Here is a 60,948-nt window from a genome sequence, read left to right as displayed (position 1 = left end):
TACAAATAAAAAACTAAATAAGTCAGAATCAAGTCACAAGGTGCAGAACAAATGTGTGGGGAACAAAAAGTGCAGGGAAACATTCAACATTCAAAACACAAGCCACAAATAGTTAAATTAGATAACCCTGAGTTATCAATAAATAAAATAAAAATAAAGAAATTATTAAAATAACGAAAGAATAGCCAGAATTGTCAACTTTGTCTTCTTAACTGCAGGGACAACAATAAACGCTAACATGAAAGCTCTAGCGTAAAGTTCCCATATGGAAAAGGTTTGAAAAAAACATCTGTGATTCTTATAAGTTCCAACAGAATATTCTAAGGGGCATGCTGCAAATTGCATAATATTTATGTAAGTAGTGATTATGATTCACAATGTGTCAAAATGATTGATGACTGTATAATTGATTAACCTCTTGACTAGGGCTGCACGATATTGGGAAAAAATTACATTGCGTTATTTTATATTTCTGCTATATATATCGCGATATGAAAACAATTTCACCAGATGACTTTGGAAAGAATGAATCATCTGAATGACAGGGGGGATTTTGTAATGGAGTAAATCTGCATAGAAACTATTATAGTTAACTAATGTAGTTAACTAGAGTTTAATAAATGGAACCTTATTGTAAAGTGTTACCGATTTGTTATGTCTCGTGAGTTCAGTGTTGGACAGATCAGTTGTTTTAACCATTCATTAACCGTGAATCGGTTCAAAGGAGTCATAGTTCGCGAATTGGAGGTGTCATTAACGGACCACGGCACAGGTTGTGTTGTGTAATTATCCCGGCAGTTAGGACATCGCACAAGATTTGTCTCAACACAGAAAACATTTCATCACTGGATAGATTTTTTTGTTTGTTTGTTTATTGAAAGTTTGGTTTATCTGAATGTGTGGGAACGCTTTTCAAAGATGATTTTTCTAGCACAATTTACAACCAGCGGTAGTTCAGGAAAAAAATGCATATCCGAATGCTTCATGTGAAACTTAGGTCTTCCAACCTTTTACCATTGTGTATTCTCAGATATTCAGTCAACTAATTCATTAATATGCGCGAGGGAGGAAGAGCAAGACAGTTTGAAAACGGTGAGAGAGCGCGCGACCGGGGCTCTCTCTCTCTGCTCGTTCTCTCAGTTTAACAAGCGCAGCAGTCAGTCATCTATCACTCATCGGTCAAATAACGCTTTGGCGGGACAAAAATACGCTTTGGCGGCCACCAGAAAATGTTCAATGCAGGAAGGACATTCTGACTTTATTTTGAATTCTCGTGTTCGTTAAAGCTCAGAAATAAGAGAAAGACCACTGATCTTTGTGTCTGCCCGGCTCACAGAAAACAACGCTCAAGTTCCAGTCTTCTTACGCTTGATGTTTAAACTGACAGGACTTAAAAACACATGTAAATGATAAACTTTCACTATATGATGGTTAAACTTTGCAATTAATCCGCGAATTGCAAGCGTTACGGGCCAGGGATCTGCTGGCCCGTATACCGATCATGAATCACGGATCAACTACAATCCCTAATGCCGAGTTCAGACCGCACGATTTTCTAAATAATCGGGTCACTTTTATTTTCACACTGCATGGCTATCTGGGGTAACATTCAGTTGCTGCTGTGTTCACACTGCACGATGGATCGGCGACAGGAGGTTTCACACTGCATGACTTTACAAAAGAAAGAATCGCCGACAACTTCTGCCTGGTCCGCAAACTACGTTTCACAACCAAACAAACGCGAGAAGTGATAAGGAAATAACGGAAGATCACGTGCATGTGCGTGAGACTGGAGTTCTCGCGCGACACTGAATTTATTATTAAAAATGATAGCCTACAAGAAGATTACAATCCAAATTGTCTGTGCGCTGATTTGTAGCAAAAATGATAAAAAAAAAATAAACAGTTTATGCAGGAAATGATTGGGAAGACGAGGGGAGCAAGGACTGTGTTTTGCAAAGAGAGTTGGGGATAAATAAATAATTTTGCAAATGTCCTGCTGTTGCTGCTGGCCATTCAAATGTTTGTGCTTTGTTTCTGTTTGATATGATTGTAAATATAGGCCTATCTATTAAAATACTAATATTCTGGTCTAACTCCACCCCGAACAGCCTGCTGTCCTGTATCTTGCTCTCTCATTGGCTGTCGGTCATCGCCGATGTAGTTTTCAGTCAGAACACATTCACACAGCAGGATTGTGAATCGCCGACAGGTCCGGATATTTAGCATGCCAAATATCTCACGGGCGTCGTGACTCGTCGGCGATTCTCTCAGATCGCGTCTTTGTTCATTCACACTGCATTATTGTCACTCGCGTGAACGAGCACCGATTTGCCTGTGATTTCGGGCATTGTCGGCGATTTCTCAAAACCTGTCGGCGAGCCAAAATCGGGGCTAAAAATCGTGCAGTCTGAGTTATAAGGCTGCTTACATCGCACATATCCTGCGATGTGACTATCGTGGATGCGCACATCGCGATATCGATGCTAAAACGATATATCGTGCAGCCCTACTCTTGACCTTGCCCCTCCACCTTCCCTAGCGATGACCTTGGGTATCCTCTGGGGATGAAAATGACCTGACCATAGAGTAATTGGCTAATGTGTATGATCTGGTGAGTAGAATATGTCTATTGATTAATTTTTGAACTTTGAAACAATGAAAGTCAGGTTTATTTTTGAGCTCTGATATCAAGTTGTGTCACATGCATCTCCCTCCAGGTTAGAGATGCACCGATTGATTGGCTTGTGACAGGAATTGGCCGATTTTCACGTGATCGGCCATGATCGGTGACCGGCCGGTAGGGCTGGGTACCGAGTTCGGTACTTTTTAGGTACCGACCGAATTGCCTCGATACTACCGAGTATCGAAACATGTCTTGTTTTTCGGTACCAAGTTTCGGTACCTAAGTGGTTAATCTCGTCAACGTCAGTGAAACAATAAGCATGCAGCATGATTGGCTGTGGCGGAAAAACACTAGTTTACGCGGCTGCCTAGAGACGTGGCTCGTCGCACGTGAGACTGTAGTGTGTGTGTGTGTGTGTGTGTGTGTGTGTGTGTGTGTGTGTGTGTAAGCGTCCCAACCCAGATAGATAGAAAATATGTGGAAATGATCAAAAGTGTACCTACCTATGTCAGAAGGCAACACAGTAAATCATAAGAAAAGCGCACAGAATACACTTGAGATTAGAAAGTTTATCCGTCTTCGACTGCAAGAACTGGAGCGCGTCACAAATGAACCGAAACTCAGCGTATAGGATACTTGCCTCACAGACATGAGGAATTGTCCTATATACGGTCAAAATATATCTATTTTTAAACGAAACAATTCGAAATAAATAGTTTGATTACCTAATCCATATAGGCGCGCGCGCACGTTCACTACTGCAGGAATGACGAGTCAGCATCGCAATAATCATCTTTGCTGCCAACACACTGTAAACACTTGTTCATTAATAAACAATTAAAATATCTCCTTGCTATCGTTTCCCGACACATCCATAATCATTAGGCTACTTTCGCCAGTGCTTTGCGGCAAGCTTCATGTGTGCTGAGCGCGAGGCATATATCTCGCCCCCCAGTAGCCTATATTTAATTAAATTCACATTTATTATAGCATTTTTCACAATACATATCGTTTCAAAGTAGCTTTACAGAAAATGCATGTGTCTAAATTTAGAGTGATCTGTTATCAGAGGTGACTGTGTGTAATGCATTTCAATTCATTTTCATTCAGTTTCATTGTTAAACAATGCATTAAGAAAAATGAGCTAATTGAAGTAAAGAATACATGTTGTTAAATGATTAGGAAACAGAAAACTTTAGCATTGGTGCTTTTTTACATACTCAAAATATGTGTAAAAAAGTCAACAAACTGACTGAAAAAATAAGTTGTTTTTTTTAGGTATTGTTATATTGTTAAAACTGGTTTCATAAAATTGGTATCGAATAAAGTATCGATCAGGAACCGGTATCGAAGTCAAGGTATCGGTATCGAAAATTTTGTTATGATACTCAGCCCTACCGGCCGGTCAGTCTGACATATTCCGATTTTATGCCGGTCAAATGCATTCGGGCGACGCGTGATTAACATCGCGCAACAACATCAGCATCACACGTGCACGCGGAACGTGTCCCGAATAACGGAGGTTTCACACCGTAAGCGTGAGCAGCGCATTTATTTTCCGCCATAAATGTTAATCAATGAGTGCATTCAGATTCACACCACGAGCAGGAGCAGCGGGTGATCAACGGTGAAGCGGGGTTTCGGCGCAGTCTATTTTTGCTGAGCTGCTCGCGCTCAATTTTAGTGAAAGCACACTTTTGATGGACAAACAAAATATGATTTCACACAAAAAGTGCCCAAAATGCACAGAATTTGCATGTCTGGTATGTTTTAACAGAACTGTTTGCGAAATAAAACTTGCCATTGATGTAACGTTACAAGTGATTGCAATAGGCCTGTGTGTGTTTGTGTGTGTGTGTGTTTTGAGAAATATCTTTAAACTTCAATCAAGGCTATATTTATTTTATTTTTATTTGCTATTTCTATATTATTGCCATTACCTGTTTTCATTCAGAAGTTAAAGTCACTTTTTTTTAGTTGAATATTGGAAGTGAAAATGGTTCTTCCATACCATAACACTGCACTTAGATATGTGTGAATTTCCCACACCAGGAGTAATAATTTATATAGTTCTAATTTATTTTATTTGTTCAAAAAATGTTCTATGTAAAATGTTCTATTAAAGAAAAGATAAATATTTGTGTTTGCTGTAAAGTGGTTAGAAACAATGAAATTGGAATCGACTAAAATCGGTATCGGCAGGCCAAACTCATGAAAAATCGGAAATCGGAATCAGCCAAGAAAATTGTAATTGGTGCATCTCTAGTATCTGCACACTTTTCAAGTCAAATGTAAGGCTTTTTTAGACCTTTTTAAGGCCTGAGGAAATCAATATTTTCAAAGTTTTGTTGTTGATAATTAGATGATATTTTACTGATTGTGTTTGTGTACTGGTACCATGGCTGGTTTAGGCCTGTTGTTGACAGCTGACTCACGAAGATATTCATATTTTTCCTATTCTATGCAGCGGTGAGTTCGCAGCAGTGAAAGAATTTTTTTAATTTTTTATTAAAGGGCAATATTTGCAACCTTAAATTGAGTTCCAGGGGCATTTTCACCCATATATGGACTTTTTTTAAATTTTATTTTTACTTAGAGGTATGCATCACCTTTTATATCAAATTCTAACATTCAAATTAAATTATATTAGAATAATAACACAATACCACTATTACCAGTTAAATTAAATCATTAAATCAAAATCCATCTTTGCAGTGCAGAGGAGACACAGAAGCATCAGAAATGGCATTAATATATTTACACTTCCATTTTCAATTGCATAAATAAAGCTATGCGATATTCAATTCTTTCAATTCTTCAATTCTTAATTCAATATTTAAATATGAACTGATTTCTAATTGTAACATTTTAATTACAGGATAGGCCTACTTTAAATATGAAACTAAATCACTGTCTCAGGGAGTCATTCATTCAACCGATTTCAAACGGCTGATTCATTCAGGAAGTGCAAGTGATTGTTTATTGAATCGCTAAAATGATTCGTTCAAAACGCGGATTTCAGTCAAGAAATCATCGCTGTCTTTTGCATCGATCGAGACTCTGCTACGGTTTCATTTTGAAATTCTCGTCAGGGAAATAAAGGGAAAAAACAATATTGGCAATATTGTTTATAAAATGTAGGCTAACTCACAATGTTCATTTAACTGTTATATAAAATAAATATAATTGCTATTGTGCACTCCTACATAGTTAAGGTAAAACAATGATTACAGTATCATAATAGACAATACACATCGCACACCACTACGCGCATAAAGAATGAACTTACAATTGAACTGAAATTAACCAGCTTTCTTCTCCTCTCCTGCTGTTTAGCGTGCAGGAGACAGACGTAGGCTAATCCTGGCGCGAATGTGACGCGACATGTCACGTGAACGAGCAAAACCACAAAGTACGAATAATAAATAAAAAAGGACGCTAATTAGATTAGTTTTAATTTGGAAACCATTTAGATATGCCCAAGTCAAATTGCCATTGAAAATTTAAGACCTTTCATTAGTAAAAATAAGACTTTTTAAGGCCTTACATTTTTAAAATCTAATTTAAGACTTTTTAAGGACCCGCGGAATGGAATGGAACGGAAAGGAAATTATTTTATTTGAAACAGGGACAATAATCAAAAAAACATTAAACTTGTTAAACAAGAGAATTGTATTCCAGGTTGTAGAAACCATTGGCCAGGTTGTAGACACAATTGCTAATTTCCACCTGTAGTCCCTGGGCAGGTATGACAAATTTAAAATTAAATAATAATTTCATAGGATTATGGATAGAGTGATGTCCATCTTAACTACAGATATACAGGTTTACAAAACCAAAACGGTGGAGACCTTTGCACTCTCTCTTTCACCCCTCCCCAACAAACACACAAACAAATTAACAGCATCTTAAACACATTATAGCACAATCCAACTCTAGACACTCATTCAAACACAACACACACACACACACACACACACACACACTCACACCATCTTAACGATGTGTGCAAACTTGCTTACTTGGCAACCAACTCTTTGCCAAGCCCGAAAAAGTGCGAAAATCTGTACATAAAATATGTTCCGTGGGAAGGGTATTCCACTGTCTCATGGCCACACATGAGAAGGAGGAGCTCCCAAATTGTGTTTTACGTTGTGGGAGGCTACACTCACCCCTTGTGACACTTCTAGTTGTTCGCATAGTTTTTTCGGCGCAAAGTGTTACAAACTTTTTCAGAGGGGGAGCAGTAGCACTATATATGATTTTATGTATCAAAGACACATTTGAGTGTTTTATTAGATTATCAAGACTAAGTAGATCATATTTGACCAGTATATGACAGTGATGATAGTGACGTGTTTTTTTATCATGAATCTTGACGCAGTTTTTATACAGGGATTCTATGGGTTTTATGACTGTCCTTGAGACCAGGATGTAATACAGTACAAAAGGTGGGAAATTATCATTGCATTTAAATATGTACTGGATGCAACAGTGGTGAGAGAGTTTCTTATGTACCTATAATTTACTAAGTTAAATTTCAATTTATTGCACATATTTTTAACATGACCTTTAAAACTAAGTGTCGAATCGAGAGTTACCCCCAGATATTTAAATGTATCTACATGTTTTATATATTGGCCACTTACTAAAATTTCCGGATAAGTATTAAGTTTAGACCGGTTTGTGAAAAACATAGTTACAGTTTTCTCAACATTTAATGTGAGGCATGAGTCATATAACCAGTCACTGACCTTGCTCATAACACTTGATAACTTTTTGGCTACTTCTGTTGCACTTCTCCCATGGGTATATAAAACTGTGTCATCAGCATAGATAACAATGTGTATGCCCTTGCAGACCAAAGGCAGGTCATTAATATACAAGCCAAACAACAGAGGCCCTAAAATTGATCCTTGTGGTACTCCATTTGCATTTATTTGCACACATTGTTTTCGATTTTTCAAGTAAGATTTTATCCAATTTTGGACATTTGTTGAAATATCGTATTTGGCCAGTTTGTGTATCAGTACCTCACGGTTAACTGTCTCAAAGGCTTTGCGTACATCTAAGAAGACTGCTCCCACCGCTCTTCCTTGATTTAAGCTAATTTTAATTTCTTCAAGGACGTCTTAAAGAAACTTCATTAAATTTTAATTTCCTGGTCTCAAGCTGACACCCTGTCCCTCCCACCCAGCAGTTTAGTTTAGATAAACAAAAAAATTACATTTTTAGAGAGTTGAAGAAGTCGCTCCTAACGGTTGTCCATACATCGTATGAATGGGGTTTACAAAAATCCAATAAGTTAAATACAAAAGATCCCAGAGTGTTTCTCTCTCACACCAGCCTTTGACAGTCTGTGAGTCAGAGGGGTGGGGTGTGTTATGAGACATTGCGAATGTTGTAATAATTATATTATTACAACATATGTAAAATGTAAATATATACATATTTGTAAAATAATTTGAAATTTAAAGTGTCACACGTCATCTCACCCATGTGAAATGTTCAATAATTCCTTAAGTAGCCTAATCTGTAAGAAAAATCACCACACCACAGGCCTATCTTCAGAGAGAGCTGACATACTGACAAAATTTAGAAAGCGTGAAGCCTCATGGGGACACCATTGATAAGCTGATTATAAGGTCCTTCTAATAGCCACCACATCTTATGAGAAAGAAGTTACTTGACAATTATGTGTGCTTCAGGAGATGAGACTCTGTGCATCATGTCACAGTATATGTAATGTTAGTCTGCTAACGCCTTTCCAGAGCCAAAGTTTTGTTCGTACTAAATTTTATTTCAAAGCTTAATCGTAAAAGTTTAAATATGACCTTTTAAAATGAAAAGATTGTTTAAATTAAATCTTTAAAGTTTTAATATATTTTTGTATCTTCTATTTATTTTTTAGAAGATTACTGTAATCAGGGGTGTCATGCATGGGGGGGGGGGGGGGGGGGGATGGCACAATCTGAGACGTTGCAATTGTTTTCTGACGGGTGATCTGGATCATGTTAGGAGGTGTCAGCGGGTTTCTCCCCCTGAAAATGTTTAAATTCTGGCTGTTAAACATACCATTTCAATGCAGTTTGGGAGGGACAGAAATACCTTAACGGAGCTAGCAGCAATCCTCCTCTATCTGAGGACCAGTGTTGTGCCTGAACGCGTTCATTGAACGCGTTCATATTTTGGGCGAACGTGAACTGAACGTACTGTATTACTGCCTGATGAGCGTTATTGTGAACGCATTCATTCTGGTGTCTGTGAACGCACGCTCTCTCATTTTAACTTCGTTCAATAGGGTGCCAGATTTCTATAGAGTATTCCAGGCGAACACCCGGATAAAACACGTACACGTAAACAGGCCTTAATATGTAGCGAAAAAAACACCCAATCTGGCAATGCAAGCCACCAGTGTCGCACCGCGGCCGCCGCATGCGTCATCGAAACAAAAAGCAGCATGTATGCTTTTGTAGTCGACAAAGCAGAGAGGAGGCGTCGTATCGAATGATCAGTTTTAAGACAAGGTCGGTGAGGATGGGAAAAATCTTACATTTCTGTGGAAACTTTGCCCGCCGATAAAATAACCGCTGTCTGTGTTGTATATGGGTTGTTGTGGCAATAATTAAAAAAAAAAAAAAAAATAGCTCGCAGCAACATATGGAAAAAAAGAACTATGAACTAGTTCATTTTTTGGAACCGTGAACCGTTACAGTTACAGTCAACCGTTAGTTCAAAATTGTGAAACATGAACTATGAACTGAACTAGTTCATTTTAAAATTTGTGAACTGAACTTTGAACTAGTTCATGTAGAAAGTGAACTTTCCCAACACTGCTGAGGACTAAGTTAGGCTATCTATTTTGTAAGTTTATGTAAAAGACAGGATGAAAGAACTGTAAGCTTAAATTCAAAAGCTTTTGAAGTCTACTTCATTAAAGCATGTTTACACACACACTGTAGGCCTACTACACATGATTTTAAAAACAGTACCATTGCAGTTTTTATGTTATGATTTTAAATTGGTATGTGACCTAAGAACGATCTTACATTAAAGGTACATAAAGGTGCTGAGGTCTGACTTTGTGGTGCTCTGAAATTAAGTTATTTTAATATTAAAATGTGATTAAGAACTTTGAAAGAAGTTTGACAGATGGCAGTGCTAAGGTTAACACTACCCCGTTTATTTGAAAATGGTTAATATTTGACAGAAATGTAAAAAAGTAATCAAATCAAATATTAGACTAGGCTAGCTATCGATAACGTTACACTGACACAACTTAAGTTAATGCTCTGAATTCGCAGCTAATATCAAATCCATAACTTTTTGATCAAGTTAAAATGTACAGGTCAACCACAAATAATCCCACTACCTTTTAATATCATCCGATAACTAATTCAATGCCGATTTGTTGCTTTAACCACTTACCACTTCAAGACCATCTGTAAAACATTGCCAGCTCAACGTGCGAGACGAGTGAGTTGCTTGAACATACACAACAAAGATTCTATAGATAGATTTGATATACACAGACACCATATTAGGAAAAAGGGGCGGGCTGATGCTGACTGATTTATTACACATCCAGAAGAATACATTTGAGTCGTTATAGGCTCTGGTAATTATGGAGCATAATAGGAATAAAGTTGTGACAAAAAAATTATCAGGGAGGAAAAATCTGAGGGGGCACGTTTGAATGGGTGACGCCACTGACTGTAATGATTTTGTTCAACGGTGACCTAAAGTATAATTTTTATTAAACAACGTCTGTTCAAAAACTTTAGATTGCTGAACACGTTAAAGAAAAAACTGTACTTAGTCGTCTTAAATCTCATTTTTGTAAAAATATTCAAACAGCATTTTTGTCCATGTTGGGTTTCAATTTTGATGGGGGGCTTTCCACAGCCATAATGATTTTTGTACTGTAACTGCATATTATATCCAGTACACCTAAACACGACCATCACAGAAAACTGCATTTTTACATTTACAAAAAAATAAAAAGATAATTTAATATAATTTCTAAGCTGTTTTGCGCACGCACGCACGCACGCACGCACACACAGTTGGTTCAATTAACACACACACACAGTTGGTTCCATAAAATTAACTAATCTCTATTTTTAAATTAAATTATTATAAATAAAGTATATAACTCAATTAATAATAATAAATATGTTACTAAAATGTATTCAAACAATTTAAACATAGTTTTAGCTAAATGAATATATATAAATAAAAAAATATATAGTTTAAGTTTTACCAACGAAACACTCCCAGATCCTTCAGGGATAAACTATACAGTGAAATGAATGCTTGAGATCCTCACAGAGACGGAGGAGTTACAGACCAGATGAGCCTATGGGCACAATGTGAGTTTTATTCATATTAATTCATTTAAAAGTATAATCTTAAAAGTTTAAATTAGATCTTTTAAAATTAAAAGACTGTTTAAATCAAATCTTTAAAGTTTTATAAAAATCATATCTTCCATTTATCTTCTTAGAAGACTTCTGTATGATATAAAGGATTAAATTTAACCTAAGGTATTATTTTTACTAAACAGCATCTGTTCAAAAACTGTGCTTAGGCGTCTTAGAACTTATTTATACAAAAATATTTCAAACAGTATTTTTGTCCATGCAACATTAAACATGTTGTCACAAAGTTTGTTGTTTAGTGGTGTCGTAGATTAAGTTGTATCTTTTAGAAAATCACCACATATTTTCAGAGACGCGATGTGCCTCTGTGGTCCATGACGCAGCATAAGTAAAGTTTTTCTTGAGCAAATATTTAATTTTACTCATCTTAATTCAAATCATGATCTTACTTTTTCTACGCTAGCTATGATCTATTGCACGTATAAGGTGTATATCATTTTTACTTTTCGTGTATCTCCTGAACTATCCTTAATCTGTGTGGAAACACACATGGTGAAACCCTTTTACTGAGAATATACTATCGGTTATCTACTCAAAATATATGTAGAACTTTTAAATGTTAGCATTTGTTGATGCGACAGACTGTCTGTTGGCCAAATGAACAGACTTTGGGGAGAGCTGATGATACTATAGCAGTAACCATGCCCTTTGACCTCCTAGATGTTGGAGGCTTTTTTTGTTAAATACCCTACAATCACTTATCAGTGTCTCCTCTCCATCAGTAAGCTGGTGTGTGGTGGGCGTTCTGGCGCAATATGGCTGCCTTCGCATCATCCAGGTGGATGTGCACATTGGTGGTGGTTGAGGAGATTCCCCCTTCAATGTAAAGCGCTTTGAGTGTCGAGAAAAGCGCTATATAAATGTAATGAATTATTATTATTATTATTACAAGTTAGTCCTTAATTTCAGATTTTCAGACAAAACAGCATTTTTCACCCGAGTGGATCTACACATGAGAGGTCTTCAGAAGTCATAACTTCAATGGGTCTGAGTCCTGAGAATATTTAATTTCCCTTAAAAACCAAAGATTAAGCTAAAGGACACTAATTTCCAGCGTTCCCCCCAAAATCAAATACTCTATATGATTTGAATTACACTTTTTCAAAGGATAATCTTGCTTTAAAGTTTGAACACAAATTTAAAAGCATTTCTTCATATTTGCTGTGTTGACACAATGCCATTAATTGGTACTTTTTCTTTTATAAAATGTACTTTTTCTTATTTCTACAAAGGTTCAATTTCAAATAATTTCCTAGCAAGTATAAAGTAAAAAATATGATAAATATGTCTGATGCAATGTTTTTAAGAAATAGGTGTTGCAAAACTCCAAACAGTTCTTCACACAATGACAGCATTAAGGATGGTGAACGGTTTAGGTCAATTTTTAAAAACGGTGCATGTGTAAGGTAGTTTTCCAAATTACCCCAAAATTAAATACTGTTTTACACTTTTCAAAGGAGAATCTAGCTTTAAATTTAGAATAAAAAGTTAAAACCAAACATATCTTCATACCTGACACAATGCCATTAACTGGTCCTTTTTGTTTTATAAATTTACTTTTCTTATTTCTATGAATCATGCTACCAAATACGTCTGACACAATGTTTTTAAGAAAAAGCAGTGTTTTAAAATACAACTAAACCAGATTTTTTTTCTTTTGACAAACCTACAGATATGCTTGTTGATTACTAGGTTTCAGGCATAGTGCAAACATGCAATGTTCGAGAAAGCTAATATTGGTGTAATCTTTGCGAGGTCTCTCCCACAACGCACAACTTCGTGTTGGGTGATCCAAGCATAGCTTTACCAAAATAAAATATTATGGAAGTCATTTTCAAACTGTAATATTTTATTTATTAATATTATGGTTTCATATTGATTTCAAGTTTTAGTTTGTTTGTTATTAACTAATACCTTTATTTTTTAACTAACAATTCAACATCCAGCACAAAATTAAAGAGATGAATGAGCTAAGGATGTTCTCTGACCCCAAATAAACAGATAATGGAATGTTCACAGTCTACAATATAAAGTTAGATATTCTCCTACATAGTATGTGTAAATAATTGTGCTTAAATATTTGGGTGTATTTTTACACTGCAACATATTTTGTCACACTGTGGTGATGCAAGTACCACACCCTTGTAAAGCCTATGGACTAACTTTAAAACATAATATTTATACTGGAATCACATCTGTCCAAAACATCCATGTAAGATTCAAAAAGACCAAATCACTAAGAAAAGAGGGTTGAAAAGCCCTGTTTATAATAAATACACAAAAGTTAGCAAATTATGGTTTTATTACTCCACTAGATTTAGTCATCTTCTTCAGATAACAGATGACACTGTTTCACATTTTGTATGCTGAACTGTATACGTTTTAGGTGAGGACTTTTATTTGAGAGCTGTCATTCAGTATTTATAGGAATAAATTAAAATTAAGAATTTAAATTTCTTAGATGCGTGTGTTTTTTAGATGCATCGAAGGCCTTTGATCGAATTACTTATGCTAAGTTATTTATTAAATTGCAAGAAAGAGGGGTTCCCCCCGTATCTGATAAGAATCCTACATTTTTGGTATACATCAAACCTTAAAAGTTCAATATGGTAAGAATGTATCCGAACCGTTTTATATGACGAATGGGGTTCGGCAAGGGGGGATATTGTCACCTCTTCTTTTTAACCTGTACATGGATGGTCTTTCTTTAAAGTTAAATAATTGTAAGACTGGATGTGTAATAGGTATTAGTCTCATTAAACATTTGATCTATGCTGATGATTTAGTTGTGTCTCCCTATAGTGCAGGATTGCAACAGCTACTTCAAGTTATGATTTGCAGCATGATATTAAATTTAATTTTAAAAAGAGTGTGGTCATGATTGTTAAAACCAAAGAGGACCTTAAGCTAAATTTTCCTTCTTTTTATATAGATAACCAAGTCTTAACTGTGGTAAATAAAGTAAAATACTTGGGTCACATCATTAGAGATGATTTAAATGATGACAATGATGTGCAGCGTCAGTGCTGTAACTTGTATGGTCAAGCTTATGTAACCGTTTCCCAAAGCCAAGGGTCAATAACCACACTCCGGAGGAGCCGACACTAATCAGGCGAGGCAACAGATAATATAAAATCTCTTCTTTTTATTTATAAATTAATAGCACTTAAAACAGCATCAGAGTGACTCCGGGTTCTTTACTTCACTCCAGCATGTCCCGCATGGGCCTCCGACGAGGGGAACTCTGGCCAGCAGGAGGTCGAGAGGGTCTGTGACGGCTGACAGCGAAAGGTAAGAAACAGAGAATGGGTTTTTGGCTCGTAACGTTGGCACAGCCGTGCGCTCCCTTTCCTTGCAGGATGGCGGAGGCGAAACACCGCCTCGGAAGACCAGATCTCTCCTGTCCACCGGAGGACAACAGGTGGGTAACAGTATCAAGCTTTCTCAGCTCCTCAAAGAGTAACATATTGAACGCAGCAGCCAGCAGTCTCTCCTTCAGAGTAATGGCTCACAGGGTCTCTCAGCTCGTAGAGCGGCAGCAGATCGAATGCAGCAGTCAGCAGACTGTCCTTCAGGGTAATGGTTCACAGGATCTCTCAGCTCGTAGAGCGGCAGCAGATCGAACGCAACAGTCAGCAGACTCTCCTTCAGAGTAAAGCCCCGTTCACACCGCCAGCGACTTTGTCGCTGTATGTCGCTAGGCTCTCTACTGTCAAGTCGCTTGTGGGCGTACTCTAATGTTACTGGTAGACTGCACGTCTGGCCATATCTATACAAAATACCATCACAAGTGATATATACAACTATACAATTTTAATTTGACTATGAATTAGGCTCAAAAGAAACAGTATATGCTGTTATTTGCTGGGAGAGTGTTTTTATATTATCACAGCAGTGTTCAGTAGATTAAATAATTTACAAGATTAACGATCAACAAATTAAACTCACTCATACTGTCATAAATTACTAAAACGTCATTTGAATTTGACAAATAATCGATTTTCTTGTCCCTAATAGACAACATAATGCAGGGGAAACTTTAAAATGAACTGCAGCAGTGCTAAACTTGCATCATAAAACTACACCACTCGAACTATAAATGTATGAATTAAACTCACTGAGATGTCGACAGTTTCTTTTCCATGCATCATTTTATTATATCCATATATGTGGTTACAGTCAAATCATATAAAACACGCGGCAGTCAGCAGACTCTCCTTCAGAGCAATGAATGGTTCACAGGATCTCTCAGCTCGTAGAGCGGCAGCAGATACAACACTAGTCAGCAGACTCTCCTTCAGAGTAATGGTTCACAGGATCTCTCAGCTCGTAGAACGGCAGCAGATCGGACGCAGCAGTCAGCAGACTGTCCTTCAGGGTAATGGTTCACAGGATCTCTCAGCTCGTAGAGCGGCAGCAGGTCGAACACAACAGTCAGCAGACTCTCCTTCAGAGCAATGGTTCACAGTATCTCTCAGCTCGTAGACCGGCAGCAGATCAGACACAGCAGTCAGACTCTATGCACACGGAACACAATCGTGAGTATGAAATCCAACCGTTACTAACCGGCTCTTTCTCCTCTCCGGACAGACGGTGAGGGTGCAGCAGTCAGCAGACTCTTGGCTCTTTCTCAGGACAGACGGTGAAGGCGCAGTGGCGGACGGCAGAATCTCTCTGTTCACAGAACAGCAATGGTGAGTACAGAATCAAGCAGTTAACAACTGAGTCTTCTCTTACGACAGGACAGCAATAGCAGGATGCAGCGGTGGACGGCAGAATCGTTCTGTTCACAGAACAGCAATGATGAGTACAGAATCCAGCAGTTAACAACTGAGTCTTCTCTTACCACAGGACAGCAATAGCAGAATGCAGCGGCGGACGGCAGAATCTCTCTGTTCACAGAACAGCAATGTTGAGTACAGAGTCCAGCAGTTAACAACTGAGTCTTCTCTTACCACAGGACAGCAATAGCAGAATGCAGATCTTCCCAACAACACACAGAGCTAAACTTCTCCTTCCTCAAATATGACATCAGGTGGTTGTAACCTGGACACAACTTTACAGTCAACGGATCAGATTAGAGTTTTGATACTCCACTGGTTCGGCTTCCCCAAACAAAGATCATAGAATGATGGTATTGATTGGTCTCCCACACTCATGCATGCATCAATACTATAACTCTTTACACGTGCTCACTTCACACTTTCAGACACTGCAATGCCACATCACCTCTCATGAACAACAGGCCTTCACTCCATCTTTGCAGGGGCAGACAATCCACCGATGGCTTTCTACACGGGGTATCAGGTATCAAACTTCACCTTATATGTGCCTCTTCCCGCATGTGCTCACCAATAACGGCCTGATTAGTGTCCACAGCTGGCGCTCGTCGACACTGGTGGCCATGACATGCCACCGGAACCGTCCCTGTGCTACACCGGAAGCTGCTCCCCCATGCAACAAGTTCCGGTTTTAAGGTTTCTATTTGTCTCACCCGGTGACACCCTCCCTCACCAATCCGTTCTAGTCCCGAGAACGGGGGCCCAACTCCCATTCCCCGTACCTCGCAGGAGGCACCCCCTGGGTCTCTCGTTGCGAACGTCTAAACGGCACAACCGGTTCCTCTCTCCTTGGCTCAGCAGCGGGGACTAAAGGAACCATAGCCCAACCCATCCAAGATGGTCCGGGGGCCACTGGGGCTGGCGGGGCTTCGACCACTTGCCTTGGGTAGTTGGGACAGGCTGAAGCAAGTTACGGTGCAAGATCCTCACAGGCCTGGGTCTTCCCTCCGGACGAACAGCATAAACGGGCTGATCAGGGCTCTGTCGTCGCTCCACCACATATGGTACGGTCTCCCACCGATCGCTGAGCTTCACCTTCCTTTGGCGCTGATTATCGCGCGCCAGCACCCGCTCACCAGGCAGCAAGGGGGCCTCTCGAGCGGTTCGATCGTACAGGCGTTTGTTCTTCTTAGCAGCTCTATTGAGATGTTCAGAGACCATCATAAGCGGCATGAAGCTGTCGATGTTCCCACTCCGTTGTGGTGGCGGGCTCTCCAGTCGCAGCAGTTCCCAGTAGCAAATCCATAGGCAAGCGTACGTGCCTTCCAAACATCAGGTAAGTGGGGGTGTATCCCGTGGTGCTGTGAACGCTATTATTATAAGCCTCTACCAAGGCAGGGAGACCATCCGTCCATTGATTCTGATGGTCCGTATCCAAGGTCCCCAACAAACTCAACAACGTCTGGTTAAAGCGCTCGCACCCACCATTTCCCTGGGGATGGTATGGAGTGGTGTGGGTCTTCCTACACCCGTACAGTCGACACAACTCTTGGATCACACGGGACTCGAAATTCGCCCCTTGATCCGAATGGAGGGTTTCGGGGCACCCAAAGGGCTGGAACACGGTTCTCCAAAGGGCATTCGCCGTCGTGGTGGCCGTCTGATCCAGAGTCGGGAGTAGCCCAGGCATACTTCGTGAACAAATCCGTCACTACCAAGATGTTTTGATACCGATCCATCGGGCGACTCAAGGTCAGAAAGTCCATAGCCACCATATGTAATGGGGCCTGAGGCCGTACCGGAACTACGGGGGCCCTCACTTCTCTCCTGGCTTTAAACAAGGTACAGCGGGGGCATTCCTGTACATACCTCCCCATGGACTCTTCCATTTTGCCCCAGTAGAAGTGCCTACACAACAAGGACACTGTTCTCTCCTTCCCTTGATGCCCCAGCAGGTCATGGTATGCCTGGAGCAGGGATTGAACTTGGGTTTCTGGCACCACCACTTGATGTACAGCCTCATGAGTCCTTGGATCCTGAATAGATCAACAGACCACTCCATCTCGCAGACACAGCCGCCTCCAGTGCCCCAGAAGTTTCCTGTGAACCCTGATGCTCCACTGCTCCAGGTAATGTACCTTGCTCCAGGTAAGTTCGCAGGGTGGCCAGCCCTTCGTCCTCCCCCTGTCGTTCCCTCCAGCGTTGCGAGTCCCATCCCCAACTAGCCGGGACCTCTTCCAACTGCGCTCCAGGCGCCTCTATCACTCCCACCATCAGCCCCTCATCCAGTTCCACCTCCAGGTGTTCTCCAGCTCTGGCCACAGGTAATCGGGACAGGACATCGGCGTTGACGTGATCACGACCTGGCCGATACTGCAGCTGGTAGTTGAAGTTGGCGAGTTGGGCCACCCACCTCTGCTCTACCGCTCCAAGTTTAGCCGTCTGGAGGTGAACCAGCAGGCTGTTGTCAGTGACCACGAATACCTCAGCTCCCCATAAGTAGTCCTTACATTTCTCACATAAGGCCCACTTTAGGGCCAACAGCTCGATCTTGAAGGAGCTATAATTTGCGTCGTTCCGCTCCGCTGGATGGAGACTCCGGCTGGCATAGGCAATAACCTTCTCCACTCTGTTCTGCCGCTGGGCCAGTACCGCCCCAGCCCCATATTACTGGCATCCGTATACAGGACAAATGGCTGAGTGAAATCGGCATAGACCAGAATAGGGGCCTTCAACAGCTCCTGTTTCAGCCTCTGAAAGGCTATTTCACACCCTGGGCTCCAGACTATCAAAGGGGAACTTCGGCCACGTGGACGAATTGAACCAGCAAGCAGTTGGTTTAAGGGCTTAGCAATCCGGGAGAAATCCTTGATGAAGCACCGATAGTATCCCACGAATCCCAAAAAGGACCTCACATGCTTCACCCTTTTAGGGGAATCCCAGCCTTGCACAGCAGACACCTTATCCGGGTCTACGGCCACTCCCGCAGCACTCACACGATGGCCCAAGAACTTGACCTCCTTCCGACCCCCAGGCTGGAGTTTCAACCCATACCTCTCCATGACTCGGAATACTTGCTCCAGATGTAACAGGTGGGAATCAAAGTCAGGTGAGTAGACGATCACGTTGTCTAGATAGACCAGAGTGGAGTCCACCAACTGCCCTCCCAGGCATCGCTGCATCAGCTGTTGGAACGTGGCGGGGGCGTTGCAGAGTCCGAAGGGCATCCGATCCCACTCAAATAACCCAAAGGGCGTAGTAAAGGCGGTCTTCTCTTGGTCTCTCCCTTCCACCTGCACCTGCCAGTATCCGCTTGCAAGATCAAGGGTAGAGTACCAGGCGGTGTGTGTTAGGCTAGTAAGGGAGTCTTCAATCCTCGACTGGGGAAAAGCGTCCTTTTTGGTGACCTGATTCAGCTTGCGATAGTCTACACAGAATCTCCAAGAGCCGGTTTTCTTGCGCACCAGCACAATCGGGGCTGCCCACAGACTGCAGCTCTCCCGAATGATTCCTCGTTCTAGCATCCCCCGCAACAAGGTACGGATCTCGGAGTACAAGGTTGGAGGGACCGGACGGTACCGCTCTCGACTAGGCATGGCATCCCCAGTAGTTATCGAGTGCCTCACCACATCCGTGCATCCATAATCCTCATCGTGCGAGGAGAAAGACGTGCTGCCACTTGGCCAGAAAATGCTGAAGCTGGGACGTTTGTTCTTCTCCTAAGCCCTCGCCCTGCAGTGATTCACCCTGAAGATGAGCCGGCATACTCCTCCCAACAGAACCAGACCGAGGCTCTCCCGACGTCAGGGCTACTTCGACCACTGTTGCGCTCACTTGACAGAAACGGACCTCCTGCCCTTCTCTCACCTGGTGAGGACTCACCGGCGTAATGCGAGCCAACCGTTGGTGACGGAACAGATGTACTGGATACGTGTTCACGTTCCTCACTCGTACTGAGGCTCGGCCTCGACAGGCCACCGCTAACCCTCGAGCCACCTCTACACTCTGACACTCCCAAAGGGGCTCCACAAGGACCCAATCTTCTGGACCATAAGTCCGAGTGGGGAGACAAACCCAGACTACCGCCTCGCTTCGGGCCGGAACGGAGATAGCATACCGAAATGGCACTCGTCCAACGTCCTCTCGATCTTGTTGGAAACTTCCGGCCTGTACTCGCCGACAATCCATAACAACACGCTCCCAGTCTTGCTTCTCGGCCAAAGAAGTGGTACGAAGGGGCCTGGCTCGAAAAAATTCCTTCCAACATTCCATCAGCACGTTCATCCCCAGCAAGGCTTGATGCGCCCCCAAGCAAGAGTCTCGGACAACAATTACTCAATAGTCTATCCTTCAGAGCAATGGCTCACAGGTTCTCTCAGCTCGTAGAGCGGCAGCAGATCAGACGCGGCAGTCAGCAGACTCTCCTTCAGAGCAATGGATGGTTCACAGGATCTCTCAGCTCGTAGAGCGGCAGCAGATCGAACACTAGTCAGCAGACTCTCCATCATCCGGTTTTAAGGTTCCTATTTGTCTCACCCGGTGACACTAATATGATTGCTCGTAAATTTTATGTGTACAGATGATGTTAAATAGCTCTATTTACTGCATACTGTACTTCTCTTTATACAGCCCACTTGTGGTGTAAATATACTAATGCTAAAATGAAAAAGCTCCAGGTGGCATTTAATGATGCGCTAACAATTTTGCTTAAAATCCCAAGGTGGACGCCAAATGTTTGTATCTAATAATGTATCCACTTTGCATGCTGTCTTAAGGAAGTATATGTATAATTTCATATGTCGGTTGAGTGATTCAAAAAAATTTATCATATTGGTCTTAAATAATATTATATTACGTGATACGAGTTATCTTTCCTGTTTGGCATTGGAATGAAAGCTTGTATGTCTTTTACATTTTCTATAATAAATGTTAAAATGTATGAAATGTACTACTGTCAAACATTTATTTTTGTCATAGTCTTTCTGTTTGAGAATGTTTGACTAATTTGATACTTTGTTTAGTGCATCTTTCCCTTTATCTATGATGTATAATCACACAAAGTATTAACACGAAAAGTAAGTCCATGCTGTTTTACACTTAAACTATTATGACAGAATCACATCTGACTATTGCACTGAGAGATGAGAGAAGATAAAGCTTGAGGCTGTTAAACAAAGTTCCACACTATGGTAAAGCTCAGAGCTGCCAACTCTCACGCATTCACCCCTTTTCACACGCTCTCACGCCATACATCCATTTTCTCACGCTGAGAAAAATTGCTACGCAAAGAGGACGCTGACACCGTGACAGACAAGATAGAGCAGGTTACTTTTGATATCAAACCAATTTTCAGCTCTCAGATCCTGAAATTCTGTCAATTTTATTACGAAATTCAAACAATAAATACCGTTTTGGCGCTTTTAGTTGTGACGTGACAGATAGCTAGCGCCTGGCGGCACATGGACCGATAATCTAATAGCCTACCAGTCATTGCACACACACCCTCAGCTTATGAATACATTTTAATCACTATGCTGTTTAACTGGTAGAATCTTAACATAGGCTACAGTGAATATAGGCTAATCACATAAGAAGATGGCTAGATGTTACAATTATGTGTGGTTGGTTACTACCAATCATGGACACTCCGTGGTTTACTGGCTATGATGCACCTACAAATACAGAAAGTGGCATAAATACTTTATTTTTTACATGAATGTTATTGTGATGTTATTGCTGCAGTGACACCATAAATGCACCTTGTGAATACATCTTAATCACTATGCTGTTTAACTTGTAGAATCTTAACATAGGCTACAGCGAATATAATCACAGATAAGAAGATGGCTAGATGTTACAATTATATGTGGTTACTACTAATCACATACATTCCATGATTTACTGCATGGATTAACCTTTGATCGATAATTAATGACTGCACTTAATTGCTTATCGATAATAATTAATTATCGAAGTAAAAATCGTGTGGGCTGAAGTAGGGCAGACTCTGCGATTTAATGAGGTCTGTGAAAACTGAGGGAGGAAGAAGGTACGGGTCGGTATCCAAACCTGCTATCTCCAACTTCTCCAAATACCGCTCTTTGTGAGCACCTACCAGATGCCCTACCTCGACCGATAACAGCACTACAACTTCTTCAATAGAAGACATGACGTTTATTGGTAACGTTATCTATTTTAAACTATTTAAAACTAATCAAACTTCCCGCTCGTCTACTACTGTTTAGCCTGTGCGTCCAGCGATTTTGCCGTCCAGCATGGCGTCGTCACGTGTTTGCAAAGGCTCTATAGATCTTCGCACCCCATGAACCCCAATGACACATATTTAATTACACGAATTAAGCATACAATTGATGTATTATCGAAATATCAAACATTTTAATAACGAGCGCTTATTTAACAAAAGGCAAGTAAAATGACCAGGGCTACATTTTAGACACACACATACCTCTGAAGGGATAGAAAAGTCCTTGGGACTTGGTACCCGATTACTCGCAAGATGTAACTTGCATTGGTCATCGACAAGGCCGAAGTCCACCATTCTCAAGGAAGGAACAGTAGCCTACCTGTGTGGCTCTTGTGTCGCTGTCCTCAGCTCATTGCAGTAACGTTAGCCTAACTGTGGGGTCACACACTGGACAAGAAGCGCAGCGCTGTGCCGCGTCGAGGTATCGCACACTGGGCACGCACTTCTCAGTTTATGGCCAGCAATACTGTTATGTATAAGGACATTATGGAATTAAGATAATGTCCGTACTATGTTATGATTGTAGGCTACTGTACAATTAAATACACTCGTTGCTGACTTTGCAGTCTGAAAACTTTACCTCAGAGCGTCCGTTAACTGAATGAATTGAGAATATCAGCTGAAAATCTGATAACATCAGCAATTTTCATTCAAGCAGCTGATATCTGTAAATTAATATAAAACTAAATGTATATTGCAGCACAGGGTTAAATCAGTATATACATTAATGACGATTTGAGACAAATACATTTAAAAAAGACGCGGCGCTGCGCTGCTCGTTCGGTGTGCGTCGTCCTTAAGTCACACGTGGGCTAGAAGCCGCTGATTGGTTGAGAAGCTTTAATTCAAAGCTTTCCTTGGGCTGCTTATTGGATGAACTGCTAGGGCGGGCCCGGACCTAAAATGGTTGGGCCTGGGCCAAATGGTAGCGCGGCTAGCGCCGCGGTTGGGCACACGTATAGATTAGATGTGTCCGTGGTTGATGGCCAACCAACCTCCCGGAGCCAGAATCAAGCCCTGGCAGCATGGCGGGGAAATATATTCAACCCACTTTGATTTTTGCACCACAAAAATATACACTTGCGTCCCATGATTGTATCTCTCCTCTACTACGCGATATCACAGTTTGACATGTCTGTCATTGGAAAGATCCACGTGGTGTCATGAATAATTAAGAGACAATGTCTTCTCATAGGATATAAAAACTCAGTCTCATTAATAACAAAAATAGTGGAAAAAAACTACAATTTAACCATTTTCACCCCTTTTGTCCATGTTTTATGGGGGGCTTTCCATAGCCATAATAATTTTTGTACTGTAACTGCATATTATATCCCGTACACCTAAAGACGACCATCACAAAAAAATGCATTTTTACATTTTCAAAAAAATAAAATAAAAAATAAATAAGCTGTTTCGCACACACACACACACACACACACACACACACACACACACACACACACACACACACACACACACACACACACACACACACACAGTCTTGCCTGCACTCGAGACGGGGACGTGAGCTCCACTGAAAGGCTTCTTTCCTATTGGTTGTCGCTCGCGAAAATCGCTTCTCATTTGCATAAAGTTGAAATTTCTCAACTTTTGTCGCTTGTCTCTTTTCGCTTGACACGCCCACATTCTGTCGCCATCGGTCACTGTCGCTTGTGTCGCCGGGTGTCACTGGCGGTGTGAACCGGGCTTAATGGTTCACTGGATCTCTCAGCTCGTAGAGCGGCAGCAGATCGAACGCAGCAGTCAGCAGACTGTCCTTCAGGGTAATGGTTCACAGGATCTCTCAGCTCATAAAGCGGCAGCAGATTGGACGCGGCAGTCAGCAGACTCTCCTTCAGAGCAATGAATGGTTCACAGGATCTCTCAGCTCGTAGAGCGGCAGCAGATAGAACACTAGTCAGCCGACTCTCCTTCAGAGTAATGGTTCACAGGATCTCTCAGCTCTTAGAACGGCAGCAGATCAGACGCAGCAGTCAGCAGACTGTCCTTCAGGGTAATGGTTCACAGGATCTCTCAGCTCATAGAGCGGCAGCAGGTCGAACAGAACAGTCAGCAGACTCTCCTTCAGAGCAATGGTTCACAGGATCTCTCAGCTCGTAGAGCGGCAGCAGATCAGACACAGCAGTCAGACTCTATGCACACGGAACACAATCGTGAGTATGAAATCCAACCGCTCCTAACCGGCTCTTTCTCCTCTCAGGACAGACAGTGAGGGTGCAGCAGTCAGCAGACTCTTGGCTCTTTCTCAGGACAGACGGTGAAGGCGCAGTGGCGGACGGCAGTATCTCTCTGTTCAAAGAACAGCAATGGTGAGTACAGAATCAAGCAGTTAACAACTGAGTCTTCTCTTACTACAGGACAGCAATAGCAGGATGTAGCGGCGGACGGCAGAATCGTTCTGTTCAGAGAACAGCAATGGTGAGTACAGAATCCAGCAGTTAATAACTGAGTCTTCTCTTACCACAGGACAGCAATAGCAGAAGGCAGCGGCGGATTGCGGAATCTCTCTGTTCACAGAACAGCAATGATGAGTACAGAATCCAGCAGTTAACAACTGAGTCTTCTCTTACCACAGGACAGCAATAGCAGAATGCAGCGGCGGACGGCAGAATCTCTCTGTTCACAGAACAGCAATGGTGAGTACAGAGTCCAGCAGTTAACAACTGAGTCTTCTCTTACCACAGGACAGCAATAGCAGAATGCAGATCTTCCCAACAACACACAGAGCTAAACTTCTCCTTCCTCCAATATAACATCAGGTGGTTGGAACCTGGACACAACTTTACAGTCAACAGATCAGATTAGATTTTTGATACTCCACTGGTTCGGCTTCCCCAAACAAAGATCATAGAATGATGGTATTGATTTGGTCTCCCACACTCATGCATGCATCAATACTATAACTCTTTACACGTGCTCACTTCACACTTTCAGACACTGCAATGCCACATCACCTCTCGTGAACAACAGGTCTTCACTCCATCTTTGCAGGGGCAGACAATCCACCGATGGCTTTCTACACGGGGGTATCAGGTTTCAAGAGCAATCCTATAAAGCCCAGTTCCTTCCTTGGTCTCTAAGACTCACAACGAGAGAGACAACACACGCTGCCAGCCAGCACACATCAGTATTCAGAATGTTCTTGGTAAATCTTCATAACATCCCCTTTCGTGTGTTGATGCAACAAAGTGTCCTTAACTTCTCTCCTTGGTAACAGCATGGATCTTCAATGCTGCCCTTAATCACTCTGTTCCCTCAGTTCCATATGTCGGGCACTCACCCATCTTCAATGTGTAAACATCACCACACTTGTATGCACTGCGGTTGTTGCTTTCTGCTGTCTGCTGTCTGCTGACAAAAACGCCCAGGGAACCCAACGTGGAAACCCAAGCACCAAAAAAACAACACACCTTATCTCTTCAAACTTAGCCTTATATTTGCCTCTTCCCGCATGTGCTCACCGATAACGTTCTGATTAGTGTCCACAGCTGGCGCTCTTCAACACTGGTGGCCATGACATGCCACCGGAACCGTCCCGGTGCTACACCGGAAGCTGCTCCCCCGTGCAACAAGTTCCGGTTTTAAGGTTCCTATTTGTCTCACCCGGTGACACTAATATGATTGCTCGTAAATTTTATATGTGTACAGATGATGTTAAATAGCTCTATTTACTGCATACTGTACTTCTCTTTATGTTTTGATACCGATCCATCGGGGGACTCAAGGTCAGAAAGTCCATAGCCACCATATGTAATGGGGCCTGAGGCCGTACCGGAACTACGGGGGCCCTCACTTCTCTCCTGGCTTTAAACAAGGTACAGCGGGGGCATTCCTGTACATACCTCCTTACGGACACTTCCATTTTGCCCCAGTAGAAGTGCCTACGCAACAAGGACACTGTTCTCTCCTTCCCTTGATGCCCCAGCAGGTCATGGTATGCCTGGAGCAGGGATTGAACTTGGGTTTCTGGCACCACCACTTGATGTACAGCCTCATGAGTCCTTGGATCCTGAATAGATCGTCAGACCACTCCATCTCGCAGACACAGCCGCCTCCAGTGCCCCAGGAGTTTCCTCACCATCAACGTTTGGCCCTGTCGCTCCACTGCTCCAGGTAATGTACCTTGCTCCAGGTAAGTTTGCAGGGTGGCCAGCCCTTCGTCCTCCCCCTGTCGTTCCCTCCAGCGTTGCGGGTCCCATCCCCAACTAGCCGGGACCTCTTCCAACTGCGCTCCAGCCACCTCTATCACTCCCACCATCAGCCCCTCATCCAGTTCCACATGGATCTTCAATGCTGCCCTTAATCACTCTGTTCCCTCAGTTCCATATGTCGGGCACTCACCCATCTTCAATGTGTAAACATCACCACACTTGTATGCACTGCGGTTGTTGCTTTCTGCTGTCTGCTGTCTGCTGACAAAAACGCCCAGGGAACCCAACGTGGAAACCCAAGAACCAAAAAAACAACACACCGTATCTCTTCAAACTTAGCCTTATATTTGCCTCTTCCCGCATGTGCTCACCGATAACGTTCTGATTAGTGTCCACAGCTGGCGCTCTTCAACACTGGTGGCCACTCCATCTCGCAGACACAGCCACCTCCAGTGCCCCAGAAGTTTCCTCACCATCAACGTTTGGCCCTGACGCTCCATTGCTCCAGGTAATGTACCTTGCTCCAGGTAAGTTTGCAGGGTGGCCAGCCCTTCGTCCTCCCCCTGTCGTTCCCTCCAGCGTTGCGGGTCCCATCCCCAACTAGCCGGGACCTCTTCCAACTGCGCTCCAGCCACCTCTATCACTCCCACCATCAGCCCCTCATCCAGTTCCACCTCCAGGTGTTCTCCAGCTCTGGCCACAGGTAATCGGGACAGGACATCGGCGTTGGCGTGCTCACGACCTGGCCGATACTGCAGCTGGTAGTTGAAGTTGGCGAGTTGGGCCACCCACCTCTGCTCTACCGCTCCCAGTTTAGCCGTCTGGAGGTGAACCAGCAGGCTGTTGTCAGTGACCACCAATACCTCAGCTTCCCATAAGTAGTCCTTACATTTCTCACATAAGGCCCACTTTAGGGCCAACAGCTCGATCTTGAAGGAGCTATAATTTGCGTCGTTCCGCTCCGCTGGATGGAGACTCCGGCTGGCATAGGCAATAACCTTTTCCACTCTGTTCTACCGCTGGGCCAGTACCGCACCTAGCCCCATATTACTGGCATCCGTATACAGGACAAATGGCTGAGTGAAATCGGCATAGACCATAATAGGGGCCTGCAACAGCTCCTGTTTCAGCCTCTGAAAGGCTATTTCACACTCTGGGCTCCAGACTATCAAAGGGGAACTCCGGCCACGTGGACGAATTGAACCAGCAAGCAGTTGGTTTAAGGGCTAAGCAATCCGGGAGAAATCCTTGATGAAGCACCGATAGTATCCCACGAATCCCAAAAAGGACCTCACATGCTTCACCCTTTTAGGGGAATCCCAGCCTTGCACAGCAGACACCTTATCCGGGTCTACGGCCACTCCCGCAGCACTCACACGATGGCCCAAGAACTTGACCTCCTTCCGACCCCCAGGCTGGAGCTTCAACCCATACCTCTCCATGACTCGGAATACTTGCTCCAGATGTAACAGGTGGGAATCAAAGTCAGGTGAGTAGACGATCACGTTGTCTAGATAGACCAGAGTGGAGTCCACCAACTGCCCTCCCAGGCATCGCTGCATCAGCCGTTGGAACGTGGCGGGGGCGTTGCAGAGTCCGAAGGGCATCCGATCCCACTCAAATAACCCAAAGGGCGTAGTAAAGGCGGTCTTCTCTTGGTCTCTCCCTTCCACCTGCACCTGCCAGTATCCGCTTGCAAGATCAAGGGTAGAGTACCAGGCGGTGTGTGTTAGGCTAGTAAGGGAGTCTTCAATCCTCGGCTGGGGAAAAGCGTCCTTTTTGGTGACCTGATTCAGCTTGCGATAGTCTACACAGAATCTCCAAGAGCCAGTTTTCTTGCGCACCAGCACAATCGGGGCTGCCCACAGACTGCAGCTCTCCCGAATGATTCCTCGTTCTAGCATCCCCCGCAACAAGGTACGGATCTCGGAGTACAAGGTTGGAGGGACCGGACGGTACCGCTCTCGACTAGGCATGGCATCCCCAGTAGGTATCGAGTGCCTCACCACATCCGTGCATCCATAATCCTCATCGTGCGAGGAGAAAGACGTGCTGCCACTTGGCCAGAAAATGCTGAAGCTGGGACGTTTGTTCTTCTCCTAAGCCCTCGCCCTGCAGTGATTCACCCTGAAGATGAGCCGGCATACTCCTCCCAATAGGACCAGACCGAGGCTCTCCCGACGTCAGGGCTACTTCGACCACTGTTGCGCTCACTTGACAGAAACGGACCTCCTGCCCTTCTCTCACCTGGTGAGGACTCACCGGCGTAAGGCGAGCCAACCGTTGGTGACGGAACAGATGTACTGGATACGTGTTCACGTTCCTCACTCGTACTGAGGCTCGGCCTCGACAGGCCACCGCTAACCCTCGAGCCACCTCTACACTCTGACACTCCCAAAGGGGCTCCACAAGGACCCAATCTTCTGGACCATAAGTCCGAGTGGGGAGACAAACCCAGACTACCGCCTCGCTTCGGGCCGGAACGGAGATAGCATACCGACATGGCACTCGTCCAACGTCCTCTCGATCTTGTTGGAAACTTGCGGCCTGTACTCACCGACAATCCATAACAACACGCTCCCAGTCTTGCTTCTCGGCCAAAGAAGTGGTACAAAGGGGCCTGGCTCGAAAAAATTCCTTCCAACATTCCATCAGCACGTTCATCCCCAGCAAGGCTCGATGCGCCCCCAAGCAAGAGTCTCGGACAACAATTACTCAATAGTCTATCCTTCAGAGCAATGGCTCACAGGTTCTCTCAGCTCGTAGAGTGGCAGCAGATCAGACGCGGCAGTCAGCAGACTCCTTCGTACCACTGTACAGCCAGGCCCCTTCGTACCACTGCACTCGCCGACAATCCATAACAACACGCTCCCAGTCTTGCTTCTCGGCCAAAGAAGTGGTACGAAGGGGCCTGGCTCGAAAAAATTCCTTCCAACATTCCATCAGCACGTTCATCCCCAGCAAGGCTCGATGCGCCCCCAAGCAAGAGTCTCGGACAACAATTACTCAATAGTCTATCCTTCAGAGCAATGGCTCACAGGTTCTCTCAGCTCGTAGAGCGGCAGCAGATCAGACGCGGCAGTCAGCAGACTCTCCTTCAGAGCAATGGATGGTTCACAGGATCTCTCAGCTCGTAGAGCGGCAGCAGATCGAACACTAGTCAGCAGACTCTCCATCATCCGGTTTTAAGGTTCCTATTTGTCTCACCCGGTGACACTAATATGATTGCTCGTAAATTTTATGTGTACAGATGATGTTAAATAGCTCTATTTACTGCATACTGTACTTCTCTTTATACAGCCCACTTGTGGTGTAAATATGCTAATGCTAAAATGAAAAAGCTCCAGGTGGCATTTAATGATGCGCTAACAATTTTGCTTAAAATCCCAAGGTGGACGCCAAATGTTTGTATCTAATAATGTATCCACTTTGCATGCTGTCTTAAGGAATCATATGTATAATTTCATATGTCGGTTGAGTGATTCAAAAAATTTTATCATAATGGTCTTAAATAATATTATATTACGTGATACGAGTTATCTTTCCTGTTTGGCATTGGAATGAAAGCTTGTATGTCTTTTACATTTTCTATGATAAATGTTAAAATGTATGAAATGTACTACTGTCAAACATTTATTTTTGTCATAGTCTTTCTGTTTGAGAATGTTTGACTAATTTGATACTTTGTTTAGTGCATCTTTCCCTTTATCTATGATGTATAATCACACAAAGTATTAACACGAAAAGTAAGTCCATGCTGTTTTACACTTAAACTATTATGACAGAATCACATGTGACTATTGCACTGAGAGATGAGAGAAGATAAAGCTTGAGGCTGTTAAACAAAGTTCCACACTATGGTAAAACTCAGAGCTGCCAACTCTCACGCATTCACCCCTTTTCACACGCTCTCACGCCACACATCCATTTTCTCACGCTGAGAAAAATTGCTACGCAAAGAGGACGCTGACACCGTGACAGACAAGATAGAGCAGGTCACTTTTGATATGAAACCAATTCTCAGCTCTCAGATCCTGAAATTCTGTCAATTTTATTACGAAATTCAAACAATAAATACCGTTTTGGCGCTTTTAGATGTGACGTGACAGATAGCTAGCGCCTGGCGGCACATGAACCGATAATCTAATAGCCTACCAGTCATTGCACACACATTCTCACCTTGTGAATACATTTTAATCACTATGCTGTTTAAAGGTTGTATCAGTGATTTCAGGCCCAAAAATAAATGTCTAATCTTTCCTAACGATCCGCTAAGTGCCCGTCCCATAAGCATGCCGTCCAAAAAACGCGTCTCTGTAGGCAGCGTAGGCTCTGAGATCTGCACACAAAAACAAATGTGTACAACCACCACTCAAAACCAAAATAAAGTGTTCCAACCAATCACTGACAGGGGCGGGTGTTGTGAGGTTTTGCGCTCGTGCACGGCTGGACGCGAAATCGGAGAAACACCCGCCCCTGTCAGTGATTGGTTGGAACACTGTTTATTTTGGTTTTGAGTGGTGGTTGTACCCATTTGTTTTTGTGTGCAGATCTCAGAGCCTACACTGCCTACAGAGACGCGGTTTTTGGACGGCATGCTTATGGGCGGGCAGCTAGCGGATCGTTAGGAAAGATTGGACATTTATTTTTGGGCCAGAAATCACTCATACAACCTTTAACTGGTAGAATCTTAACATAGGCTACAGTGAATATAGGCTAATCACATAAGAAGATGGCTAGATGTTACAATTATGTGTGGTTGGTTACTACCAATCACGGACACTCCATGGTTTACTGGCTATGATGCACCTACAAATACAGAAAGTGGCATAAATACTTTATTTTTACATGAATGTTATTGTGATGTTATTGCTGCAGTGACACCATAAATGCACCTTGTGAATACATCTTAATCACTATGCTGTTTAACTTGTAGAATCTTAACATAGGCTACAGCGAATATAATCACAGATAAGAAGATGGCTAGATGTTACAATTATATGTGGTTACTACTAATCACATACACTCCGTGATTTACTGCATGGATTAACGTGTGATCGATAATTAATGACTGCACTTCATTAATTATCGAAGTGCAAATCGTGTGGGCTGAAGTAGGGCAGACTCTGCGATTTAATGAGGTCTGTGAAAACTGTGGGAGGAAGAAGGTACGGGTCGGTATCCAAACCTGCTATCTCCAACTTCTCCAAATACCGCTCTTTGTGAGCACCTACCAGATGCCCTACCTCGACCGATAACAGCACTACAACTTCTTCAATAGAAGACATGACGTTTAGTGGTAACGTTATCTATTTTAAACTATTTAAAACTAATCAAACTTCCCGCTCGTCTACTACTGTTTAGCCTGTGCGTCCAGCGATTTTGCCGTCCAGCATGGCGTCGTCACGTGTTTGCAAAGGCTCTATAGATCTTCGCGCCCCCTGAATCTCAATGACACATATTTAATTACACGAATTAAGCATACAATTGATGTATTATCGAAATATCAAAAATTTTAATAACGAGCGCTTATTTAACAAAAGGCAAGTAAAATGACCAGGGCTACATTTTAGACACACACATACCTCTGAAGGGATAGAAAAGTCCTTGGGACTTGGTACCGCATTACTCGCAAGATGTAACTTGCATTGGTCATCGACAGGGCCGAAGTCCACCATTCTCCATTTCTCAAAGCTCTCTTGGGTAAAATGTTTGCGGCACACGCACTAGCGGCGCCAGGAATTTGATTGCAGGTGGGCCTCCAGAAGACTGGATGGGCCAGTTAAAATGAGCACAAAAAAAACAAACAAAAAAAAACGAGGTCCTCTTCATCTCCATTTCAGCGCTTTTCTGCGGCACTGAGGACAGCGACTCAGTAGCCTACCTGTGTGGCTCTTGTGTCGCTGTCCTCAGCTCAGTGCAGTAACGTTAGCCTAACTGTGGGGTCACACACTGGACAAGAAGCGCAGCGCTGTGCCGCGTCGAGGTATCGCACACTGGGCACTCACTTTCTCAGTTTATGGCCAGCAATACTGTTATGTGTAAGGACATTATGGAATTAAGATAATGTCTGTACTATGTTATGATTGTAGGCTACTGTACAATTAAATACACTCGTTGCTGACTTTGCAGTCTGAACACTTTACCTCAGAGCGTCCGTCAACTGAATGAATTGAGAATATCAGCTGAAAATCCGATAACATCAGCAATTTTCATTCAAGCAGCTGATATCTGTAAATTAATATAAAACTAAATGTATATTGCAGCACAGGGTTAAATCAGTATATAGATTGACGACGATTTGAGACAAATACATTTTAAAAAGACGCGGCACTGCGCTGCTCGTTCGGTGTGCGTCGTCCTTAAGTCACACGTGGGCTAGAAGCCTCTGATTGGTTGAGAAGCTTTAACTCAAAGCTTTCCTTGGGCTGCTTATTGGATGAACTGCTAGGGCGGGCCCGGACCTAAAATGGGTGGGCCTGGGCCAAATGGTAGCGCGGCTAGCGCCGCGGGTGGGCACACGTATAGATTAGATGTCTCCGTGGTTGATGGCTAACCAACCGCCCGGAGCCAGAATCAAGCCCTGGCAGCATGGCGGGGAAATATATTCAACCCACTTTGACTTTTGCACCACAAAAATATACACTTGCGTCCCATGATTGTCTCTCTCCTCTACTACGCAATATCACAGTTTGACATGTCTGTCATTGGAAAGATCCACGTGGTGTCATGAATAATTAAGAGACAATGTCTTCTCATAGGATATAAAAACTCAGTCTCATTAATAACGAAAATAGTGGAAAAAAACTACAATTTAACCATTTTCACCCCTTTTGTCCATGTTTTACGGGGGGCTTTCCATAGCCATAATAATTTTTGTACTGTAACTGCATAGTATATCCCGTACACCTAAAGACGACCATCACAAAAAAATGCATTTTTACATTTTCAAAAAAATAAAATAAAAAATAAATAAGCTGTTTCGCACACACACACACACACACACACACACACACACACACACACACACACACACACACACACACACACACACACACACACACACACACACACACACACACACACACACGCACGCACGCACACACACACACACAGTTGGTTCCATAAAATTAACTAATCTCTATTTTTAAATTAAAAAATAAATTATAAATTATTATATTAATTATAAATTATTATAAATAAAGTATATAACTCAATGAATAATAACAAATATGTTACTAAAATGTATTCAAACTATTTAAACATAGTTTTAGCTAAATTAATATATATAAATAAAAAAATGCATATATAAATATAAAAACATCGTACATTTTCATAAAACTGAAGAAGTAGTTCTTTATGCGATGATAAAAAACAAAACAGCAAATAGTTTTATCAACGAAACACTCCCAGATCCTTCAGGGATAAACTACACAGTGAAATGAATGCTTGAGACCTTCACAGAGACGGAGTTACAGACCAGATGAGCCTATGGGCACAATGTCACAGTAAAGCTAGTCTGCATTCCAGAGTTTTATTGGTAACACTTTACAATACGGGTGCACTAATAAGCATTAATTCATACTTAACTAATGCACAGATAATCATGAGTTAATGAATGACTCATGAAGAACTAAAACATTAATTAATTATTACTGTATCAGCAACTAATAAAGAGTCTATATGATTAATAAATTAAGCAATAAATGAATTGCTATTAATTAAACGTGTCATCATGTATTAATTCCTTAATAACATATTTTATTAACTAATAGTGTAAATGAACGTGTTAATTACCACAATTAGTCAACGCTATGTTCTTCAACTTCCAGTTGTCTGCTTTAATTAATCATTAGCTAATGATTTGCAAATCTATCATTATGTTATTACTTTACTTGTTGAGGCACATGACTATTAATTAATTGTTAATAATAATAATAATGCATTTTATTTAATGGCGCCTTTCATAACACCCAAGGTCACCTCACAAGCAATAAACAGGTCACTGCATAAGACAATACACACAACAAACAAGCCACATAAAAATAAGGTGCATTAAAAACTCAATACAACATGTTATAAAAAAGCCTGTAAAAAAAGATATGTCTTAAGACACGTTTTAAAAGTCATCAAGCAGTCGCTATTGCGAACATCAAGGGGAAGAGAGTTCCATAGGCGGGGGGCAGCATAACTTAAAGATCTGGCACCCATGGTAGTAAGTCGAATCCGAGGTACCACAAGAGAAATTGAAGATGAAGATCTGAGAGCCCGTGAAGGAGTGTAAACATGGAGAAGTTGTGAAAGGTAATAGGGTGCAATATTATGGAGTGCCTTATAAGTAAGTAGCAGGATCTTGAATTCAACTCTATACTTTACGGGAAGCCAGGGCAATGGCTGAAGAACTGGAGAAATGTGCTCAGTATAAGATGTTCTAGAGAGAACACGAGCTGCAGAATTCTGAACCAACTGAAGCTTATGGAGCAGTTTGGAGGGAATACCTGTGAGAAGAGCATTACAATAGTCTATACGTGAAGTGACCAGTGTGTGAATAAGAACTGCAGTATTATTTTTTGAAAGAAAGGGACGGAGACGGTTAATATTACGCAAGTGGAAGTATGCAATCCGCGTGATATTATTAATTTGAGCTTCATAGGATAGTGTGCTATCCATGATGACACCCAAACTTTTAACCTGTGAAGAAGGACCGATTGCAGTATTGTCAATGTACATAGAAATACAATTAGTTTTAGACAAAACAGATCTAGTCCCAACAAGCAAAGCCTCAGTTTTGTTGCCATTTACCTTCAAGAAGTTGGCTGAAAGCCAATCTTTGATTTCAGCTAAACAGCTGGATAAAGATGGTGGTGGAAAAGAACTGGTGGGTTTGGCAGACAGGTAAAGTTGGGTGTCATCCGCATAACAGTGAAAATGAATCCCGTATTTCCTTAAAATATAACCAAGAGGGAGCATATAGATAATAAAAAGAAGCGGGCCCAAGACAGAACCCTGGGGAACACCAGTGGTGACTGTAGATGTTCCTTATCGAAAACCTTTTAATTGAATACGCTGATTGCGTCCAGATAGATATGACCTAAACAAAGACAGAGCAGTGCCAGTAATACCAATAGAAGCTAATCTGTCAAGAAGTATCTTATATGAGACAGTATCAAAGGCAGCGCTCAAGTCTAGAAGGACAAGTATGGATAAAAGCCCAGAGTCAGCTGTCAACAGTAGATCGCTGGTTATTCTGACAAGAGCAGTCTCAGTGCTATGGTGGGGACGAAAGCCAGATTGAAATTGTTCATACAAGTTATTATTAGAAAGATGTTCATGAATTTGCACTGCAATACATTTTTCCACTATCTTAGAAATAAACGGTAAATTTGAATTGGACGAAAATTATCAAAATTAAGTGGATCAACCCCTGGTTTCTTAAGTATGGGAGTAATAACAGCAGATTTAAGATATGAAGGTACAGAACAAGAAACAAGTGAAGCATGAACAAATTTAGTAATCAATGGCGACAGGGCTGGTAAACAAGCTTTCACTTAAGGAGTAGGTAGAGGGTCTAATTGACAAGTCGAAGACTTAGATTTACCTATCAGACCCACTATCTCTGAAGTAGTAGGTAGTGTAAAGTTAGAAAAAACAGAGTGAGGAGGTGTGTGAATGATAGACTGACAGGAGTCATTGTAGAGATTACGAGTGAGTAATTGCTGATGTACATTTTCAACCTTAGATGCAAAAAAAGTCAAAAAACGATCACACAAGTCAGTGGAATACATATTAGATGGCAAAGAATCAGGTGGTTGCAGAATATTGTTTACCACCAAGAAAAGGGACCTGGAGTTCCCATTACTAACTCCAATTATGTTGGAGTAGTAATCAGATTTAGCCTTAGACAATGCATTTCTATAGTTTTGAATATGTTCAGCATACATTTCTTTAATAACAGTAAGGCCAGACCTGACGTACAACCGCTCTAACCTACGGCCTTTAGTTTTAAGTTCACGCAGTTCAGGTGTAAACCAAAGAGCTGAATGTACAAATGAAACAGTTTGAGTTTTCACAGGTGCGAATTCATCTAAAATCATGTTCAATCCATCATTGTAGTATGTAACTAGTTCATCTACAGTAGAGAAATCAGATTTACTGGAGAAGGTGGCAAGTTCATCAGCAAGAGTAGGCACATCAATGTTCTTAATATTCCGAAATGTGATCGGACGACACGGGTTTACCTTAAAAACTGTCAATTTGGCACAAAAGGACACCAGCAGGTGATCTGATATGGCCAGATCAGAAACAGTACAATTAAAAGGTGTTACACCAGAACAGCAAACAAGATCAAGAATATGCCCCTTAGTATGAGTGGGCAGTGTGTTAAATTGTTGCAAACCAACGCACTCCAAACATGATAAAAATTCACATGTAAATGCATTACTGACATTGTCTATATGAATGTTAAAATCACCCAGAATGATTACATTTGGAGACATGGAAGAAAGATAAGTCAAAAGTTCCTATAGTTCAGTTAAAAAGGCATTATTGCTCTTGAGAGGACGGTAAATAGTTGTGAGGATGGTAGGAATTGCACCATTGATTTTTAAGGCAATTATTTCAAAAGAAGAATATGTAGACAAAGTTAACTGAGACACTTTCAATTTCTCTTTATAAAGTATTGCTAGCCCCCCTCCCCGTCCAGTATCACGGGATTTACAAACATAACTATATCCTGGGGGAACAGACTGGTTTAGGTGAAAAAAGTCATCTGGTTTCTGCCATGTCTCAGTTAGAAAGAGAAAGTCAAACTCGCGGTCAGACAGTAGATCGTACACCAGAGGTCCTTTATTGGAGAGAGATCGTATATTAAATAATCCAAATGAAAAATTGTTTTTACCAGAATCGTTGCCAACCGATCTGGCCAGGTTGGTTAATACACTGTGATCGACAGTCCGTGTGAGCCTCCTCGGTGGGCGTGGTTTAGATGACCAGAAGGACCGTATTTGACATGAGCCATCAATGTTGTAACTCCGCCAAGACCGGCGATGTATATATTTCCGACGTGGTATGTACACAATATCCAAGGGAAGATGTGGAGCTGACGGAAGATTAAAAGGACGCAAACGGAGCTGAGTAGGCTAAGTTCCACCGCCGAATACTGTAGCATCGTCCATGCCACAGAATGGTATATAGCAGAAAGGATGACCCAGATGTAGTTCATCCGCACCAGTAGCTCAGTGATCTTCATAGTTGAACCAAGTGCCAGAGGTACCACGAAGAACAGTCAGTAACCGGCAACCACAGAGAGAATCAACACGTAGATCGAAACCAGCGTACAAGCCCGCCTAATCAGCGTGGATACACAGGTCAGAGTGGCTCATTAAAATGGTTTAAAACAGTTCATAGATGGATCCATGTATTTATAAGTGCGGGAAGCTTTAAAAGTACTAAAAGTTTTAAAATTCCCTCCCTAATAGCAGCTAATAGCGCCAGCCTTCACCCGGAAGCGTTCGTAATATGTCATTATGGTTATGGGTTTTGACAGTTGCACATGCAGCGAGTGTAATGTCAGAGAGTGTTTGAAGGATGGGTAAGTTGGGCCGCACACCAGAATCTGAAATACTGACGCTGTTACACAATGTTTAAACTGGACGAGACCATTACAGCTGTCTACACTGGACGTGACAGACCATTGCAAGTCCATTTGTCCTTCATAACAGAAGTAGCGCAAGAGCTCGGAGTACGTCAGAAATAGAGTGGCATCAGTTTACTGTCGGGTTTTTGTTGTGTCATGTAGCATTGTGCCGCATCCAGTGTTGTATCACTGATTATAATGGGTTTTCTAGTTTCTTTGTCTGGTCTAGACATGGGCGTAGATTACTCGGGGGACGGGAGGGACGTGTCCCCCCCACTTTTTATACAATGTAAATTCGTCCCCCGCACTTTTTCATAGGGAAAGTGTTTCAACGACAAGCTGAGGTTTTCACGGGTGTGTATACATCGATATTTAAAATCAAAAGAGTCAAGGATAGTCTATACGTGACTTCACGTTTCCATGGTAATCAGTCACTCGTGCATTAGCTTACGACACGCCCGCATCCGCGTCGAATCCATCAGTTTCATAGAGTTCAAAATGGCAAAAAACTCTTCACTCCTTTTCACGAAAAAGTCAAGCACTGTAAGTAAGTTGTCATGTAGTATCCGAATTGTGTTGCACAATGATGAATAACTCCGCCTATTTCTCTTGTTGAATAATTAACAGGTTTTGTTGTTAATCTTTTTTTACTCGTAATGCATTTTATTTTCACAGATATGTTATCAAAGCCCTTCAATTTAGAATAAACATGGTGAATGTTAATGCTGAACTTGTATTTTCATGCATTAACAGCCACGATCTGCTTGAATCAGGCAGCGTTGTAACGTGTACATGAAGTTTATCATAATTTGGTAACACTTTACAATTAGATTAAAAAAAGTTTGTAGACAAACTTTAAGTTCTCTTGAAAAAGCCTAACTAGAAAGTTTGTAGTAGTTTTAAAAGCTTGAAGTTTGAAGGTTTTCAATTGGAAAGTTTTAGTTTAGTAAGACAGACTTTGTTTAGGCTAGTAAGAAAATGTAATTTTGCCAAAAGAAGAACTTTTATTTTAAGTAAATGTTATTTTTAAATCAGCTTCAGTGTGATATTTAACCATATTATCATGCTTAACACTGATAATTTGAATAATTGTAATGCGATGATCAGATATCTAAATCAGAGAATATCATATGTTTGGGCAGTTGGATTATTTATTTTTAACAGCGGATTCTGGGCACTCAAAGTGCACCAGATTAGTGAATTTATCTTTAAAATGTACAAAATCTTCTTTCAGGGGGGCATGCCCCCGGACCCCCCTAGAGGTACAGAGATCCACCTACGAAAATACTGTGGTAAAACAGTAGACTATATGATGGTCTATGAAAAATACACATTTTATTATCTTATTAAAATACATGATCAGGATTTTACCACCTTCGCCTAGTTTTAAGCCAGGAAAAACCCTGCATGTGCAATATAAAGTACTGGACAACTTTCTTTCTTTTTTTCTGCTTTATTGCTTTAAAATAAATATCATATTAAGCCAATTAAGCAAAAATCTGTCAACAAAAGTCTGAATAAAAATAAAACTGGTATTACACTTGACATTCTGTCCCCCTCACTTTTGAAATGATGGCTACGCCCCTGTAGAAGGACTGACATTTAATTCTCTTTATGCTATATTTGTTCATGTTTTTCATGTTTGACCATGTTTGGGGGGGGGGGGGGGGGGGTGATTTTGTCATCACCACAGTGTGACAAAATATGTTGCAGTGTAAAAATACACCCAAATATTTAAGCACAACTATTTACACATACTATGTAGGAGAATATCTAACTTTATATTGTAGACTGTGAACATTCCATTATCTGTTTATTTGGGGTCAGAGAACATCCTTAGCTCATTCATCTCTTTAATTTTGTGCTGGATGTTGAACTGTTAGTTAAAAAATAAAGGTATTAGTTAATAACAAACAAACTAAAACTTGAAATCAATATGAAACCATAATATTAATAAATAAAATATTACAGTTTGAAAATGACTTCCATAATATTTTCTTTTGGTAAAGCTATGCTTGGATCACCCAACATGAAGTTGTGCGTTGTGGGAGAGACCTCGCAAAGATTACACCAATATTAGCTTTCTCGAACATTGCATGTTTGCACTATGCCTGAAACCTAGTAATCAACAAGCATATCTGTAGGTTTGTCAAAAGAAAAAACATCTGGTTTAGTTGTATTTTAAAACATCGCTTTTTCTTAAAAACATTGTGTCAGACGTATTTGGTAGCATGATTCGTAGAAATAAGAAAAGTAAATTTATAAAACAAAAAGGACCAGTTAATGGCATTGTGTCAGGTATGGAGATATGTTTGGTTTTAACTTTTTATTCTAAATTTAAAGCTAGATTCTCCTTTGAAAAGTGTAATACAGTATTTAATTTTGGGGTAATTTGGAAAACTACCTTACACATGCACCGTTTTTAACAATTGACCTACACCGTTGACCATCCTTAATGCTATCATTGTGTGAAGAACTGTTTGGAGTTTTGCAACACCTATTTCTTAAAAACATTGCATCAGACATATTTATCATATTTTTTTACTTTATACTTGCTAGGAAATGAATTGAAATTGAACCTTTGTAGAAATAAGAAAAAGTACATTTTATAAAAGAAAAAGTACCAATTAATGGCATTGTGTGAACACAGCAAATATGAAGAAATGCTTTTAAATTTGTGTTCAAACTTTAAAGCAAGATTATCCTTTGAAAAAGTGTGATACAAATCATATAGAGTATTTGATTTTGGGGGGAACGCTGTTTTAAAATCTTTGTTTTTTTAAGGGAAGTTAAATATTCTCAGGACTCAGACCCATTGAAGTTATGACTTCTGAAGACCTCTCATGTGTAGATCCACTTGGGTGAAAAATGCTGTTTTGTCTGAAAATCTGAAATTAAGGACTAACTTGTAATAATAATAATAATAATAATACATTACATTTATATAGCGCTTTTCTCAACACTCAAAGCCCTTTACATTGAAGGGGGAATCTCCTCAACCACCACCAATGTGCACATCCACCTGGATGATGCGACGGCAGCCATATTGCGCCAGAACGCCCACCACACACCAGCTTACTGATGGAGAGGAGACACTGATAAGTGATTGTAGGGTATTTAACAAAAAAAGCCTCCAACATCTAGGAGGTCAAAGGGCATGGTTACTGCTATAGTATCATCAGCTCTCCCCAAAGTCTGTTCATGCGGCCAACAGACAGCCTGTCGCATCAACAAATGCTAACATTTAAAAGTTCTACATATATTTTGAGTAGATAACCGATAGTATATTCTCAGTAAAAGGGTTTCACCATGTGTGTTTCCACACGGATTAAGGATAGTTTGGGAGATACACGAAAAGTAAAAATGATATACACCGGTAACACTTTACAGTACGGGTGCACTAATAAGCATTAATTCATACTTAACTAATGCACAGATAATCATGAGTTAATGTATGACTCATGAAGAACTAAACCATTAATTAATTATTACTGCATCAGCAACTAATAAAGAGTCTTTATGATTAATAGATCAAGTAATACATGAATTGCTATTAATCAAACGTGTCATCATGTATTAATTCCATAATAACATATTTTATTAACTAATAGTGCAAATTAATGTGTTAATTACCACAATTAGTCAAAGCTATGCACTTCAACTTCCAGTTGTCCGCTTTAATTAATCATTAGCTAATGATTTTTAAATCTATCATTATGTTATTACTTTACTTTTTGAGGCACATTACTATTAACTAATTGTTAAGTAATATGTAATTTTGGTTTTGACATCCACACTATGGATTTCAATTTCCTGCCTTTTACAACCGGGATTCACTGTGCCAGATGAACTGCCGCATCCAACAGTTCATGGCACAGGAGTGTGTCAGGTTAAGCTTGAGCTCTAGGATTTAAAGGTAGGACATTTGGATTATTAGACAATGTCGAAATAAAGTGACTCTGCAGAGTTTTGCATTCAAAGGCATGTAAAGGGAACCAAGAGTTAACTCTTCACGTGTGCTCGCGCTCATGACCGCTACTGAACATCTGAACACAACCATCATATCCAAAACTCAACACACGCGGCTTTGCAGTCTTCATTTTGGATCAGGTAAGTTGTCCCCTCAAAGGCTAATGAATGATTTCTCTGAGTTCAGGATCAAATATTATAAATTCACTGTTGTCATAGAAATCCGCAATGTTTGTGTGCACTACCAAGGATTCAGCATAACATAAGCTTGTCTTAGCCGGACACGTCATCAGGCTCCAAATTTTACGATGTATATACAGGTCCTTCTCAAAAAATTAGCATATTGTGATAAAGTTCATTATTTTCCTTAATGTAATGATAAAAATTAAACTTTCATATATTTTAGATTCATTGCACACCAACTGAAATATTTCAGGTCTTTTATTGTTTTAATACTGATGATTTTGGCATACAGCTCATGAAAACCCAAAATTCCTATCTCAAAAAATTAGCATATCATGAAAAGGGTCTCTAAACGAGCTATTAACCTAATCATCTGAATCAACTAATTAACTCTAAACACCTGCAAAAGACTCCTGAGGCTTTTAAAAACTCCCAGCCTGTTTCATTACTCAAAACCGCAATCATGGGTAGGACTGCCGACCTGACTGCTGTCCAGAAGGCCATCATTGACACCCTCAAGCAAGAGGGTAAGACACAGAAAGTTCTGAACAAATAGGCTGTTCCCAGAGTGCTGTATCAAGGCACCTCTGTGGGAAGTCTGTGGGAAGGAAAAAGTGTGGCAAAAACGATGCACAACGAGAAGAGGTGACCGGACCCTGAGGAAGATTGTGGAGAAGGACCGATTCCAGACCTTGGGGGACCTGCGGAATCAGTGGACTGAGTCTGCAGTAGAAACATCCAGAGCCACCGTGCACAGGCGTGTGCAGGAAATGGGCTACAGGTGCCGCATTCCCCAGGTCAAGCCACTTTTGAGCCAGAAACAACGGAAGAAGCGCCTGACCTGGGCTACAGAGAAGCAGCATTGGACTGTTGCTCAGTGGTCTAAAGTACTTTTTTCGGATGAAAGCAAATTTTGCATGTCATTCGGAAATCAAGGTGCCAGAGTCTGGAGGAAGACTGGGGAGAAGGAAATGCCAAAATGCCTGAGGTGCAGTGTCAAGTACCCACAGTCAGTGATGGTCTGGGTTGCCATGTCAGCTGCTGGTGTTGGTCCACTGTTTTATCAAGGGCAGGGTCAATGCAGCTAGCTATCAGGAGATTTTGGAGCACATCATGCTTCCATCTGATATCATTTTTCAGCACGACCTGGCACCTGCTCACAGTGCCAAAACCACTGGTAAATGGTTTACTGACCATGGTATTACTGTGCTCAATTGGCCTGCCAACTCTCCTGACCTGAACCCCATAGAGAATCTGTTGTATATTGTGAAGAGAAAGTTGAGAGACGCAAGACCCAACACTCTGGATGAGCTTAAGGCCGCTATCGAAGCATCCTGGGCCTCCATAACACCTCAGCAGTGCCACAGGCTGATTGCCTCCATGCCACGCCGCATTGAAGCAGTCATTTCTGCAAAAGGATTCCCGACCAAGTATTGAGGGCATAACTGAACATAATTATTTAAAGGTTGACTTTTTTTTGTATTAAAAACACTTCTTTTATTGGTCGGATGAAATATGCTAATTCTTTGAGATAGGAATTTTGGGTTTTCATGAGCTGTATGCCAAAATCATCAGTATTAAAACAATAAAAGACCTGAAATATTTCAGTTGGTGTGCAATGATTCTAAAATATATGAAAGTTTAATTTTTATCATTACATTATGGAAAATAATGAACTTTATCACAATATGCTAATTTTTTGAGAAGGACCTGTATATGGGTGGTTGACGTGAACTCAAAAATATATTTCTAAAATGTATGTCAAATGACATATAATTATATTGCTTAATATGTGAAAAACTCAAAACTGAATGTGTCCCATTCTAATTCCTTATTTATTTAGCATTTTATTAACTTTTTTTGTGGGGTAGTCCCAAATATTGTCCACCGGTGTGACAACATTTTTAATGTTAATATTTAATTCAGAGATTGTGTGACAGATAAGACAAATACGCACAATCCTTATCAATTTGTCCTAACTATATTCCCACATCACAAGTAACCAATACAAATTCAAAATCATGTTATTATCCTACTATAAGATGTACACATAGGGACTTTACCCAAACGTCTGAATTATATTCATTATAATTAGTATAAAACCCAAAGAAGCTTAATTTCATCCTTATATGTGCAGACAACACACACTCTGGCTGGGGTGCAGACAACACACACTCTGGCTGGGGTGCAGACAACACACACTCTGGCTGGGGTGCAGACAACACACACTCTGGCTGGGGTGCAGACAACACACACTCTGGCTGGGGTGCAGACAACACACACTCTGGCTGGGGTGCAGACAACACACACTCTGGCTGGGGTGCAGACAACACACACTCTGGCTGGGGTGCAGACAACACACACTCTGGCTGGGGAGCAGACAACACACACTCTGGCTGGGGAACAGACAACACACACTCTGGCTGGGGAACAGACAACACACACTCTGGCTGGGGAACAGACAACACACACTCTGGCTGGGGAACAGACAACACACACTCTGGCTGGGGAACAGACAACACACACTCTGGCTGGGGAACAGACAACACACACTCTGGCTGGGGAACAGACAACACACACTCTGGCTGGGGAACAGACAACACACACTCTGGCTGGGGAACAGACAACACACACTCTGGCTGGGGAACAGACAACACACACTCTGGCTGGGGAACAGACAACACACACTCTGGCTGGGGAACAGACAACACACACTCTGGCTGGGGAACAGACAACACACACTCTGGCTGGGGAACAGACAACACACACTCTGGCTGGGGAACAGACAACACACACTCTGGCTGGGGAACAGACAACACACACTCTGGCTGGGGAACAGGAACAGACTCTGGCTCGGGAACAGGAACAGACTCTGGCTCGGGAACAGGAACAGACTCTGGCTCGGAGGCGGCCATCTTGTCCGTAGACACTGGTTCGGGTTCGGCCATCTTGTCCGTAGACACTGGCTCGGAGGAAGTGACGCGAACAGTCTCTGGATCAGCAGAAGTGATGTGAACAATCTCTGGTTCGGCCATCTTGTCCGTAGACACTGGCTCGGAGGAAGTGACGCGAACAGTCTCTGGATCAGCAGAAGTGATGTGAACAGTCTCTGGTTCGGCCATCTTGTCCGTAGACACTGGCTCGGAGGCGGCCATCTTGTCCGTAGACACTGGCTCTGAGGAAGTGACGTGAACAGTCTTTGGATCGGCAGACGTGACTTGAACAGTCTCTGGATCGGCAGACGAAGGCTCAGGACTGGACGGGACCAGCGGTGAAGGCTCGGTGCTGGTCAGCGGCGAGGGCTCTGGGCAGGACGGCGTCAGCGGCGAAGGAAGCTCTGGCTCTGGCTGGACGTGGCTGACTTGAAGCTCTGGCTGGACGTGGCTGACTTGAAGCTCTGGCTGGACGTGGCTGACTTGAAGCTCTGGCTGGACGTGGCTGACTTGAAGCTCTGGCTGGACGTGGCTGACTTGAAGCTCTGGCTGGACGTGGCTGACTTGAAGCTCTGGCTGGACGTGGCTGACTTGAAGCTCTGGCTGGACGTGGCTGACTTGAAGCTCTGGCTGGACGTGGCTGACTTGAAGCTCTGGCTGGACGTGGCTGACTTGAAGCTCTGGCTGGACGTGGCTGACTTGAAGCTCTGGCTGGGCGTGGCTGACTTGAAGCTCTGGCTGGGCGTGGCAGACTTGAAGCTCTGGCTGGGCGTGGCTGACTTGAAGCTCTGGCTGGGCGTGGCTGACTTGAAGCTCTGGCTGGGCGTGGCTGACGTGAAGCTCTGGCTGGGCGTGGCTGACGTGAGGCTCTGGCTGGGCGTGGCTGACGTGAGGCTCTGGCTGGGCGTGGCTGACGTGAGGCTCTGGCTGGGCGTGGCTGACGTGAGGCTCTGGCTGGGCGTGGCTGACGTGAGGCTCTGGCTGGGCGTGGCTGACGTGAGGCTCTGGCTGGGCGTGGCTGACGTGAGGCTCTGGCTGGGCGTGGCTGGCGTGAAGCTCTCCGGACCACCGGACTCGGGACCACCGGAACCGGAACCAGCGCTGAAGGCCGGGCGTGACACGGGATGAAGCTCTCCAAACATTTGGAGAGCGCCTCTCTCCAGCCCAGACCGGAGAGATCGGGGAGCTCCCTAGGATTGACCTCCTTAGCCGCCAGCCGGTAACATAGTTTTATCGCCTCATCCTCTAGAGAGCAGGAGGCAGCAAGTGAGGCAAACCCCCAGGTGAACTGAAACAAATCAGGGCTCCTCAGGGCTAAGGCTGCGGTCTTTCCAGCGAACTCCAAGCTCATGCTGGGAAGATCAGGCGAGATCCGTGCTGCTGGATTCATTTTTTGGGTCGGTTGTTCTGTTACATCCAGTCAGGAACGAGACAGAGAGCGAATCCAATAGCAAGCACGTTTAATATAAACAAAAACAAACAGATAATCCAGGGAATTCAGAACAGGACAAAAGTAACATTAAACAACAACCGACAGCCAACAACTGAAACACAGGGGTTTAAATACACATACAAACAAGCTAAACAAGATAACAAGGGGGCGTAGTTAATGAGAAACACCTGGGGAGACTAATAAACATGGACGAGGAACACCTGTGGACACTGAGCAACAACAAACCAAAGACAAGACACATGGAGGATCACATGACAAACAAGGGATCACGTGATATACAAGACACAACAAAAACCCACACGTAACAATAGTGATGATATCATTATTATACTATTCAACAATTTTTACATAAATTTGTGCATTAAAATGCCTTTTCCACTTATAATTCAGTTTGTCACACCACAGGACATTCCGTCACACCATTGGACAACAAGAATTGTTTCTTTTTAAAAAAAATATATATATATACATAAAAAGGCAGGACAAATGGTCTGTGCTACCTTTATAGTCTTTATTCTAAAATATTAAAACCACTTTACAGTCTAAACAACATTAAATTATAAGATTAAATGGCTCTGAAGGAAATAAATGTCGGATACATTTTGAAGTAAACCACAGACGTAATATAACACCACAGATGTAATATTGCTTAAAAGCTTTAACAATTAAAAAATGTATTGAGCAAAATAATGAAATTCATCATGAGTAGGATTACAAGAAGTAATTGCTCTGATAAAAGAACATTTAGACAAAAACTGCATTAACAAATATAAATAAAAAACCTGTTTCTCACTTTCTCAAAAATTGTCTGCACAATGGACTGTGTTGCAATCACAATGTTTGAATCTGTTTCAATAAAGAATAAAAAAATCAGAAAATCTTCAGTGAATAAAACATGTATACACAGACCTATTTAACACACAACATTCAACAAAAAAAAAAATCAAAAATCAGTAGAATTCAAGAAATATATTTTGACAGTTCCCTTGTTCCATCTTGTACCAGATTGCCTCTTCATCCCGACAGACCCAAGTGACCATTGATCTAAGTCGTGCAGCCCAGTAGTAATTTTTTACATTTGGTATATTAAGCGCACCAAGCTCTTTAGGGCACATAAGAGATTTCAATTTAATTCTCAGACGTTTGTTTTGCCAAATACATTTTAAGAGCCATTTGTTTAATGTAGTGAACTTGGGCATGGGGACATGTATAGGTAATGGTTGAAAAGAAAGAGTAGTCTAGGTAGAACGTTCATTCTAATGGTTTCTATTCGCCCTATAAGTGAAAGAAGTAATATTTCCCATCTTGCTAAATCTTTCTTGATTTCATCCAAATAATTTCCCATAATAATCTTTAAACAACTGTGATGATTGAGGGGTTATAAAGATTCCCAAATATCTAAATCCCTAATTAGACATTCGAAATTTAAATCTACTCTTTACATTAGTGGATAGGTGGCCATTTAATAACATTGCTTCTGATTTAGATTGGTTAATTTGGTAGCCCGAGAGTCTGCCATATTTCTCTAACGTTTCAACAAGTGAGGGTACAGATGTGGCTGGATCACTGATATATGCAAGAATGTCATCTGCAAAAAGTGAAATCTTGTGCTCCCTCCCATTTTTATCTACAATACCCTTAATTTCGTTATTCAGTCTAATCGATGCTGCTAGGGGTTCGATGTTTATAGCAGAGAGTAAGGGGCTTAGGCAATCCCCCTGACGCACTCCTCTCTAAAGGTAGAAGAACTCGGAACAGCAACCATTTACCCTGACTCGCGTTTTAGGTTTTGTGAATTCTACTTTTATCCATTCCACAAACTGTGGGTGAAAACCCATAGATATCAGTGTGCTATACAAAAACTGCCAATTAACTGTATCAAATGCTTTTTGCGCATCAAAGCTGATCAGCAGGGAATCTTGTTTATATCCTCTGGCCTGTGTTATAACGTTCAGAGTTCTCCTTATGTTATTAGCACTCAGGCGGTTAGGAATGAACCCCGTCTGATCCGGGTGAATACGTTTTTTAATGTGTTTCTGTATCCTTTTAGCTAAAATACTAGTCAGAAGTTTTAAATCGGTACATAATAGGCTAATTGGTCTATATCCTTCACACTGGGTTGCATCTTTTCCTTCTTTATAGATGACTGAAATAATGGCCTCAGACCACGAAGAAGGTAGTTCGCCGTTTTTAAGCGTGTAATTAAAAACCTTTGTCAATACTGGTAGTAGAATGTCTGTAAAACATTTATAAAATCCTCCAGGGAGCCCGTCTGTCCCTGGAGATTTATTATTTTTCAGCTTGTTGATCACCTCTCTTATTTCAATCTCTGTTATGTTTGAAACCATACTCGCTGCTTCTTCTCCAGACAGAGTGCTTAAATATAAATTAGTAAGGAATGTATCTTTTTTATGTTTTTGTCCATCATTTGATGGATTTGGTTCCTTATATAAGTTTCTGTAGAAGGAAGCAAAGGCATTAGCTATTTCTTTGGGACGATATAGCGTCTTACGGGTGGGATCAATTATTTTGTATATTGTTCTGGCAGACTGTGCTTTTCGGAGTTGGAAAGCTAACAGGCGACTAGCTCTATTCCCCATTTCATAATATTTCTGTTTAGAAAACCTCAAGGCCCCTTCTGCTTTGTATGTAAGAAACCTCAAGGCCCCTTCTGCTTTGTATGTCCTATCTAACTCTTTCCTAGCTTCTTTTAGCTCTGTCAATGTGTTACTTGTCCCTGTATTTTTATGTTCAATTTCTAATAGTTTGATTTTGTTTTCAAGTTTAGTTTGTTTCTCGAAGCGCTGTTTCTTTAGTTTAGATGAAATCTGGATCATTTTCCCCCTTAATACTGCTTTGGCTCCACTCCACAAAACAGGTGGCGACACCGTCCCATTGTCATTTAGTTCCAAGTACTCTGTCAAACTTTGTCTTAGTTCCTGAACTATTGCTATATTTGTAAGTAGTGATACATTTAACCTCCAATATCCTTACACAAATCTAATTGTAAAATAACTGGGGCGTGATCACTCAGTGTAATTGTATCTATATGACAGCCAATCACTTTATACATATGCTGTTGAGAGAGACATAAACAATCAATCCTTGAATAACTATTATGGACATTCGAATAAAAGGTATAGTCTTTCCTATTTGGGTTTTTAAGTCTCCATGGGTCCCCCAAGCCTAGTTCTATTAACATGTTCTAACATCTATTATTAGGGGTGGCCCACCCCTAATAATAGATCCATTGTCACTGAGTAGCTGATGGATGTATTCCGTCAAAATGGCTGACACGCTAATCGGCAAGATGGTGGCATTAGAATAATCGCCGACCGTGAGCCAACGTAAACCCGAAATGATCGCCGACCGTGAGCCAACGTAAACCCGAAATAATTATTATGACCTATGCGGCGCGATCCCACTAGAGCGAGGAAAGCATTTGGTCGGCTCGCTCTCCCATTGACTACTGGAACAGCTGATTTTCGGCTGCGTCGCTGGAAACGCCACAGCATGCTTGAAAATCAGCTGTTCCAGTGTTAAGTCAAAGGGAGCGAGGCGTCTGAATGCCTTTCGCCGCTCTAGTAGGATCCCATCGTTATTGCTTATTGATTTGTTTAGGCCAACTGCTGTCAGATTGTATTCCAAGGACACAAGTTTCCTATTGTGTATTGTGGTAGCCAGAAGGAAACATGGCCCTCACAACACAGCACAATAACCAGCAGCACCATGGAGACCACCATCAGAGGAAGACACAAGGTTGAAGCAGCACAATGAGGTTCAGGACCAAGGTTAGCTCCAACACAGGTGTGCACAGTTTCCCCCTCTGACAGGGAGCCTCAGCTGCAAGCTGTTGGGCCAATTAGCGGCCACATAAGAGAAAGCTAAGCAGCCACAGTAAGGAAGAGAACAAAGGAGGTGAACAGACACTGAGTGCAGACCTGACCCAACCACAAACTGGAAGATAGAGGCCTAGGGGAGGACGTGAGTAGCCTGAATAACATCTGCTAACGCTACATTTCTTCTGCCTCCCCTTTAGATATAAATTTGATGCCAAAAGGAGCTACCGAAGAAAGCAGGAAAACCTGAGTTACAGTTTTTTCCCCTTCCCCCTCACATTTTTGAAGAATAAAAGTTAAGTTTGTTGCATTGAAACTCTGCCTGTTGAATTGTTTTGAGTTAAACCCTCCAATTCTGGCCCGTGAAGGCTACATATGGTGGAAAATGCGGACATGAGTTGAACCTTGCACTGGATTCAGACTGGGCAGACGAAAAACAATAAGAAAATGGTGGAGGCCCTGAGCGCCATTCTGCAGGCTCAGACCACACTGAACGCAGCAGTCACCGAGCTCTGACGAAGGACTGAGGCACACGGTAGGAGACCCCAAGATTACCTGACCAAAATGACTAGAGAAGATGATGTTGAAACCAACCTCGATCTCTTTGAAAAAATGGCCCAAAGAGAGATATGGCCCAGGGCAGACTGGGCGAACCTGATACTCCCTCTGCTGACCGGGGAAGCACAAAAGGCCTGCCGCGACCTCACCGTTCCTGAGGCAACCAATTATGACGTGGTCAAGAGAGCAATCCTTGGCCAATATGGACTCAGCCTGCCTGCCAAGGCCCAGCGCGTCCATAGCTGGGAATACCAGGCATCTCTTCCAGCACACGCACAAGTGACCACGCTATCCCGCATGGTGAGAAGCTGGCTAGAGGAAGGGGATGGACCACCTTCTGTGGAAAGAATAGTGATTGATCGGTGCACACGTGGCCTGCCTGCCGATGCAAAAATCAACAAGGACCACACATTGTGGAGGCTTTAATTGCACTCCTAGAAAACAACCAGGTGACTGTGAACTTGTTGAAAACAGAAACAAATAAAAACCCCTCTTGGAAACCGAGGCAAGAGCCTCCTAAGAAGTACCCCGAAGCGGTCCGGGCAAGGCCACCAAAAGCCCAAGGAAACTGAAGAGATGAGAGGCCTCTGCGAGATCCTGTTCCTTTCCGATGTTTCACATGTGGAAGGGAAGGACACCTGGCTCGGGATTGCCCAGGCAGAGAGGAACTCATGCCCACGGCCAGTACCTCAGAATCATCAAGGCTCCAATGCCATTTCCTCACAACCTGCTGGGCCCATGAGGGCGTAGCGGCCCCTAGGGTCCCTTTTAAGATTGGGGGCAGGGACACAGAAGCCCTTATAGACTCGGGGAGTATGGTGACACTGATCCAACCAGAGTTTGCAGGGCCCTTCAGGGGAAGAGAGATATCTGTGTCCTGCATTCATGGGGACTCAAGAAACTACCCCACTGCAGAAGTAAGCATGGTTACCCCCCGAGGGCAGTTTAAAATGTGAGCAGGGGTTGTGGATCACTTGCCAGTCCCTGTCCTGCTCGGCCGAGACTGTCAAGCATTTTCGGCCTACTGGACAGACCGAACTGCAGAAGGAAAAAGACCTACCCGACGCAGACAAAGAGACCATCTATCCAATCAACGCCCATGGCTAACCACTGCAGGGGCCACAGACACAGAAGCAACCAGCCCTGAAGAGCCCCACAATGATGATCAAGGTATGGAAGACAGTTCTGACCCCACTGCCACTGCATCAGAAGATCCTGAATGTGTACATATACTTGACGACATAGAATCCCATGAAGTATTATCTGAATATCCCCCAGCAGAAACCCTTCAGAGAGGAAGGCTGAGACGGTTCGGCACTGTTGAACTACAAGACCCGGCACTGAGCCAAGCATGGGGGACTGTGCAGGTGGTTGAGGCGCAGCTACAAGATGAGGTGAGTAGACTCGCGTATCCACATTTTATGATCAAGAATAAATTGTTGTATAGAGTGGATCAGCGAAGGGGTGATATTGTAGAACAGTTGTTGGTCCCCAAACCGTATGCCTCTAAAGTGTTGTATTTAGCCCACACTCACCTGCTGGGAGGCCATTTGGGGGCGGAAAAAATCTACGAAAGAATCCTCACCCGTTTCTATTGGCCCGGCGTCAAGTAGGCGGTTGAAGACTATTGTCTTCACTGTGCTGAATGTCAGCTCCACAGCCCCAAGGTAACATATCGAAACCCCCTTATTCCTTTACCGATCATTGAGACCCCGTTCAGCAGGATTGCGCTGGACATTGTGGGACCCCTGCAAAAATCCAACCGGGGACACAGATATATTCTAGTCATCCTTGACTACGCTACCCGGTTCCCAGAAGCGATACCTCTCTGGTCAGCCACCTCAAAGGCTGTGGCCAGAGAACTGGTCCAACTTTTCAGCTGGGTGGGGATAGCAGACGGAATCCTTACGGACCAAGGCTTGTACTTCATGTCTACCGTGATGAAAGAGACCTGCCGACAAATGAATGTAAAGCAACTCAGAACCTCCATATTCCAGCCACAGACTGATGGGCTGGTAGAAAGTTTTAACAAAACCCTTAAACAAATGTTAAAGAAAGTGATTGATGTTGATGGGAAAAATTGGGATCAGCTCTTACCATAAGTCTTGTTCTCTGTTCGAGAAGTCCCACAGAGTTCCACTGGTTTCTCACCCTTTGAACTCCTCTATGGACGACGACCTCGAGGGATGCTGGATCTCGCCAAAGAGAGTTGGGAACAGCAGCCCTCACCCCACCGCACCATCATTGAGCATGTTGAACAGGTGCACGACCGGATGACGAAGGTCTGGCCCATCGTAAGGGAGCACATGCAGCAGGCCCAACAACAGCAGGCCAGGATATATAACAGAAAGGCACAGATTAGAGAATTCCACCCTGGAGAAAAGGTATTAGTTCTAATCCCATCCAACGAATGCAAATTTATTGACTACAACTGTATGTTAAGAACATGGCAAATCAGAACTGTAGGATGACTTATAGATTGATCACTTACAAAAATCAGATGAAAATCGATCTCTGAAAAAACAGTAAAGACAATTATTCTATTTTGTTTAAATTACAAAGGTTAATAAAGGCTATATTTTATGAATAGGCATGTCTCCAAAAAAACACTTCACTTACTATCACTTTACTACTTCATAACCACTTCTTAGTCTGACTGTCTCCAGTGGCTGCGCGCTTGTACTAAACTGAGCTCTTTGATTGACAGGTCTACTTTAACGTTACCATAGAGACGCACAACAAAAGAGCTGCCTTTAATTTTAAGCATGTCACTTAGGCCGTGTGTCCACCAAAGTGTTTTTAGCCGGCTGAAAACATTAGACGCTCTGCTGAAAACGCCTAGCTGTGGGCGCTTGAGAGCGTTTTGGCAGCACAGCGTTTTTTCAGTTGTGACGATTCGTTGCTATGATACAGAATATCCGCAGCACAGTTTACCTGTAACTGATTTCGCAGATAATTTGTTTCATACTAAAAAATTATTTTTCATCCATTTTGTTCGGTTAGCTCTGCTGGTTGACGTCGTTGTACAGAAAGAATGTTGTGACAGTTGGTCGGTGTGGTATTTGTCCCCCCCCTCCTCCACTGTGATTGGATGGCTGGGTAAAAAGTGCAGTGATGAGCGCTGCGTTTTACCCAAAGTTGAAAATTTTTCAACTCTCGGCGACCAGTAAAAAACGCCGGGCGTTCAGCGCTTGAGCGTTAAATTTTGTTAGCATTTCTTCTGAAACGCACTGTTTTGAAATAGTTTACCAATTTTTAACATTACCATTCTCAATCTATTGCAGCGTGTCTATTTTCCTTACGCTTTGAAAAACAAACGTTGAAAAACAATTGGTGTTAGGTAACTTAGTGGTATGAATCACGAGGAAAACAATGAATAACAGGAAAATGAAGCTCTAGCATAAGTTCTGCCGGGAAGACTTTGTTACGTCACTCATTACCTTCTCATCTAACCAATAGTCTTCTCTTATACTTGTGGTATATAAGATAGGTACTTACACATGTCTGAGTTCGCAGATGCAGACGCTTCAATTTATGTCCCGCCTTATCTCCTGCTGCACGTCGAGGTTCCCACGTTCAGTGCCACATCTTCCCATGGGCACAATGGTCTTCTGAGAGTTTTTGATCAGCCAAGGCCTCTCATGAGAAGTTCTGCTCCTCTAGGCCGAACACACTGGGTAACCCATCAGTTTCCATTTTCACGTCATCAAAAGCCTCAAGAGCATCAGCTCAGCCAGGATAATCTGGCAGGAAGAGAACTACAATGTCATCCTCAACTTGTCCAGCAAAAGAACCTCGCTGTCTGCACGGGTGCCATTTATCCCGCAGATCACCGATCCACCGACATGAATCAACAACTCTGCAAGTCACGAGAGGCAATCTTCTCTCACTGGTTTCAAGTTCAAGCTCCACTTCCAAGGCTTTCAAGTCGGTTTTTTCAAGTTTTGGTAGCCGCTTCCACCAGCCACTGTTAATATGTTCCCTCTACCATGATTAAACTTCATTCAGGTAAGTATTTCTCCGTTGCTTCCTACACCAGCGGCAGAGTTCAAATCGGTGTCCACGGTGACGTGGCGTGTTCCTAATTAACGTGCGTTCACATGCTATGGAAAATATGACATTTTCTACTTGTGAACTGGTATTTACCAGTGTGTTGCGTTCCAGTGCTTTTGTGATATTTTCCGCTTGTGAACTGGTATTTACCAGTGTGTTGCGTTCAAGTGCTTGTTGTCATAATGTGGTAAAAAGATGGAGATCCAGACCTGTTATTTAGCTAAAACTATTTTAGATTGCTTAAGTCATCTGCCTGTTCATTATTCTGCGTTCACACCAAACGCGAATAGAGCAAAATGTATCGCTATTTAGAGTTTTATTTATTTTTATACCGTATAAATTTGTGCACCGAACCGTGACGGCCGTACCATTTCGGTTCAATACGAATGTACCGTTCCACACCTAGCTAACAGTAGCAAAAAACGTTTACTTGTTTACCATTCAATGCTCTTCGCCATTTTGAAAAGGTCAAAGGTCATCTCATATCGGCAACTCGTGCATCAAAATATTCTACGAGTTGCCAAGTGGAAAATACCACATGAGGGGGTGTTCATGTGCATATTCCACGTCGGCTTTTGGTATTTAACATAATTACCATAGCACGTGAACGCACCATTACTGCTGATCTTCAGACTGCAACGGGGCCGGATAGCTCGCCTTAAAGGACAAGTTTGGTATTTTACACTTAAAGCCCTGTTTTAAGATAGTTTCTGATTAAATAGAACAGTTAAGATCGAAATTTGCCAAATGCTGCTGTCCCAAGAATTTTCGGTTTCTGTATTAGCACCCCTACCCCCCCCCCCCCCACCTCGACATTGGTTCCATAGGGGCACTGGAAGAATCATTCATAAAACGCATTAAACTTTAGTTTACAAACACGTGAGAGGGGTCTAGGGTGTTAACTGATATGCTCACACAAAAATCGCTGCAAAAGATGCTTTCCAACAGGTGTTTTACCATTCGTTGTAAAACTGTGGATCTATTTTTCCAAACACCTCACAACCGGACATTCTTCCGTTGAGAGCTTGAATAATAGACACTCCAGCCCAGTTGGTAGCGATAATGCACATTTGCCAATTTTTGGATAGCGTACGTAGCCTACGATACCGCGACTGCATAACTGCAGAAAGAATACAAACAACCCCATTTCCGTCTCCGGCGGCGGAGTAATAACGTACTTCACAGAACATCCAATACAAGTCAATGGAGTTGGACAAAAACTGCGATAAAACCTGTTGGAAAGCATCTTTTGCAGCGATTTTTGTGTGAGCATATCAGTGAACACCTCAGACCACTCGGTGAGTTTCACATCTTTGTAAACTAAAGTTTAATATGTTTTATGAATGATTCTTCCAGTGCCCCTATGAAACTATAGTCGAGGTGGGGGGTTGCTAATACAGAAACCGAAAATTTTCGGGACGGCAGCATTTGTCCAAATTTCAATCTTAACCGTTCTATTTCATCAGAAACGATCTTAAAACAGGGCTTCAAGTGTAAAATACTGAACTTGTCCTTTAATGTTCGTAGCAAGTGTAAGCAAAGTTTTGCGTTACCGATATTCCACAGTACAGTGGTTATCTAATAATACCAGCGTTGTCGATACCACGCTCTCATGGGCAGTTTGCAAATACCCACTAACAACTGCGTAACTGATTAAGAGTACTTAAGAGTTTTTATGCAAATGCCATATTCACGGGTCGCACTCAATAACGTCTGCTCACGCAGAGTTCGGTAATGTAAAAAAACAAAAAACCTGAGCTAAAGAGAGCAAGTTGGTCATTTGGCTGTTATGCATATACTGTAGTGGATATCTCTACAATGGCAGTAAATTACATATTTACATAAGTGTTGTAATTTCACAAACAATTATTTTTCATCATATTTAGGCCTACTTAAAATTCATATTATAAAACCTTTAATACTTAAAATTAGATCTACAATATTGAAAAATGTGTACAATCGCTGTAATACTCAACCTTTCCTGTTGACTACTTAATCCACTGATATGCGTGATAGAAATATTTTATGTGATGGGTATTTCCACATTAAATGTACAGAGAATGCAGACTGAGGATGCTCCGGTCAAAGGCCACATATACTTAGCCAAAAACTGCTAACTCAGTAGAACTAACAGTCATTATTATATTTTAATATTAGTTTGATCAAGTCAAACCAATCACCAGAACTATTCACAGTGAAGGAGAGTCGAGTGACATTGTCTTTGCTCAACTGTATGATTTACATGTTCATGTATCTTTCTATTCAAGAGTCTCAATTGTTTGTTGTGGCCAGCGATCTCCCAGCCATGAATGGGGCTATTTCTGCAAAGAGCAACTTGGGAGCCATGTCAGGCATATGCTGCGCATCTGAGAAAAGGATTCTACACTCGAAAGACAACAGATCAAGTATCATTTAGGTAATGATTGTAGCATCTTGACAGGTCGCCGTCACCTTACTTCAGGTAAGTATCGTATTAAGAAGTCAGATTTAGATGGTTATATTCGTTATTAAGAATCTCCACGACATTATAAAAAAAAAAGACCTAAATTCCGCTACGAGTATAATTCCTCAAGGCAGGGAATTTATCTCTCATCCGTTAACACTGGCCCACTCCGTGCATAATTTAAGTGACCTGATCCAGCTAGACAAAGGGTGCATGTCCAATCCCAGATTTGGATATCTGGATCAGTAAAGGCCAGATGAATCTACCAAGCTCACTCAAGCTTTGTTTCGTCCGCGCTTCACGAAATGATCCTATAGCAGTCGCTAACATCCTCCGGGATTTGACGTGGTCGCAAAACATATTATATTGTTGTGCCAACGAAGCATGGTTGTCATCATTAAGGCAGATCTTATCGTCAGGAGACCATGCCATTCCTGAGACGTCAATCTAGCTATCTGCTCCGCTCAATCCAGCTAGACCATATATCACTGAGGCGTGGCTCACTAACCTTAAAAGCTTATATTCTGCAGTCTTTGTTTATGTCTCGCATTTTTTTTTTCAGATTCCTCTTTTTCCATCCTGGTCACTGCTGGTTGTTCCTTCCTTGTCTACAATTTACGAAATCGTAATAAAATATTTCTTCCATGCGTAGCTCGCTCGCAGCCATTCAAAGTATTTAATCCTAATTATCCAAGTCTGTTCACCATACCTCCTCTTTGCTTGCTACTTAAGGCATAGCCAAGTCCTCTAGTAAACCTCTGATACACGCCTGCCAATCACATTGTATCACAAACATAAAAAAGGTGTATTATTGTGCCCTTTTCGCAGGATATGTGGTGGGTCTCCGGTGTGTATGCAGGGTTTGGCTCGGAATGCCCCACCGATAATTTTGAATAGTATGCTGGAATGGTCATTTTGAGGGTGGGTAAGCATATAGTTTTTGTCTGTCCTTTTGGATGTGGTAGGGCTGCTGCTCCCGGCACAGGGGTCGGAGTTTCAACAGCTCGTTTTGCAGCTTCGATTACCTCTCACCGACAAATTTAAAACTTTTCGCTTTATGTTCAACCGGAATCATACAAGATGGAGAGACTAAAGAAGTGTCAACATATAGACAACATTCCGATTGGTCATTGATGAATTATGTAGCTCATGCGTAGCTATCTGTAGTGACTGATTAGCTTTTTCTGTCTCGATATTCTATTAATCTTGTCCCTTGGGCAGGATTCATGTAAAATTAGGGTTGTGATGCACTAACCCATGAGGAATGTCGTTTAGCTCCTCTCAGCGCTGTTGTAGTCTTTAAAAAGCAATTCCTTTAATGAAATTCTCCCATTTGTAACCTTGCAGATGTTGCTTATGCTTAAACGGCAACATTACACACTAAGTAAGTTAGAAAAGCAAAATCCATCCAACCCCCTTTTATTACCTCCCGTCCGCAATAGTCTCTTTTCCTATTGTTATATTCAGATTGTAGCCGTGTCTGTTACAGCGTCCATGGCTCATGCATCCAGGGGATTTACTCCAGGAGCTAAATACTCTGATTTCACTCATGGTCTTTTTCTGAATTATGTTTCTCACCTAATTTACCAAGGCTCTGGTATCGCATTAACATTTTCTTAAATTGATAATAAATCTGTCCATTCTCATCTATGCTCAAATTCCTCAAAATCCGTTCAAGATCCTCAGATCACTCCCCCCTATTTATCCTTCCTAACGGTGAACCTCTCTCTAAAGCCTGGTTCAGGTCTCATCTAGTTTCTGTCCTCAAATGCTGCAGTCTATCTCCCTCCCAGTATACTGGCCAGTCCTTCAGGATCGGGGAAGCCACTACATTAGCTGATCGTGGCATTCTACTTCAGCTATTAAGATCCTGGGCAGATGGTCTTCCTCTGCATTAGAGTCATATATAAGACCCGATTCAAAAGTCATCCTCGAAGCTCAGCAAGCTCTCCAGTAACGGTTCAGGTAATACCTATGCAACTACTGGTGGTGGTGTTATGCTCCCATTATTCTGTCAATAGTCTCTAAGCTTGCATTGTACAAATGGCTAATGAGTCAGCGTCTATGTGTGGCCTAGTCTCAGTGTGGCCTTGTCTCCATCTGGCATTAGTAGCCGTTGTGGTCTTGTCCCATGTGGCCTTTATGGTCTCGGAAAAAAATAAAAATAAATAAAAATAATTATGATCATGCAAGAGCATGACATGTATGTTCTGTGTGGTCTACTGTGACCGTGTAGCCTAATGTGGCCTTGTCTCGTGGTCTTGTGGCCAGTTATGGAATGGTTCTGCGTGGCCTAGTGGCTGTGTCTTGTTGGCCTTGTATCCGTGTGGCATTAGCAGCCTTGTCGCCCAGTGGGCCTTGTCTCTGCGGGTCTCAAGGCCTTGTGGCATAATGTTGCCTTGTCCTACGTGTGGCCTACATGGTCTTGTGGCCCTTATGGCCTTGGTTCTGTGTGGCCTAGTGGCCGTTGTCCCTGTGTGACCTCGTCTCAGTGTGGGCTTACGATATCGCTGCCTCATTCTATGTTCAGTGTGGTCTACTGTGACCTTGTAGCCTAATGTGGCCTTGTCCCGTGGTCGTGTGGCCAGTTATGGCATTTGGTCTATGTGGCCTAAGGCCTTGTCAATGAGTGGTTCTGTCTCTGTATGCCTTTAGCAGCCTTGTGGCCCAGCGGGCCTTGTCTCTGTGTGGGTCTAAAGGCCTTGTGGCACAATGTTGCCTTGTCCTGTATGTAAAAAATGGCCAGTGGTCTGTGGCCCTTAATGTCGCGGTTTAATGTGGCCTAGTGGCCGTTGTCTGTATGGCTTGTTCCGTGTGGTCTATAGTGGTCTTGTGGCATATCGTTGCCTTGTCCTTTATGTAAAAAATGGCCAGTGGTCTCGTGGCCCTTTGCGGCCTTGGTTCTATGTGGCCAAGCGGCCTTGATGCATTGCTGCCTTGCTAAAAAATGGCCATGTGGTCTTGTGGTCCTTGTGGCCTGGTTTTGTGTGGCCTTGTCAAGTCTACCTCGTTCTATGTGCGGCATTAGAGGCCGTTGTGGCTGATTGCGGCCTGTGGTCTGTGGTATATCATGGCCGTGTGGTCCAATGTGGCCAGTTTTCGGTCTAAGGAGGCCTGCTCTGTGTATGGCACTAGGTGGCCTGCTCTATGTGGTCCAGTTAGGCCTGGCCCAATGTGGCATTGTCTGTGTGGTCCAATGAGGCCTGGCCCAATGTGGCTCTGTTCTGTGTGGTCCATCGCGGCCTTGGCTCTGTGTGGCTTAGGATGGCCTGGCTCTGTGTGGTCCATCGCGGCCTTGTTTCTGTGTGGTCTGTTACGGCCTTGTCCCATGTGGCCGGTTCTGTGTGGCCCAAGGTGGTCTTGTCTTGTTGTGGTCTATTGTGTTCCAATGACCTATCCCTATGTACTAAGTTAGCCTCATTCTCAGTTCATGTTACTATTCCACAACGCTTGCTTCCCTCCAACTCGTTCACAGGGAAACCGGCTTCGATCAGACGTAAGTACGTCTCGAAGCGTAACAAGTCGCTTTGGATGAAAGCGTCAGCAATGGATAAATGCTTAATGTACATACAGCAGCAGAACATAAATGCAATA

The 60,948-nt window shown here is 42.5% G+C and overlaps 2 long non-coding RNA genes across 2 annotated transcripts; both read left to right on the top strand.

Annotated features, from left to right (window-relative positions):
- The first annotated feature begins 14,146 nt into the window (after window positions 1-14,146).
- On the top strand, window positions 14,147-15,946 carry LOC143757443 (uncharacterized). The gene is made up of 3 exons (XR_013210538.1): window positions 14,147-14,358; window positions 15,702-15,761; window positions 15,919-15,946. It is a non-coding gene; the product is annotated as an uncharacterized LOC143757443 (long non-coding RNA).
- An 8,686-nt stretch (window positions 15,947-24,632) lies between these two features.
- LOC143757441 (uncharacterized) lies at window positions 24,633-25,484 on the top strand. The gene is made up of 3 exons (XR_013210537.1): window positions 24,633-24,773; window positions 24,822-24,995; window positions 25,129-25,484. It is a non-coding gene; the product is annotated as an uncharacterized LOC143757441 (long non-coding RNA).
- The last annotated feature ends 35,464 nt before the right edge of the window (window positions 25,485-60,948 follow it).

The sequence above is a fragment of the Siphateles boraxobius genome, unplaced genomic scaffold (genome assembly GCF_051911475.1).
Source record: "Siphateles boraxobius isolate OS27281-9 unplaced genomic scaffold, OSU_SipBor_1 30, whole genome shotgun sequence".
Classification (NCBI taxonomy): Eukaryota; Metazoa; Chordata; class Actinopteri; order Cypriniformes; family Leuciscidae; genus Siphateles; species Siphateles boraxobius.
The sequence above is the reverse complement of the archived record's forward strand: the minus strand, read 5'-3'. Positions and strand labels throughout refer to the sequence as shown.